Source organism: Dermacentor silvarum, unplaced genomic scaffold (genome assembly GCF_013339745.2).
Source record: "Dermacentor silvarum isolate Dsil-2018 unplaced genomic scaffold, BIME_Dsil_1.4 Seq83, whole genome shotgun sequence".
Taxonomy (NCBI): Eukaryota; Metazoa; Arthropoda; class Arachnida; order Ixodida; family Ixodidae; genus Dermacentor; species Dermacentor silvarum.
Genome location: NW_023606842.1, coordinates 10,076 through 80,001, shown reverse-complemented (window position 1 = coordinate 80,001; position 69,926 = coordinate 10,076). Strand labels below are relative to the sequence as shown.

General features: G+C 47.3%; 2 protein-coding genes across 2 annotated transcripts; one reads left to right on the top strand and one right to left on the bottom strand.

Moving 5' to 3' along the window:
- Positions 1 to 10,617: 10,617 nt before the first annotated feature.
- Positions 10,618 to 41,217, bottom strand: LOC119435684 (uncharacterized; the record flags this gene model as incomplete). The annotated part of the gene is made up of 12 exons (XM_049659886.1): positions 41,173 to 41,217; positions 38,956 to 39,123; positions 38,361 to 38,501; positions 34,767 to 34,877; positions 31,179 to 31,270; positions 29,889 to 29,991; positions 22,470 to 22,544; positions 22,191 to 22,301; positions 19,086 to 19,233; positions 16,130 to 16,302; positions 13,855 to 13,957; positions 10,618 to 10,751 (listed from the first exon to the last, which is right to left on the bottom strand). Coding segments are annotated over exons 1-12 (1,404 nt in total), but the record flags the coding sequence as incomplete, so codon positions are not given.
- Positions 41,218 to 41,751: 534 nt separating this feature from the next.
- LOC119435683 (uncharacterized protein K02A2.6-like) lies at positions 41,752 to 42,441 on the top strand. The gene has a single exon (XM_037702420.1). The coding sequence runs from the start codon at positions 41,752 to 41,754 to the stop codon at positions 42,439 to 42,441; it is 690 nt and encodes a 229-aa protein (XP_037558348.1).
- Positions 42,442 to 69,926: the final 27,485 nt, after the last annotated feature.

The window sequence follows — 69,926 nt, the reverse complement described above, 5'->3', positions numbered from 1 at the left end:
ACTAGTGTTGCGCTGCTAACGCCACCTGCCGGCAGGGGGGGGGGGGGGTACGCGGGCGGAAAAGGGAAAAAGCTGTTCCTCTTCGGGTTGGGGTCAGTGAGCGATGCGGACGTCCCGCGCGTGCGCTGATCCACGCTTCGCCAGACCGTCTCGCGTGGCTAGGAACAGGACACCGGTATGGACGAACACGGATCGTTCGGACGTGCCACCGTTCGCGTGACCATACACGTGAACGACTAGGCGATGGTGTCATAGCATGGGGCGAACATATTCGCTTGCTTTCCGGTCGCGGTGAGTCGGACTTTCTTGATTTGTCGCGTGCCCATATGAATGTTCTATGCGTAATAATTCGGCTAGCATGCATTAGTGTATGAAAGGTGCAATAAATGCCCTTTTGACTGTTTGCACTACTGTGTTGTCGTTCCTTTGCCCCAAGAGCACATGTGAGACCCCACAAATTCAGACTCCACCTGCACAATTGCGTGCTAATTAGGCCATCAAGCTAAGCAGAAAGAGCGATATTTTTGTTTTGATACGTTACCAGCCATGTTGCCGTGCGCCTCCTCGTATTTGTTAACCCTTTGAGGGTCGAATTTTTTTGCCAAATGCGATCCTCCAGGGTCGATTTTTTTTTATTGCCGATTTAAATTCTTCGAAAGCACCTGTTTCGAAAAAATATAGTCGTAATTTTTTAGAGTGACAGTAAAGTGAGGAAAAAATTGTTAGTGTTGTAAAATACACAATGTTTATTCATGATTAAGAAGATAAGCGCACTGAAAAATGGTTGTGTGCTCGTCTGGAAACCGAAACAAGTGAAAAGCCTTCGTCTTGTGGGTTCTTGGTGCCTCACAGGAGACCAACCACCGCGAGTTCGAGCTTAGCGAGCCACAGGGCCGCGTCAGCCGTCGCCTCCAGCACCGCTCGCGCGCGAGCTCAGAGGCCGCAAGGGGCTACCGAGCGATGCAAGCAAAAACACAGTAAAGCCCTGAGTTGACGGAAACCGTTTATTGAATCCGTCGGCACCAGCACTACACAAACGCCCACGCGGCGGGGAGCCAAAGGGGTCTTGCACCAGGGCGAAAATACAATAACAGGCACCTATAGCACGTCGCTGCGAGAGCACAGGCTCAAGCTGGGACACGCCGCTAGGAAACGTCCCGGCGGCTATGCTACTTGCTCTGGCGATAACCAATGGGTCAACTCGCGAGAGCACGGGCAATCTCCTACGGCTTAGGCTTTCGGCAAGTGCGGCTCGGCGTGGTACGACCTCGTGCGAGCACGATGGCACCGCTCGTCAGCTTAGCATCGGGAAAAGGATCAGCACAAAGTATGCGCTCCCCACACGGGCAAAGGCACCATGCGCGAGCCCCAGTCCTAGTCACAAAGGTGTCGGCGGACGAATGCATGAACATACCGCACGCTGGTCCAGGAGAGAACCGAGAGCCATGCTCCGCCGATAGCAGCCTAAACGTGGCTGCCTCGTGATGTCAACGCCCTGCCCTCAGCGCAACCGCCGCGTGCGCAGCGCCACCGCGGGAACCGGTTACGCGGGACGGGGAAAAGCCGGGACAGCTGAAAAGGTGAAGCCCGCGCAATGGCGCCGTTTCCACCCTCAATCCCCACAGTCTCTTATCGCCAACAAGGTGCGATAGAGCTTTTGTGGTCTCCAAAAAAGGAAACGCAAAAACGGCAGCATCGTTTGTGTATATACGCGCCTGCCTGGGAACAGGTGTAATCGCGCCGCTGTCGTGTGTCACCGATCTCGAGGGTGTGCAGGTGTCATAAGAGATGGAGGTGGAAGACGCATGGCAATCCAGCAAACAGATTTTTAATTACACTTAAACCTCAAACTTCAAAAAAAAAAAAAGAAAGACTATCACACTAAGACACGCTGCGGGAAACATACTAACAAATATACAACCTACAACTACTCAATAAACACTAAACATGTTGATAATTCCACCTACGTTAGTCTGTGGCGTCTAGTCTGTGAAAGTCGGGCAACCCTGGTCTACACCTGTGACACTACGCCTGTGTCTTACTGCGCTCGTCGTCGCACATATGTTCCGGTCCGAAGCTTGTCGGATCTTCCAAGAAGTCAGAATTCTCCTCGAAGCTGTAAACGTTGCTGCCTTGCCGTCGTCGCGTCTCCTCATTCGTCTTATATGTCGGCGTCTCGTACTTCGTCGGTGACGTGGCATTGACTAAGCCCACCGTGATAGACCCAACGTTGGGTTACGTCGCAACTTCTTTCGAGTGACGACGTGGCGTCCTGAGGAATATTGAACGTGCCGGTCTGCTGCAGAAGAGGGTGCCCGGTCCCGCCGTGAGAGGCTGCAGCCAGTCCAGGAGCCTTGCTCGAACTTCGCCGAGGACGACAGCCACACCTTGGACGGCCAACATCACGGACTCAGCCGGACCCCCAAGTCTCCTGTCGCCAGAGCTTAGCTGACGATGTGACCTTCCTGGCCCAGAGCCACGTCGATAATCCACGGACAGCGCCGTTCTTCCCTTGATTACAGCTCGGGTCACGCACCTCGAGGGCTCGTGCCATTCGGACTGCGCCGTGCTTCTCGTGCTCTTCTTCCTTTTCACGTCGCAGGCGGCCTCTTACATATGACAGTCGCGGTGGGCGATAAACGATCGAGTAACAAGCGGTCACCATTTGAGAGATTTGAAACCAGATAGCCATCAGTTTAGCGCGTGGATCCGCCACAGGAGAAAACCGTAACTTGCTGCCGGTGCTGTGCACGCGCACACCTGGATGCGCAAGCGATAGTTGAGGCGCCGTTGCCATAAGAAAAAAAAAAAAAAAAAAAAAACGGAGAGGCATTGGCACAAGTAAAAAATTCCACGTGTTCCCTTCGAGTGGCTGCACATCCCAAGGAAAAGAAATGATCAAAAAAGGCACGCAATTGCCGCCGCGCGCGCGGGCCCGGATGCACGAGCAATAGCCGATGCGCCTTTGCCATAAAAAAAAAAAAAAAGAGGAGAGGCATTGGCGCAAGTAAAAAATTCCATGTGTTCCCGTCGAGTGGCAGCACATGCCAAACGAAAGAAATGATCAAAAGAGGGGCGCACGCGCCCGCCTGGTTGCGCGAGCGATGGCCGACGCGCCGTTGGCATTAAAAAAAAAAAAAAACGTAGAGGCATTGGTGCAAGCAGAGTCCTTCCATGTTTTTTTCTGGTCACGAAACTGCTGCCTCAGTTTCATATTGACCCTTTTCGCGGCGATCCCGTGGGCGCTGCCATGTTTGATCACGTGGTGACGCGTCCATTGCTTGCCTCAACTGTCTCCGTTGTCTCCTTGTTTACAATGAAAGTGTATGACGCCGGCGCGGCTTAGAAAATCTCTGTTTTCGGAGATATCATAGACGGTGACTAGGTGGACGACACGAAGCTTTGATCACAGCTTGAGAGAACATGCTTTAAAAGTGCTTTCGAAGCTAATTAAGCTATGTCCAAACGGCTAAAGCAGCGCATATGATGCTTGTTCTAAAAGCGGGGCTAAATATGTATTCGAAGCTATCCAAACATTTTGCTCGTGAATTCAGGCAGGATTAGTGTGTTTTGATCTTCATTCTTTATTCGGCAGATATTTTGAAGCAGTAGCTTGTCAGTTTCTGACTCAGTGAAGTTCCTCAGTGCGGCCACTATCTGATTATTTTCTGCCTAATCGCTCGCGGGTGTGCTCAGTTCCGATAGATTTGTTCTTGCTGCGCACAACGCTTGAAACGTAGCTGTTTTGTACATTGTAATACCTTGTAGCAAATATATATTACAGCCAGTAACTCGCTTACTCTTGTGGACTGTCACGAAACATTCAGCTTCGATTCGTGCGCCATCGGTGTAGTCCGTCATTTATTGTGCGTATACAGTGCGCATATATTCAAGTGTGCGCCCATTCACTTATTCTTGATACGTCGGCGATAGAGTGGGTGTAAGTTTTCTTGCCATTTGGGACAGATGTGTATAGATAACGTGCGCGAAACTTACGGCGCTACTCCCTTTGTCATTGTTTAACGATCGAGTGGTACGTACTCACTCTTGCCGACGTTCTGGGGATGAAGCGCTTTCTTTGAAGGTTAGCGATACAAGGCTGGCGGATGAGCAAATTTCTGTATCATCGAGGAAAGCCGTACATCACTAAGTGCCGGTAACACGTTCGGACAGTTGCAGCAGCGGTCCGCGAACTTGGCCACACAGATTCATTCTATTCCTTAACATGCCAGTCACTATTTTTGCAGCCAACTACTGCATACGTCTTCAATCCACACGATTCAATCTAGCATGATTGGAGTGTGTTTGCGAAAACTCAGTGGCATTTCCGACATCTGATCGCACAGAAGCAAGGTAGAAGCGGTAATGGTTTCGTATTCGTGCGCGGTCGCTGAGGAGAGGTATGGCGCGCCGCCGTGAGCGCCATCTCGTTTCTCTAAAACCAACTGCTCCGCGAAAAGGGTCAATAGAGCCAGCGCCCGCTGCTAGAGGCACAACCGTGCGTGAGAGGGCATGCGAACACCGCTACCACTGTGGTTGTGTGTGGGGCAGCCTCGGTATTCTAGCTTTCTCAACTTCCGCAACTGTCGCTTTACTTTCATGTGACGATTTTTAACATTCCACATGCTTAAATAACTGCCTGAGCGCGTCTTCCGCCATGAAATGAGCGCCTGGGACGAAAAAAAAAAAAACGCCGCTCATAACATGGACCTTGCGACGGTCTCAGGCAAAAAAAAAAAAAAAATTCTGGGATTTTAAGAGCCAGAACTGCGATACGATTATGAGGCACGCCGTAGTGGGGGACTCAGGATTAATTTTGACCACCTGCGATCCTTTAAAATTGCCCTAAATTTAAATAAACAGGTGTTTTGCATTTCGCCCCCGTCGAAATGCGTCCGCTGTGCACGGCCGGGCGGTCTCGGTCCAGATTTCTTCATCATCGGCGTTTGCCTCAACACTTCAGTAGGCTCCGCTTTTTAATATTTGCTTGAAATTAAACACCGCGCATTCGCAACAAAGCGCCCGTGGTCCCACTTATCACCAGATGCAAACATATGGGCTGTTGCACACCTGCAAGTAAGCGCCTATTCTCGGTTGCGCATAGCGCCAGATTGTTCGCCGAGCACAGCTGTTCACTTTCTGTTAAACTGTGGCCAGTATCTTATCACGAGATCAAAAGAATGAAATTGTTATTGCAAAGGGCTGCTTCCATAGAATACTTGATGACAAAGAAAAGGAAACTGAGCTGCTCTGTGCGTTTCCGATTTCTTTGCACAGCAATGCCATTTCTTAATGAGATTTAGGTAGGATAAATGCAGGACAAACTTCACTACTAAATGTCTTCGGTGCGCCTTTTAGTAACGGATTAAAGTGAACGTGCAGTTTTAGGTCGTGCACAGTTGAAACTGTGTTGTAATTAGGCAATTGCCTTAATAAGCAGATGTTTAGAAGCGTTAGTAAGCCCAGCACTTATTCACGCTGCTCGTGGTTTCGACGCAGAAACGACGAGACTAGGTATTTTGGTTCTTAATGCGCAGCTATTTACAAGATGTTAAAATATTGTAATCACCAGTCCTGATATTCTTATCATGGTCAAAAAAAAAAAAACAGCTTTATAATTCGATAAAGAAAAGAAATAAAACGTGTTGGTGCAAAAACAACATACAAGCACGATCATTTATTTATCCTGTAAAATAAGCGAAATACAGACAGCCCAAAGACGCGCTTGTATCCAGAACAGCACCCCGGCATGCAACACTTGTTCGGCATCGTTGTCCCACTCAGCCACTTAAACTAAACAGTCCAGCACTCGAAAAATAGCCTAGCCCATGCACAGAACGCACCCAGTCACTCAGCTCGCTTCGCACCGCGCAAGCGTTTCGATACGCGAACGATGCCCTCTGTAGCACAGTGGCGCCGCGTCGTGGCACCTTTGGGCAGCGTATGAACCTCTCCCATAGCGTGACGGCGGAGTTTCTTGACCAGAAAAAGATGGAAGGACTCTGGCGCAAGTAAAAAATTCTACGTGTTTCCCTCGAGTGGCAGCACATGCCAAGTGAAAGAAATGATCGAAAGAGGCACACTTCGTAAATGAAGAAGCGATAACATACATGCACGTCATTGACCATTTTGAAGGTGTTCGGGGAGGACATACAGTAGCCGACCGATTTCCGGACTTCGCGGGGACTGAAAAATAGTCCGAAAAATCGAGCAGTCCGAAAAAACCGAACAGTCCGAAAAACTCGCCCCCCCCCCCCCCCCAAGAGAAAAAAAAATATGAGGCTTAGAGCGGCTTAAGAAAAATGTCGCACTTTCGCCCAAAAGGCGGAGCATCGATTGCGATAGCAAATTAATAGACAGCAATACGAAGTAAAGATGTTAGTTTTATTGGCCGTATAAAGTTGTAAATATGCGCTTACTAACTAAATAAGCACGGTGTCACACGCGCACAGGTTACATGAACACATCTCGCTCGGTGAACGCGGGCAAATTGACCTTCGCGCTGTCTATTCTCTCGCTTCAACGCTAACGTCGAAAAAAAAAAGAAAAAAAAAAAAGAAACGGCGCATACGAAGCTACTGGCACGCGGCGCCACGCCCTTTGTACCCATCGCATATCGCGGGTGCACACTTCGGCCACATAGCAGATCGCTTTCAAGATACGGTGCCTGCGCGGCAGCTCCGTCGGCAGCAGCCGCAAGAGCTGAATGCAACTCCCCACCGTCTCCGTCGCCTTCTCCCTGTGCTCCGCGAGCGAACGAAGTCCGCGCCGCGTGCGTGAGATTAAATTGCGGTTGCCGGCTGCCCTCGCAAGCGTTCACCCGCACACAGCATACGGCGCAACCGGAACTTAACCCCCCCCCCCTCGTATTCCGCTTAAGTGCTACGACGATAGTGCCGAGCTGTCCGAAAAAAAAAAAAAAGCACGTGCTGCTTTTTGGAACGTTTTGTCTGCCAAGAAAGAGCGGGCATGGCCTCGGAGACGAGAGGATAGCGTGCGTCTACTACTCTTGAAGGCTATACAGGGGGCACTGGAAGCCTAGCCCGGCCAAGCCAGCGGAAAATCCAACATGGCGGCCTCCAAGATCGGGTAGCGTGGCTCGGAGCGAGCGATTTAGTCCGGAAAATCGAACATTGGCACCTAGATTTGTCCGAAAAATCGGTCGCGAAAATGCATTAGCTCTATGGGAATCCTGCCGGTACATCTATGAAGTCCGGAATATCCAACAAGTCCGAATTTTTGGAGTCCGAAAAATCCGTCGGCTACTGTACATGTATGCCATTGACCCTGAAAGGGTTAAATATTCGGACGATATAACTCTTCCTTTGACTCTTGCAGATGTACCTATGTTTTCCAACATTTCACTGTAATAGCAAATTCACGAAAACGAAATAGTGCGAAATTTACCCCTAAAAAGAACACTTTAGTTCTAACCAGATAAGTGTGATGTCATTCTACATATACCTCCCGCCTACAGACAAAAAAAGTTCTTGTATGAGTTGGTCAAAAGCTATTACAACCTTGATACAGTCAAACCTCGTTAATACGTACGCGCTTAATGTGCAATTGCGGTTTAAACGTAGTCGCAAAGATTCCTCCACCCAGCCACCATTAAACCCATGTATTGGCTGACTGCTTAAAGCTGTAGTCGCTCATTGCCCACCAAACGGTTAGTGCGACTATTTTTCGTTCTTATTCTACATGCACAGGCACAAAATCGGCAAAACCTCATGTGCGCAGACGTTCGATTCTCGAGTTGCGACGCCCAGACGACAGTCGCCAGGGATAGTGAACTTAAAACATGGCCACCATGATGCAATTCCTGCTCATACAGCTGTTGCCGATTGCTACGCACAAAAGCATGGCCTTCGAGATTAGCTCCCAGTAACGCGGAGAAGCTGCCGGTAGGGGGCACGAATTCACTGTTTCCGTCGAATCCAATACTAGTAGTAATCGCGTAGAAGCACATTTTATTGCGAAGCGCATTTTTGCCGTCACCGTAGACGTCGCTTTCAGGTTCCGTATAAAGTCCAAACAAGGCAACATCGTCGCCGCACGCCGTATGCTGTGTGCGAGTGAAAGCGTGCGAGGGTCAGCCAACTCAATCTTGCACGCACGAGGGAGAAAAACTGAGCGATAGCGCGCTTGTGTCGCGCGCCAGGCACGGACGGGGAGGCAAGGAAGGGAGAAGTTTACTTCGGTGGCGGCCGCCGTATCTTGAAAGCGATCTGCGACGTGGAAAAAGTGCGCGCACAAGCGGGCCTCATCTTCAAAGCGATTGCAGACAAAGTGCAACTAGTGCCGGTAGCTTCATATACGCTGCGCTTTCGACGTCTAGTTCACAGTGAAGCGAGAGACGGCACTCTCGGTGCTGCTGTCGCGCCTTCTCACTCCAGCTTTTGAGAGCGAATTTCCACGGTCATCGAGCGAGACATGTTAAAGTTTACCTGTGCACGCGTTACACCGTGCTTGTTAATTTAGTTAGTGAGCAGGTCCTCATGGAAAAACTGGCTCGCGGCCTTATCGAGTTTGAAGATGCCGTCGTCGCGACACGTGAAGATTACAGATTTTTTCCTGCCTACCCACAAATAAAGCCTGTCTGAGTGCGTGTGTTTGAGAGCATCGTGACATAGTTCTTTTCCGGCTGGTAAGTAGCCGCTAAACTGGCATTGGCAGTTAATTTGTACATCGTTTAGTGCGTAGCTAAACGTCACTCCCGACCGACTACGTATTAACGAGGTTTGACTGTACACCACATATTAACACTTACTCTGAAAGATATGCTACAAGACAATGGCCTTCTTTTACAGTAACATCTTTAGTTAGATAAAATACAAACTGTTTTAAGTACAGTATAGACCACTAATAACGTAACCGCTTATAGTGCAGGACCGGATATAAATTAAATTAAATTATGGGGTTTTACGTGCCAAAACCAGTTCTGATTATGAGGCACGCCGTAGTGAGGGACTCCGGAAATTTGGACCACCTGGGGTTCTTTAATGTGCACCTAAATCTAAGTACACGGGTGTTTTCGCATTTCGCCCCCATCGAAATGCGGCCGCCGTGGCCGGGATTCGATCCCGCGACCTCGTGCCTCAGCAGCCGGATATAGTACGGTCTTTTCAGACTCCCGTTAATTTTCCCATAGCACTCCATGTATATGCATACCGCTTACAGTGCAGCCGCGTGAGACGAAATACCAGTTATAATGCGGCTTCCGCGGGAAAATCTCGCCGACAAGGGTGGTAGCGAGCACGCTTCTCAACGAGGTGCGCCCACCGATGGGAGAGGAGATCAACGAGGGCGATGCAGAGGAGGAGCATGAGACGTGGAACATGAGTCCAAGGGCAATAAAATCGTTGCTGCGCGCCGTACGTGCGAGTGAAAGCGCGCGGGAGACGCGCGCCTTCACGGAGAGCGAACGCACAGCAGAGGGCAAACGCGACTTCTATCGCACGAAAGGGCGTGGGGGTATGGGAGGGAGGAAGGGGAGGCAACGCTTCGCTGCGGCACCAAATGCGTATCTTGCAACCGGGCGCAAGGGGAACTGGCGACGCAATCTCCCATGCGAAAGGAGCAAAGCGGGAAGACAGCGCGGGAGGGCGGCTTCTACTCTGCCAACAAATGCGTTCGCGCCTGTGCCGGCTGTCGGTGTTGTCGCGCGCACCGTATCTTGAAAGCGATATCCACACGGCTCTGACCTTTGTATGCGCTGTGCTTACGCAGCTCAGTTTCCATTGAAGCGATAGACCGCACGAACTTTCACTCGCTGCGGCGGCTGCGTTTCCCCACGCCCGCATTTTGACAGTGGTTGTCTGCAGTCATCGAGTCTATTCATGTTTGCTTGTGCGCGTTGACACCATACTTGTTAATTCAGATAGTAAGCGAATGTGCCAAGTTTATGCAGTCGATAAAACTACTATCCCTACTCCTTATAGCTCTTTACTAATTTGCTATCGCAATTGATGCTTCGCCTTTCAGGTGAAACTGATACATTTTTTAAAAAACATTACTTTGTCTGCTTCATGCGAAGATCGTGGGTACTGGGACATTAACCTTTCAACGTTCGTAAATTTAAACGGATGCAAAACTCCCAGTCGCACGCTTCGATTCTCGGATACGAGCGCGGCTGCTTGGTCTACATGTTTTGCATAAGTGCAGGGCTTGAAAATCGTTTTGTTTATAGTGCGGTACCGCTTATAGTGCAGATATTCACGACTCCGGCGACTTACGTTATAAGCGGTCTACACTGTACCTTTTTTTTTTTTTTTTTCAAGAACCATTATTGAATGGAAAGCCTTTCTGATGATGTTATCCAAGATTTATTGTCATTGTTTGAGAAACACTCGAAGTACTTTTAAAAAATCTGCAGTGTTATTTATGGTTTTATTCTGCCTTAATGCTTCTAACAAATTCTGCTATTAATTCAATTTTACGTGCAGTGTTTATGTCACGTATTTTGGGCCTTACTCAATGTGACAATTTGCTATGTACCTACCTGCTATGATTTCTCTGAGATAGCAGTATTCATAAATAAATAAATATATAAGAAAAAGAAAAAAAATGTTATATGTCCAGTATGATTGCCAAAGCGTGGTGGATGTAACAACATACCAAAAGGCAGAGGGAGGCATACTGGGCATGGGAGCCGGCAAAGAAGCGGGCGCTGCACTCAAGGCCCAATCCAGTGACGATGTGGATGGTGTCTGCCTCCAGTTGGTTGATGACGTCGTTGTGGTTCAAGCGGCCTGCACAGACAGGTGGCCGTATGCAGGTCACTCAATGCACCTTCGCAGCACTGCAGGATACTTGGTATGGCTAATTAACCGCACATTACATCGCAAAGCTAGAATAACTTATATCAGCAAAAGAAAAATAACATAAAATATGACATAATCAGGTAAGCTATGGCTCAAACACAAGATTAAATTTAAGAAAACACAGTTTTTAGAGATATTGCTCTCTTACCGTACACTACAGATACTAAGTAATGCATAAAGCTTATGCTGCAGGAAGCTGCCAGAAGTAGTGTTGAAAACTCCAAATGGTCATGTCAAAAATCATGTTTCTCCATAATTTTATTTGCATGATGTGGCATAATCGCAACGGGCTTACAAAACACATATCAAAATGAATACTGTAAAAATGTAACATAACAAGCACATGACCTACCAACTCGCATAGCGCATTTTTTTTCTGCAAATCGTGCATGTTCGTCTTCCCACTGTCGACTTCTGCCTCGTCACAAAAAATGGCATAAAACAACCGTTGAGGTCGATAAGCCAATAACTATACTGTGCCATGTGCACATACGGGTTTTTATCACGAGGACCGCATGATACATTGCACCACCTTCGTGTGCCACACGCAGCAGAGACACTTGGTGAGGTGTGCCATGCAAGTTTTATGATAAAGAAGGAAGACAACTCTCATGTGATCGATGCAAACATCGCCTACGTGGTCTGACTTTGAAGACTTTTGACGTGGCCACGTGTGAACCTCAGGAAGTTAGTGGGCTTAACTACCCTGTGTAAAAAAAATTGTAATTTGAAAATTGAACAAAATCTTAGGCCTATTAGTACTTGATTATTTACAAGCTCGTACTCTTTCTTGAAATGTTTATTTTCAGAATATGTTGCACAGTTCTCTGAAAACAAATACCAAAAAGTTTAATAACAGGATTGGGACTGCTCCAAAAGAACTCCAAAGTTTTTTGGAGCAGCTTGGAGCAGATAAATTTTGAGTTTGGAACAGTATGGAGCATGGTATGAAACCGAAAACGAACCGAGAATAGAAAAAAAATAATTTTGTTGCGCAAGCCTGAACTGAATCAGATTGTTACGATTTTATTTTTCACTTCAGAATGAGACTGAAAACAAAAAAAAAAATTGCCAGTGTTAACTGTAGCTGACATCTATGTAATGCGAACCATTGTGCGAATCGTTGCACCTTGAGACACTCGTCGAGCTGGTGGGGATTGATAGACATGTGCTTGGCGAATGAGTGGAGCATGGTCGCATGTGTGTGATGAATTCACACTGAATGCGCTTGGCTGGTTCTCCTTTGTCATCCTCCCAGCTGCCGCCAACCGAAGCCTCAGCTAGTGACGCTCATTCGCATCTCTTGCTCCAGGTAATACAATAGCAGCCAAACACGCGTGTTGGAAAAGGAGATGCTCGCAGAACACGTCGCATGTGCGCAATGATCTCACACTCAACGTGCCCCTTGGCTGGTTCTCCTCCTTCGTCCCCCTTGTTTGCAGCCGCCAACTGAAGCCTCAGCTACTTCCCTTCTTTGACTGCAGGTGGCAGTGGCTGTCATTGACCCACAAAAATGACGAGATACCGAGATAGACCCCAAAAACCGGTGTGACTCAGAGAAGAATGCTTCACATTAAAAATCGTTTTCGGTTCAGGTTGGCCAACTTCTAGAGCATTTCATCTATGCATTGCCTGCACTTGTGGCTCAACCATGCTACCTCATTTGTAAATGCATGCAGACTTGCGGTCATTTTAGATGTGGCGGCACTGTTATTGCAGTTTTCAATGTGGCTCATTGGGAGGCAGGCTTGTTAGTAACACACTGGTGATCGTCTGAAATTGGCGCCCATCAAAGAGCTCTCCCATGGTGGGAGACCTACGGGATCACTGAAATAAAGAAGCACTTCCTAGCTAGCTGGTCTCTTTTGATCCCACTGGTATGTAAACTGAAGTAAATGTGGTAGAATTGACATGCTGCTTCTTAGGTGTGCTTGCATATGGTGATTTCTTTTTTAACTACTTGCAGTATGCAGAAAACCACATGTAACTTTTTTTTTAGTGTACAGCTCAGCAGCACGTGTAGTTTCTGCACAAAATAAATTTATGCTGTTTCCTGTAATTATTCTTATGTTACGCATAAGAACATAAACAAGTTCAAACAGCCTGAGCCATTAATTTTTGCTCCAGGGTTTAACCAGAGATGAACAGTTATTGCGGAACTGAAACTTAAAAACCCCTGCCCTTCCACTCCGTGAAGATGGTCGAACAGCGAAGCTGTGAATGGTGCTACTTGTGGGGGATGGGACGCGTAGGTGTGTACGGGCGATGGCATTCCTAGCGCGTTCCTCACACTTTTCTATAACACTCCCCGACAAGAGTCCTTGACCAAAGCTCCGTATATACAACTAACGCTAACGCCAACTCCTCTCACACCCCACTCCTCCGTTGACCTACTTTTTTCGTACACTGCCATTGGTAGGCGCACCTCACGCTCTCCCCCTCCAACGCAAGTATTGCACAGCGTGACTTACGTCAATCCCCCTCCCCTTTCTCCTCCTCTCCTGCTAGGTCACGTGGGTTTTAGTGAACTGACGACGACACAGGGTTTGCAGAAACAGTTTCGTTGTAAAATCTTTCATTTTGACACTCTAGTCTGGTGCACATAAGTTTTATTATTGCCACATGATAATTATTACTGGAGCATGAACAATCAGCATAAGTGCAGTAGAATCTCGTTCATACGTGTAGAAAAAAAAATGTGAGAAAAAAATTTACCAACTGGAAAAATGTACGATCTGAAGTCACTAAAAATTTGACAGACTCAACTGTAGTTGACATCTATTCTGGTGACACACACATACTGGTTTCTGTGCAGAGGAACAGGAAGGGATGGACGTAATGACAGGTGCCTACCAGCGAGAACCAGAAGAGGGTGGGAGAGTGTCATTGTCCTAACCTAGCTCTATAATGTTAGAAAGTTGTTTTCAATTACAGGGTGCAGCCCATTTAAATTGTCCACAATATCTTTACTGAACAGCCACAAATCTGGATGCTCTATCGACCGCCTACTGATGACAACATGCTTGTTCACCTGTTTTTGTTATGACCGGTGACTCATGAAGCAGCTCTAGAAAAAGTGGTATGTGCATGCGAAGGTCCTGGGAGATACCACTTGTGTTGAGCATGACAGTAAGCTGAAAAAAAAAAAAGAACACAGAAAATTTCTGGAACTCCACTTGAAAAATTCAAAGATGCTTCACTTCGGCTTGCACTGAAAGCGTTACAAGGTTTTGACAAACTTACATTCTCACCTAGTCGCAAAATATAGGCTCCAGTAGCAGGACAAAGAAGCTCTAAAACAGACGTTCATTAATCTGTGTGCTACAAGTTAGATAATTCTTGCTTGAAGCTATCTGCCCTGCTGGTACAAATGCTATGAAATTCAGCTGAGCATTGTTTTATATCATGGGCTTGATCCATGGCTGGTCTAAGCTTCAGTTGAGCAGTATTGAAATTAAAGAACGCCTGTGAACTGAGATTATGACACATTCTCAGGAACCACTAGTAGCCAAGACCTGGCAATCTTCACCCTAACACTTACCATAATCTACGTATTGAGGTAGGATATCAGTGCATTAAAGAGACTGACAAGCACTCAAAACGTGTCGTCAGATTTAGGTGGAAATGAAAAGGCCATGATTTATAGTGACAGAATCGAACATGCTATTCACAGTAAAATTATAACTTTAAATTGGCACAAAAAGTTACGAAAAATGGTATGTCGTGATGCTTTGCAGTAAAACTTTGGTACTAGGGCTGTATTCCCACTATGTGACCACAGATTACTATACATAACTAGGCTGTTATTCAGCCACCATTACATATCGTTTAAAATCGCAGTCTTTATATTTTATAGGCAGAACTGTGGCATCCCTCACTGCATGGCAGAGCACATTACGCTGTTTTGCACGCTAGTTAATATGGATACAAGTTGTAATCGTGCATTCGAGCTGAAATTCTTCACTCCAGTTAGCTCTGGTTTTCAAGGGACAACATGCTTTTGAATGGCAACCTGATGAACTGTGCATCACGTGTAAAAATAGTTTACTGTAGTAGAAGCGTTGTTTGATGTTTCGAAAACTCGGCTTGCATAGAAAGAACTCGGCTTGGATTGTATATGACCAAAGCAGCTGGACAGAAAGCCAGGAAAGCATGTAGCCATTTTTGCAGAAATAATTCAAGAGTTCAGGAAACATGAATAGCATGACCATCGGATTGATAAAGAAAAGATTAATTTCTATTGACTAGGGTCACACTTGTCGTATACTTCCCACCAATGCCAGCGTACATTCGCTATCGTGCTCACCTCTCACTCTTTCCAGTATAGAAATGCATAAACACGATTGCGACTACAGATACAATTCTGATAAAAGATCTTCCAAGACATCCTCTGCCTTACTTACCACTGGAGTAGTGGACACTGACTGGTAAGCTTTTCATATCACTAAAAAAAATGTACAATCAATACTGGTTGTTGGTCCTTCTTAAGTTTAGAGATAGCGATAAGCTTGCAGGTGATCCTGAAACAGTAGTGCTATAGAAGTATGCTGCATACATTATAAAGAATGGGTTCCTGCTGTTTGAACTACACACAACATCAGAATGCACACTGCCAAACGTTTCACGGTCTACCTTTCATTTTCATCCAATGGGTGTCACCATCATATCAAATAAAGATAAGCTGTGAAGCATTGGGAGTGTGCATCCAGACATCGTGAGGTCAGCTCTATGTTAGGAGCATGTAATTAAGGTCAACAATGGTAAGTACTTGGCAGCGCATTGCATCATTGTTTTGTCAACCACTGAATGCGAGCCACTGCTCCGCTACTGCTTCCTACACTGAGAAAGCACAGTTCAAGCAGAATCTCAGTAAAATAGAAATTATTGCAAATGGAATCGTTACTTAAACAGTCATGGCTGGTGCTGTTTTAGACCATCAAGAAAAGAGAAAAAAAAAAAAAAAACATTGCCTTAATGGAATTAAACTTTTTTGCTACTATGGGTAAATGCAACTAAAAATGGAATAAACATATGCAACTGAACGTCATTACGCCATTGTAGTATACTCAGTATATACACTTTTTTGTGTGGATTGTGTGTGTGTGTTATTACTCTGTGCTTGGGAGGTTGTTGGCAAATCACATTTCTTTCATCGATCATGCAAGGCTCAATATCTTTAAGGTGAGACAGTGGCATCGGCACCATGTGCACGCAGTAGAAAATCACAAGTTAACTATACCAAACGATAAACATAACGATAAAATCCTACATGCTGGCACTGTGCAAATACTGTAATGTGCACCCACCGAGACAAAGTTGGTCTTGATATGGTCCAGTTCAAACCGGAAGGGAATTCCTTGAAGGCCAAAGGACATAATGCCCTTATCGCCATGAGCATTGCAAGCACGCAACAGACTGTGGAAGCTGATGGTTGACACGGGTGGAACTTCGACAGCTAAGATCATGTCCTTTGGTGGCTCTTTCTGCACCAAATTGCCAAGCACAGTTAGTTCATGCCTTGTCGTTCACAACAAATATATGCTTGGAGAAACGTATTTCCCAAGCAATCTGACAAGAACTACTACCTAGTGTTTGCAAAATATAAATTCCTGCGGTTTAAATTGCTATTTGCATTAGTAACCCTACGTGAAAATAACTTATCTCATTGGCAGCCCTTGGTTCCTGCTAGGACCTATAGAGGGTAAATGGATACTTGAGGAATATTAAACTAAGCTTTACAAGTATAAACGCTTTTATAATATCAACGTGGCTGCTGCTATCATGAGAGAAGGCATGATGGACGATAAAAGACGCAAGCACAAAAGATTGAGCGGTGACACTGCCCTGAGGTTCCCGTGCCAGCTCACCTTGACATCACAGGTTATGAGTGCGTCTTTTGGTCCAATTCATCGTTTAGAGTTAAAGATGGACTGCATTGAATCATAAAGGCACCAAAGACTTGACCTAGCAAGTTTAAAGACTTTTGCTGTGCCAAATTGGCACAAATATGAATTCCTTTGAAATCAGTGACGTCATGCTGACGTCCTAATGCCAAGGTTTCAGCACAAAATTTCAGAAAAAAAGGGAAGTTATGCCTTTACCTTCTCCAGCAATAATCAACCTTGCCTTTACCTTCTCCAGCAATAATCAACCTTAACCTGCCTTAGACAGGGTTTTGAAAGAACCTACCATTTACCAGCCTAAGCTGATTCAGTTTTGCTTTTTAGTGTCCCTTCAACTGGCTGCACATGAGAATGGGCTAATAATTTATTCTAACCAGTACATTCCTGCTGAAATATTTTTGCCTGGTGTAAATAAAATGCAGCAACTTGGCTAAAGTAGGTTCGGCTGGTTGCAATAGTCCACTGCATTATAGCAGCTTATAGAGCCGATTTCAGTGGGAGCTCAAGGCAGAGCGTCTCAGCCGAACACACTTCAACATTCCAGAGCAATGCGACAGCAGAGGGAATGCAGGCATGAGCAACTTCTATATAGTAAAACCTAGTTCCTACATTTTGGAGGAAAAAAAAACGAAACAAAAAATGTACTAACCGAGGAAACGTACAATCCAAAGTCACTAAAAAATTTGGCAGACTCAACTGTAGTTTACATTTATGTAATGCGAAGTGTTGCACGAATCGTTTCAGCACGAGAAGCCGATGCATGCTGATCTGGTGGGGCCCGAGCGACCAGAGACACGCACTTTCATTTACGTGGCTTCAGCAAGCTTACGTTTGTGCGCCTCGAATTTGGCCTGGGTCAGCAGCTTTTTTGGGCGGAGCATTTTGGCAGAAAGTTCAGACGTGCCCACTCAGTGAGAGTTGTTGCAGCACAAAGTGCCAATGTGCATTGAACTAGCGGGGCCTCAACGCCCCTAGATGCGCACTGTAGTTTCATGATGGCGATGGGAAGCCAAAATAAAATCAAGCTGGCGGGCAACGCCAGAATACAATTCCACAATGCCGACATAGCGAAGCATGACCCTCACTTTATGGCGCCTGCAGCAGGAAATGGAGGTGCATTTGGCTTATCACCTATTAAAAGCGTGCGGTATGCTTCCTATACCACACGCTCTGTGAAACAAATAAGTGAAGATGCTTATAGCAATAGGATTGGTGGCAATGGCTGTGAATAGTGACGTGCGACGATGTGTAATGACCCGCGAGGAGACTTGCAGGTACTGGGACAGGAAATCGAGTTAAGTGGAATTTTCACGTGACATAGGCGGGTGAGTACTGCGGGGAAGCAGCCGTTGCGGGCACCTACTGCTCTCAATTGCGCGTGCTTCTCGCCTTTTCTTGTTCCAAGGGGAATCAATAGGCCGGAAAACGTATCATAACGTCGCACTTTGGCAGCATACTGAACGTTAGTGCCAAATTATGGTGTTTTCCATGAACCTATTAACCGTTAAGAAAGAAGCGTAGCTGTATTGGGTAATTTTTTGCATTCTCAATCGCAAACGTTGCTGCCGAGAAATAGTACAAAACAGGATTGTATCGAGGTTCTGCTGTACATCACACGACTACAGCACAGTCTTTCATACATTTTGAGATCTCACAAAAAGCTGTTGCTCATCAATGGCGTTTGAAGAAGTGCAACACCATTAAATTGTTTTAGCTTTGTGGGATGTCACAGTGATATGGATGCACTACCTCTCCGTGGAACCACTATATGTCACAAAACCACATTTTGGCATATTGTCAACGATGCAGTGATAAATTACACTTGTAGAACAATTGTAGAGCATTGGTCTTGCCAATGCAAGACCAATGCTAGATGCTCTGGTGCCACCTGGCAGATAGCAATCAAAACAGTTTTGCAGCTCGGTAGCATCTTAGGCCTAACAGCGTCAAAACAAACATCTGATTTCAACAATAACTACAAAATGTCGCTAATTCTTTGTTCTCAACATAAGACGAGATTAAGTGATGGCTGAATTAACCCCATTTCTTTTTGCTGTCATGATGGATAGCAAGTAGCGAGTGCAAATTTGGATCGAAGCGGGCTGCTTAGGCGCTGCCATATTGTTACGCAATAATGGCAATGACTGTGAACATAATGGCAGCGCCTGTGGAAGTGAAGGTCATGTGACCATAGCTTGGCCAGATATCGGAGATTATCATTAATCCAACAAATGGAGCACCTTCGATTGCTCTCGACTGGAGCTGGTCGTGTTGATGGAACCAGCTGAACATGGGGCCGCATTCTGAGCACTACGACCAGTCAAAGATACCAAAAGGCAAGGCATTTTGGTGGTAGGACCTGCCTCATTAGCCTCAATGGCTTTTTCTAGAGCCTCGGCTCGCTTCTGGAGGCCGTCATCCCCAAGCGTTTCTCGCTGTCGCTGGATCCTCTGGCTCTCCGCATCAGACATCTTCCCCAGCAAATGTGGGCTCGGCTCTCCAATCACCTGCATGACAAGAATGAGTGTGATTGGGCCTGTAAGAGAACTTAAAAAGAAAAGAGCAAGCATGCAAAGTGCCCTCATTCATTAGGTCCGTCCTGAGAAGCTCTCGTGAGCCTTAGCTGCAAGAAGCCTTTATATTTCCCGCAATTTTCATGCTGGTCCAAACTGGAGCAATCATAATAAACTAAGGTGTCCTTCCTAGCATTGTCTGCATTAATATGCATCTCTTCAACAATGAACTTACAATTTTAACTCGACAAAAAGACTTCCACACGTCACAACTGCAAAGAAAAACCGTCTGTGCCATTGGATACAGAATTTATTCAGGAAAAGCTGAGTGGGAGAAAGAAAGTAACAGAAGCATTCAGCTTCCTTAATGTTTTATAGTTTTACAGGGGCCCTGAAACATATTTCTAACTAATCATAGAATGGCCTCACTATTAAGGACCATCAGCTTACGAATCTCCTGCCACAAACATTTTTCGTATCCTTCAAATACAACCGGAGTTAGAAGTCGTAATCGCACCCAAAAGATTTTTTACATATTTCAATTGGAGACCCATTGGAAAAGTAATTTCCAATTGGTCTCCCAATTGGAATGCTTGTTTGTACAATTGGTCGTACATCTCCAGTCGGAGTACTAGACCCATTGGAACATTGCTCATGCAATTAAAATTCTGGTTGTAATGTTTCTTACTAACATGGCAGCCTAATTAAAGGTCCCTTTAGCTCAGGTTAGAGTTCCAGACCCATTGAATGGTCTAATTAGTTCTTGACTTCAAAACATTTCAGCCAATTGAGCCAAGCATGTGCATTCTGAATTTAAACCCTTGCCAAGGTACGTCAAGAGCTGCAGTCTTACACCATTTGGATTTCTTGGGATTTTTGCTAGATTTTTACAATTTTATTATAGGGTGCACGCTATCTCGAAGAATTTGGACAGCTGGTTGGGGCATTGAGAGCTAATAATCAGTTTAAATATGGTACAGTGTAAAATGGAACTAGCTCTACAGGTTTATGTGTAGCCTACAGTTGTGCTCCCAGAAGCTTTATCTTCTGTATCCTGCAGAGCAAATGCCTAGATAAAAATAGGCCCAATGCTAAAAGCAAACTTTATAACTTGTGTAGACATATGAATGCTCACTTACATAAGCATGAGCTTACCAATTCTAGTAAATGAAAGGTTAAGTGCAAAAACTGACTATTCAAAGTTTAGAAGAAATGTCACTCTTTAGTGCAAAACTCTTTTCAGAATAGCGGTGGAACCGAGTAGAATGGTAACACAAATAGTTTCGGTGCCACCTACATGTAAAAACACTAAGTACAAGCAAACATATGCAGTCCATGGCCTCCAAGATGGGGTAGCTCGCCAGGCGTACCACTTATCAAGCTTACGCCATGTCAAGTTTCTCATATTAAGCCTACAGCTTCAAGAATCGAGAACGGATCTTGAAAGCAGTGCCCACTTGTCACTACAGTTGAACCTTGTTATAACAAAGTCGCATCGGACACGAAAATACATTCGTTATATCCAGTATTCGTAATAAGCAACATGCAGATATTGTTGAAAAAAAAAATTGCAATCAGGTATATGCGAAGCAATGCTAGTGGGGTGGCTCCGTAGGGCCAGCTAAGGGTGTCATGCAGATTTTGATGACTCGTTGACATGTTGCTGGGCCTATACAAAGCATGGGAACAAGTTACACACATGCACACTACACCACCGCGAATATGCAACCATGTGATCAATGTTAGCGCGTGGGATCGGAACATTGGCTTGCGGACTGTGATCCAACCAAGTGAAGCTACTGGGCAAAGCACACATGCTGCCGACAGACTTTTCTGACACGGAGGAGACCACACATGGTCCGTACTCCACAACTATGGGCATCAGTTTAGCCTATGCACCAACTCTCAATGCTCACTCGCCGATAAAGTCTATGATGCAAACATATTCGTAGCGAGCTTTCCGTGATATCTTGTCACCCGCCCCTCCGCCAGACAAACTGCTTCTAAGCAGCGTCACTTCAAGAGTCGACAACCAAAGTTGTAGTTTCGTGCCAGTCAACAAGGCAGCAACTTTGTTCATGGTTGCCATGTTTGCGGCATCACACACGTGGTTCATGCCTGGCAGCAAGCTTTCCGCGATGAATTGTTACTCTCCACTCCATAACAAGCATTGCTTAGGCCGTGCCTAACCAGCGTTGCTTCATCAAGAGTCCGACAACCAACGTTGCGGTTTCGTTCCAGTCGACATGGCAGCAACTTTTTCATGGTGGCCATGTTTGTGACATCACACGCGTTGTTTATGCCCGATCACCGTGCAGCATCCAAAATTTCGACTATTGCCATTATACAATGGTGCTAAGAGTAGGTGGTGGTGCTGCAGGAATTGCGTAAATATGAAAAATTAAGCGACTAAAAAATCGGTCAGCAGCTTTATGTGACATTTTTGTTACCAGAATATATATATATATATTTGACGCATGTTCAAACTAAATTTTGCATCGCTATAACTGATACTGTGTTAGACCCAGCATTTTCGATTTCGTTATAGCAGAATACTTCATTGAATAAAGTATGACCAAACAAACTTTATATATTTACTAATATCCGGTATTCATTACATTCGTGCTCATTATATCGAGGATTGACTGTAATACTTGAAGCATCAGGACACAAATCTAAAGCAAATACAAGCATCAGTTGGGAACAAATGAGCCAAACAGTGCAGAACGATGCTTTGACAAATCCCAAGCAAGCGGTGCCATGTTACCTCATGCAAAGCTCCCCTTACAAGTGTTAGCAATCAACACTAAATTCTGAAAATAGCGCACGCATGCAAGAGCCCCAATGCCACTTATCTGCTGTGCATGCGCAGACTGGAGCGCAAAATGCTAATGCAACGCATCGCCCTTGTGTATAAACTCTCTATTGTGTTCAAAAGAAACTAAACTTACACTGATGGCCTTGTTGTCAACCATGTGCTTTTTCAGAAGGTTCACCCAAAACTGCTTATCTTTTTTCAGCAGGCCCACGAATATGGGGATCTGGTTTACCCTGTTCCGCAGCTGAAACAGAAATATATCGCAATAACATATCAGCCCCAAAACGTTATAGAAGATAATTTAGTAGTATCAAATTTAGTAGGATGCTCAAATTATTTAGTAGGATGATATTTATTCTCGGATATTCCGTTCATGTGCACAGGTGCACTTCAAACATTCTGAAGCACTCACATCTTCGAGCGTGTCTCCATAGAGGAAGTCCATAATGACGGTGTTTGCGATACTCTCGTGCGGTGCAGATTCAACCTGCACATGTCAGAAGGAACCGTAAGTAGTAAAAAACACTAAAATAATACCTCCATTACACATTGGCTTTCCATGACCACTGTTACCGAAATCCACAAGCGGTATTGGCTCTGTCGTGAGTTAGTCAGTGGGAGCTCGTGGATTTCAATTAGTGAAAGTACCTAAGCGTAAAACTGAGGTATAACTAAGACTAGGCACAAATGTCATTTCATAGTAACATAATCAGCGATGACTTGCAAGTTGTAGGCATGTGCAAATAGTAATTTTCGAGACTGAATCGAATACGAATAGAATAGAATAGTGCCAAAAGGGATTCGAGTATTGAATACTTTTCTAATAATGAACAGCCATTTTCACCACTATAATATACAACAATTCCACATTAGTATATTCAAAATGACAGCAAGCTTCATTCATTATATTACACGTTATGAAGCATTGCTTATAAAAGGCACCATCGGAGCATTAGGAGCAAATAAACAGTTTGTTCACATACTCAGGACTCGATGAAAGCGAATGATAGAGATATAGACGAAAAAATATTGCTCTCCGAGCAATATTTTTGCTCACTTTTTGTGCACCACACTACATAACTTTTTCGTGTTTTATGCCTACTATGGCCGCTGGTATGAAATTTATTCCCTTTTGCTTCAAATTTATGCTTCATCGTGCACAGTTGGCGATTTGAAACATTCAGCAATCACTAGAGGAATATTTATATTGACGGATAATGACTATTAAATTAAATACCAAATTAAATAGGGCAATATTTTAAATATTACTCAGAAATTTCGAACATTCACACACCCTTGGCAAGTTGTGCTGACATGGCATTAAGGATGGAAACAGCACAAGAACACACAATCTTAGGGAAAAAGGTGAATTTTGAGATTTTAGCTGTTTCAGGTGTCTTAATTCTATAAGACGATGTTGCCAGAACTACACTTGCCTCAGTGGTCTGAAGCCTTTGTAATTTGCTCTCCTTAATGAGCTGATGTTGCCTGTATGGCCATTGAGGTAGCTATTGTGATATTCAAAAGTGCGCATGCAAGGTATGAATCGGCCTAGCACCCCGCCTCAAGATCCATTAGACAGCAACCATTAGAAAGATTGTTTCAGAGAATTCCGAATGCACTATAGTGAAACCTTGTTAGTACAGTCGAACCTACTTATAACAATATTCAAGTGCCACGAAAATTCTACTGTTATAATCGATAATTGTTATAACCAGGTTACATGAAAAAAAAAATAGAATAGCAGAACTCTTGTGAGAAAATTGCAATGGCGGGGAGGCCAGTGCCCCTCCCCACCAACTTCCTCCATCCGGCTGCTGATTGTGTTGACTTGTTTAACTGTTTAACTCTGCTTCCTGCACGCTCTAATTGTGTGTAACAAATCGCGGCTATCGGCATTCAAGAATGGCATTGCTATAGTAAAACCTAGTTATTTCGGATTTCACGGGACCGAAAAAATGTTCGAATTAACTGAATGTCGAATTATCGAGGGATCAAGAAAACAAACAAATGCTTTCTACGTCAACACGCTTTTATTTACTCAGTGAATCAGCAGACTCGATCCTGTTTCTTATTTGCACAAAAGCAGTGCGCAAGCTGCAATTCTCGGATTAGCCCTCGCAGCGGCTAAACTTCCAATTATTTTTTCGCCTGGTCGCCAGGTTGCCGCCCATCATGATGTAGACGGTGCTCTTCATCCTTGACATCTATGCACTGAGTAAAAACGAAACTATTGCTTGCCACAACCGCGGCCGCTGTCGACGCGATCATGAACGGCGAACTTGCTGTTCTGAAGGCACGTGGCCGACGCATGCACCGAGTCAAAACGATACTACTGTTTGCTGCAACTTCGGACGAAACCACAGTCGCTATCGACACGATCATGGATGGCGACTACTCAGTTAATGAAGGCACACGGCCGACCCTCGTACCGAGTCAAAACGAGACCACTGTTTGCCGCAACCGCTGTGGACGAAATCGCGGCCGCTATCGACACGATCATCGATGGTGACTATGATACAGTGATGAAGGCACGCGGCCAACGCAGTGCTATGCACAGCGGTAAACGCAAGAATAAAGGTTTTACACGCACAAATAGGTACGAAGCATTCCGGTGTTGCTGTCATTCTAGTACAATTTTCACTGACGACTATGGCGATGAGAACTCCGTCGCTTCGTTTCATTGGACGCTAACGCCGTTTTGGCTCTATTGCGTCGCACATTTGCGGCGCTCCGCCAGCCGAGTGCTATCAAAGCAGTTGGCGTGGTCCATTTGTATTTTGGAGGGTGGCGTTGCGTGCAAGTATGGGTGCAGCCCATTCGTGTTCGGAGGGGTGGAAGGGCAACAGGACAGAGGCGCGCGAGGCTGGCGATGCGGAGACGGATAGAAAACAGCCCTCAGCGGCGTGCAACGGCTCAATTTTTTTTTTCTTTTCAAGGAGTTTCCATTCCCTTTTGGTGCGGACGCTCAGTAGCCAGACTTCATCGTTATAACCGATAATGCGGCATGGGGGCATAGTAGTAAGCGGGTTATTTCACTATAGAAAACATGGAACAGTTGACGGTGCAGCTGCTTCTCATTTTTATAACCAATACAGTATAGACCACTTATAACGTAACCGCTTATAGTGCAGGACCGGATGTAGTGCGGTCTTTCAAGACTCCCGTTAATTTTCCCATAGCACTCCATGTATACATGTATCGCTTATAGTGCAGCTGCGGGAAACAAAATACCGGTTACAGTGCGGCTGCCTGGGAGTACGGAAGTCAGCGGAGACGGCGAACGCTCCCCTCAAACGGGCGCCAAAAGGAGTATTCGAGGAAGAAAGAGAGAGAGAGAAAGCACTTTATTTGCACCCGTCAGAGAGTATGGGTGATCGGGGTGAGACTCTGCTCCCCCTCCCCCTTCACAGCACAGCAAAGGGCGCACGCGGAGACTGTGGAATGTGAGGGAGGAGGGCGGCAGGGAAGCGGATTTCGCCTCGGCAACTCCGCTGCTTCGGTGGCTCCCCTCGCCCTCCCTCATAGCTCCCTCACTTTCAACTGTCACCGTGCGCGCCTGCCGCCGCTCCAGCTGGCCCGGCGCCAGCTCCCTGAAGTTTCGTTTTGTGCCGTTATTGGGAAGCGGGCGTTTGCCGGCATGGGCACTTTCGTTGGCCGGCCTGGGACAGCGCCGCTGCTTCCCTCTGCGCCGTAGCCGTAGCGTGCAAGGTCAACACGTAACTAGAAAGTAGAGGAAGCATAAAGGAGAAAGAAGGGTTCACTGCTATTTTCTACGCGTGGCTGAGATGTCAGCACGTACATGCATGTTCTGGCGCAACGCAGAATCGGCGACCTTGCCATTTGATAGAAGGTGAAATTTCCATCGCGTTTTTTTTTTTTTTTTCGCGCGCGACATTGAGCCTTGAGGGGTCTCTCCTAAGCTTTTACTCTATGGCGGTGCCGGAGCAATGCCGGTCGGAGGCGCCGCTGCGTGATTTGGTTCGAATTAACGAGATTCGACTGTAAATTGAATGCAAACGTTCTAGCCGCATTCCTCGACTGTCGCATACGCGTGGCGGCTCGGTGCACATGTTTTGCATATGTGCGGGCCTTGAAAATTGTTTCTTTGGTTATAGTGCGGTACCGCTTATAATGCGGATATTCGCGACTCCGACGACTTAAGTTATAAGCGGTCTACACTGTACAGTGTAGACTGCTTATAACGTAAGTCGCGGGAATTGTAAAAATCCGCGTCATAAGCGGTACCGCGTTATAACCAAAGCATGCTTTTTTCAGCTTTTGCTTATGCCAAACGGGCAAACCCACCTTTCAAACACAATTCATTACATATTTCACCCACACACAAATGCAACACAATCACAACACAGCACAGAAACCAAGTTCTCCTGACAAGTGCGGCAGCAGTGGAAGAACGCTGTTATTTTCGTCTGGAGACTGGTCTCCACGCGCACGCTCCCACTCCTGAAAAAAAAAAAAAAAATGGAGTGCACTACAGTTCTACCCCGACCTCCGTGCACCCTGCTATAGTGATTAAAACACGCGCCCTCCTTCCTCCAAAGTCTCCCACCCTTCTTCTCCTTTTTGTTTCGCTTTTCACTGCTGGTCTCCACGCACGCACCCACGCTCCCACTCCTGAAAACAAAAACGAAAAAAGAAAGCTGTATGCTGCTGTATGCCATATGTGTAAATAAAAGCGCGCGAGAGACGCGCGTTTTTACGGAGATCGAACGTACGGTGGAGAACAAACGCGAAGACTCTCGTCGTGCGGAAGGCCGTGGGGGGATGGGAGGGAGGGAGGGGAAACAACAATTTAGCTGCGGCACTCAATGCGTATCTTGCGACCGAGCGCGAGGGGAACTGGCGACTCAAGCTCCCACACTACATGAGGAAAGCACGAAGGCAGCGCGGTAGGGAGGGGGGCGGCTTTTACTCGGCAAGCCACTGCGTACTAGTACTTTGCACAGCTGAGGGCTGTCGCGCGCACCGTATCTTGAAAGCGACCTCCACAAGGCTCTGACCTTTGTATCCACTGTGCTTTCGCTGCTCAGTTTCCATTGAAATGATAGACCACATGAACCTTCGGTCGCAGCTCCTGCCGCGTTTGCTCACGTCAGCGTTTTTACAGTGCTTGTCTGCGGTCATCGAGTGCGATCTATTCATGTTTGCTTGTACGCGCAAGCTAGTCTAGTAATGTTGGTGCGCGCTGACACCATGCTTGTTAATTCAGTTAGTAAGCGGATGTGTCCAAGTTTATGCAGGCGATAAAACTACTATCCTTACTCCATATACTCTACTAGTAAATTTGGTATTGCAATTGATGCTTTGCCTTTTGGGGGAAACTGCGACTTTTTGTTTCGCTTTTCGCCGCTGGTCTCCACGCGCGCGCCCGCGCTCGCACTCGCACTCCTCCGCGTTTGCGCGCCCGGCAACGACGCGGGTGCGGCCGTGTGGGCTGTGCCCAACGCCTCTTAGAAAAGGTCGTGCTCTATAACCGATATTCTGCTTCGCGCGCCTACGCTATAAAAGGTCCACCTATACATTGAGTTCTATGGGAGATATATCAGTGGTCAAAAAAACCCACGCTATAACCGGTCCCGCGCTAAAAGCGGTTACGTTATAAGTGGTCTGCACTGTATATTGTTATAACCGGTATCGTTATAAGTGGGTTAGACTGTATGTACTTAGTGGAAACACTGCAGAACTATCCACTAAATAGTACAGTGGAACCTCAATGATACGATCACGGCTAATACGAATTTCCGGATGATACAAATTTTTCTGCGGTCCCGGCCGAGCCCCATTACTTTGCAACGTGCTAGAAAACGGTTGTTACGAATCGATTTTCGACCCGCGTCGGTTGATACGAATAAATGCCTCCCCACCGACGGCCGCGAAAGAGAACAGCGCACAGTCTTGCGCTTTCTCCCTTTCTCTTTTGGTGCGGAGGCGCGGACGCGACGCCGGACAGCGCGGAGGCCGCGAATGGGCGCGAAGAGTTCGAAGCGGTGGCGATTTTGTTGCTTTTGTGCTTTTCCTCCTTTTCCACGCGCCATCGGGCGGAGTGGAGTGGCTTCGGGCCGCGTTCTTTTTTGCGCCATTTTGCCTAGTCGCAGCGAGCTATGTCTACCAAGATACGATCTCAGCTGATTCGCGCGGCCGTACGCTGAGGCGCGGGAGCCTCCGTTGGCGCGTCCTCCGTCGGCTGCGTTATCGGTGCCAATGGCACAGGGCGATTGTGGGTTTCGCTGCTGGAGTCACACGGTGCAAGATAGCGTGGCACGTAATCCACGGTGCAAGGTTGTGCTCGTTCAGTCGGGTGCTCCTCCGCTTCTCCCGCTAATCGCCGTATTTTTCTTGCCGTAGGAGCGCTTCCGTATTCCGAAGGCATGCTTCGTCCAAAGTTTATTCGCCAACGAGTGACGATCCATCACTAACCTGGGAGTTCTCAGTAATCCGAATTCTGTGTGTCAAGTGAAGACGCCGGCGTGGTTTACGAAGCAGACAACTGCGGTTGCCATCTTGCCCCTGCCACAGCAACAACCAATGGAGAGACGCCTTTCAGCACGGCAGCCAATCGGAGGCCCGCTTTTATCAGAGGGGCCCATGTGACTACCTATCGCAGACCCGCACTTCTTTGACGTTTGTGCGTTTGTTACAAGTTGTCGACGACGGACGAATTGAGAAGCGGAACGGCGAAACTTTGAGCTTTCGAACGATACCAAGATGGCGGCGCTCGGTAGCGGGAAATATGAGATATGGCTCCGTGAACTGCGGTGATTTTGCGCGATTTAAAGCTGTTTTCTCGCCCTGCGCACTGACGAATTAAACTTTTTCGGGCACTTTCAGTGTGTTTTCAGCCAAACCATTTTGATGCAGCGTATATTAGGCGTTGCAGACACCCAAACGCGTGGTTTTCAAAAATCTATTTTCCTCGCGATTTTCGCGATCTGATCCCCGTGTCCCCCCTTAATTTAGCTAGTTTTAATTGTGTTTCGATGATACGAATTTCGGCTAATACGAATATTTTTCGTGACCCCGTGAGATTCGTATCATCGAGATTCCACTGTACTAACCTGCACTAACTTGCAACAACATATTGGCATATCTCTACGTGTGCTGCTATTAACAGACGGCTCACTTCATCACACGCTTCACAGTCTGAACACCGTGAATAGCAGCCTATCTTCTTTTTTGAGCGAATTGATGTGATGAGAAATAAAGTGCTATCAAAATCATGCATTTTGCGATCTTCGGTGGTTGTTTCTGCACCGTACGCTACGGCTTCAAAGCTAAGCTGGTTAGGTCTAGTGGCACCCTCAGCACTGAGCGGACAGCAGCAGGCAGTGGTGAACCGCTTGCAATCATCGACTCTAAAACTTTTTGTTGGGCACTGCACGGCACGCCGTAGAGGAAAGCTTGCCACTAGTAAATCAGTTCCTTAAAAAAGTGCATTTTTGCACATTCCAAGAGTGGCCAGAAATAGTTGCGTGCAGTGCACTGTCGCATGTACGCATCGCTGCAGCAAAGTATGTTGAATTTACACCATCTAGACAAAATTTGCCAAAACATTTGTCCATTGTACCCGACAGTCCATTATGGCCAAGCCCATTAAAAGCATAATTTGCTGCATTGATAATATAGGTAGACCAAACTAAGTGAAAAGAATGGTCTGTTATGTCCAAAAGTATGCTGCATGCAGTTCCCTTGCAATGGGTGCGACTGTAGTAGTAGGAATACCAAGACAAGCATCAGTTTCAAGATACTATTTGTCCTATGGACCATTCCCCCTGATGCAATGTGTGCAACAGCACTAGATAATATACAAAACCTGATTCAGTATCCGGAGACGTCGCCTCTGAATTACAACAGCCATTCTTTCCATGTCCAGAGGAGTAGCGCCATTAGCAATATCGGACAAAGCCTTGATCAAACTGAAATGGAAAGGTAAAAATGAAAGGCGACAATAACAATGTGGAAGTTGTACTGAATGCTTATAATAAAGTATGCATTAAAAAAATAGGCCATAGATGATTGACTAATTTCTCTAGCAGGATCTACACAATAGAAGTGCTGACAAAAAACTGCAGTGGTGTTATCTTTTAAAGTTAGATAAAGTGAGGATGTTAACACAAGCCCTTATTATTTTCATTCCAAAGGTGTCAGTTGATGCAGATAATCCCAGGCTGAATGAACAACAAAATCAAATACCCCATTTACATGAATCTAAGAGCCTGTTTTTAGTTGTAATAAGTTATATAACCTATCTAATTTTTGGACTTGCTCCATCATTCACACTTTGTTGCGGCACTACAACTTGCTCCATAGTGCCAACATATAACAGCAACTGCAAATTTATAGGCCATAGGATGGTTGGTTTGATTTTTCGGATAAAATCCATGGGCACCATGCTATGAATATAACTTTTGTAAATGACAGATACAACCGTATTCCACGTGGTAACCTAATTTGTTGGCCTTCCAGGCACCACTTGGCCACATTGAGCTTAGCAAAGAAGCAAGTTTGGTTTAATCAACACCAAACAGATGAGCTTTGATCTTCTGCAGTAGCAAGATCTAAGAAATTTATCCAGAAATTGAATTCATGCTATGTAAGCCAGCAGTTGTATGACAGTCAGCATGCGAGCTGTCAGCATACCACCCTGTCAAACCCTTCAATTGGTGACTGAATTAGTGGATGATCATAGCGGCAGTAGAACCAGTGGCAGCTTATCAGAAATAATGTGCTGGAACTGTGGCCAGTCACTGGGCATGGTGCAGCCCAATATAGCAATGCATCCAAGTCTGTGCCAATATCATGAATGATGACAATATAAATAAAAAAAGGCACTGTAGTTCCCTTATCAGTCCTACAAATTTCAACTAGCACTATATAGTACATTCATGTTTGGACCAAAACCCTACACAGGGCATAACATGCTGTTGTTGCACATTAATTTTCAGTTGCCAACCAGTTTCCAAATATTTCAACAATACAAACACACTTCCTCAAAAAAGACTATCATCCAAAAAGATTGGTCAGCTAGAGTCCTTCCCCAGTATATATACTGTACAACACTATTATATAAATAAATACACACATATTAAAAAAAATCACTTACGTGCTCTTGATCATTCTGAGTTTTCCTTTGGTCACGTTCTCAAAGCCAAAATAAAAGCAGCTTTCTTTATTTTCAATAAAACTTGCTTTTACCTGGAAAAGGCAAGCAGGGGTGGGACTGCTGAAACAGCTTTTGGAGCAACGAGCAACTTTCAGAGTAGCAATGAGGAAAAAGAAGTCATTTTCAGAGCTGTAAATTGCAAACTAGGAGCAGCTTAATGAAGTAATTGCAAATTTTTACACTAGTCCTTTCTTTTTGTATTAACTTCTGCAGTGTTTTTAAAAACTGTCTAGTGTTGTCCGATAACCAACTTGTGCACATAGACGATATCAGCTTGTGCACAATAGACGATAATCATATGCAAAATTCCGCAAACAGGTTTTTTCCCACACAGCTAACTTGCCCTAACCAAGATGGCCACATTTCCACTAGAAGCACTGTTGAAGCTGAGACACGTGTTTTGAAAGCTTGGACAGTGCGGAAAACAGACGGCGGCAGAAATGATGTTGCAAATTGTGATGCATTGTGATGCAAATTTTTACACTAGTCCTTTCTTTTTGTATTAACTCCTGCAGTGTTTTTAAAAACTGTCTAGTGTTGTCCGATAACCAACTTGTGCACATAGACGATATCAGCTTGTGCACAATAGACGATATGCAAAATTCCGCAAACAGGTTTTTTCCCACACAGCTAACTTGCCCTAACCAAGATGGCCACATTTCCACTAGAAGCACTGTTGAAGCTGAGACACGTGTTTGAAAGCTTGGACAGTGCGGAAAACAGACGGCGGCAGAAATGATGTTACCAACCCGCATGATCACACTCAAATTACGATTCTAGCCTGAGGTGCGCCATGTTGGTTAGGTCACAGGAGGTGTGTGGTGAAGTGCACAAGCAGGTTTTAAATTTTTTCCAGGGGCAAGCGAATATTGGAAGTCTTGAATGCTAATAGGATATTACACACTAACTATTATTATTCAAAAATGAACTATTTCGTATTTTTGAGTATTCCAAGCTAACCAAATATTTCGCAACAACCAACGGTTAAAGTCTGGATACTGTTCTCTGTCTGCTATACAAAGTATCATAAATTATCAGAAGTGAAACAATGACAAAAGTGTTAGAAGCAATGCAGAAACAAAATGGGTAATGCAAGCTATGTTTACAGTTTCGCGGCGGAAGCCTGCATGACAACTTGCGATTTTTGCTTGTAGCCTGTCATTTAGTCTTTTTGCCAGTCTAGTCATAGAGCAGTTGTATATTTTACACATATTTTCCTTGCAACAGGCCTTTTTACATATCTATGACACACAAGTCCTTACGAAGCTTTTTTTTTTTTTTTCTTTTTCCACAACTTCTGATCTACTTTTGCCAACCATTTATTTAGTGTTTTTGGAAAGCTAGTCATACAGCAGCAATTAATTCTTGGAAAGATTGTTTGCAACAAGGCTTTAAAAATGTTGAGAGGCTATTCGTGCAGATTTTTAATAAAAATTTATGATCTTCTACATAGAACTCATCCTTTCTGATAGTTAGCCGTCTTTTTTGCACTAGTCAGTACAGGCATGGTACCTAATTATACCGAAAGAAATATTCCTGTTGTAAACATATGTGTCTGCATCTGACTATTCAATATTCAATACTTAGTATTCGTATTCAATCTGCATTTGAAAAATTTCTTATTTGCCCAACTCTAATCTTTACGTTTCTGACACAGCGTGGTGCAGCAAGTAGCAAATGCAGTACTTTGGCGCAATTGGCGCAGATGTTCATACAGCCCCTGTTCAAAGCACATGGGCATAGACTGATCCACTTGCAAGTGCATCTGTGTGCACATACACATTTGATCAATATACAAGCCTGCTGCTTCCTTGCGGTTATGGGCATAGACAGAGTGCATGCAACAAGTTTTCATAAGTAAGAAGAAAGGAGAAAACAGCAAATAAGACCAGAAACAAGCCAATGAATAATGCAAAAGAAGCATCACTTGAAGTCACTCTGGACACACTGATAGGGAGCACAGTTATGCAATCAGAAATATTCAACTATGCCTGCTTGCAAGCATGCCCAGTGTAAAGTCACCACATAATGAGCATTTACAGTGGAACTTAAGTCATAGTCTCAATACAACTCAAGCTTGCATAGGGTACTTTCCATACATTTCATTTAGCAAAAAAGGACCCCTCACCAGCTTTGGGAATTGGAAACAGACAAGCGCGGAAGTAAATCATGTGAAACAATTGAAATTATAAACAAATGACTGCGCACCCTTCCTTTTGTGGGAGCACCCCACTTTAAGTGGGACAGTCAAGGTCACACCGCATAAATGCATCTACGCAAGATGCGCTTGTCTGCAACATAATCTATTCCAGCATGTGCCTTCGGTAAATCATCCAATGCAGAGAGCGCAACACCGCCCCTGGAAGTGCGCCGTGCCACAAGAAAGGAAGAGAATACATAAAAAAAGGAGGCGGAGCTTGTGACACAAACGTGATGCAGTCCCTCAGCTCCGATACAGGAAAGGGCAGGGAAGGATTGTAGCTTGCAGACACTAGTAGAGGCAAACAGGAAGAGTGTCTCCGTTGGCAGTGAAGCTTGCCTTCTGGTGGCATGTCAACGCCAATTTTCAATTTCTATTATCCCCTTTCATAAGAACCAATATGAAAAATTACTGTGGCTAAATCCTCCCCAGACGACGCCTTACAACTTCCAGTGTATAAACAAAATTTTCAATGGGACCTGGTGAGGGATGCTTTAAGAGACAAAGAAAATTGTTTTGTATTTAGCAGAAGTGACAGAATATGGGTTCATGTGATGGCATGAGAAATCAGAGAATGTGATACAGCCAAAAAAGTGCCTTTGTGCTGCAGTTAATTTTGATGCGAGTTGCTAGAGGAAGTATCGAAGGTGAACATTCAAGTAAAATCAATCTGGTTGGAGAATAGTACTTGAAATTAGACAAATTAAATAAATACCAACTAAGTAGGTTGCTTATATTTAACCCTAAATTTAGGAGTCAGACTTCTGACTCCTTCGTCAGGGGTGACTTCTGGAAGCCACAGCAGCTTTTTGTAGATCTCGCTTGTGACCCTGGAAGTGGTTCCTTCTTGAGGCAACCTTGCATGCGCCCTGCATGTAAGGTTGGGGACAACGCGATTGTCCTGACGGTGGCCTGAACATGCCACAACTCAAGGTACTAGAGCCTCTTCCGCAAGTTCCTCTCGTTCCTCTCAGTCACAAGAACGATGGCCCCACCAATTTTAACCCTGTAGTCCAGTGCCTCACAGTGTCTAGTGTTTGGCCACCACACTGCGCTGGCTGTTCATGCGATGGAGTTTGTTTCTATGGTGCCACAATCCTTCGGAAAGGTTTTTTGTCTCCACTACATAAGTCGCAGGGCAATCATTGTAAAGGGTTTTGTAAATAACGCTGTGTGACTTTTTAAGGGGCCACCACTCTTAAGCTTGGTAACAAACATCTAAGTGAACAAATACTAAAATTATAATATTCGATTCCTATTCAAAACTTTGAGTACTCGCATACTAGGCAAAACCATGTTGAGCAGAGAGTATATGTTTTGGCACATACCATGCTGCAGTATGGATCTTCTGTCTCAACAAACAATTTCTGTAGAGGAGAGACTGATGTGTCTGTAAGGTAGTCTTGCATAACCAACAATGCTGCAATGTCTTCACAAGCCTGGAAAGATTAAAAAACAGCGTTTTTTAAAGATTCAATTAGGCACCTCATAATGAAGTTATCCAAAAACTGACCAGACTAATTGACCAGAGCAAACAGAGCCCACAAATCTAAATGTTCACTTTATTACCTTGCTTTCTTATTGTCAGGTACAGTACATTTCCGTTATTTCGACTCCTGTTAATTCAATGCTTTGGTTAACAACCATGACTGAATGTCCTGGCTGGCACCCATACATTTCTACGAGATCGAACACATTATTTCAATCCTGAAATTAACCTTCACTGGATAAACTGAACTTGGCTGGTCATCACGCATGCCTGCAACCACAATGGTGACTGCAGGGCCAGTAGCAGCAGCGTCGTTCTTGGCAGCGCTTAGGCTACAGTGAATGTGTTGAGCACACAGCATCTCACGTCGAAAATGCCTATTTTCGGATTGCCCCCAGGAAGATCTTAAAGCTAAAATCATACCTCACAATGAATTATTACAGTGAAATCACGATAATTTAAAATGTTTTCATTCGAATTGACGACTAGTTCGAACTGCTCTGCTGGTCCAGGCAAAGGCATATGTATTTGAATAGCGAAAAATTCCTGCAAATTTGAACTCCAAAAATGAGGTAACGGTTATTTCCAACAAAATTTCTCGCTCCCATGTCGCATGCCATAAAAATGGCGAGAAAATACGTGCAGGGAGCCAAGACCGCACCGGAATGCGCCCTCCTTTCCCATCTGGCTTAAAAGGAGTGATAAGTAGCCCCCAGCGCATGCTTCATCACGTTCCTGAACGCTCACCTAAGCCCCCCCCCCCCCCTCTTAGCACGTGCTTGACATCACATAACCGCACACTCACCTACACCTCCCTCCTAGAGCGCGCTCGATCACGGCATCTCCAACATTGGGCACGCAGGAGGACGGCGCAAATCAAGCCACCGTCCTTCTCGGCTCACCCTCGCACCCACAGCAAACATGGCATGATGCGCAATATTATCGTACTTGGACTTTATACGGAACCTAGGCTTCTTCCGGCACATGTCATTGTGCGCAGATGTAGGGACGATACAGTAGAACCCCGCTGTTACGTTCCTGAGTGCTGCGTTTTCCCGTCTGTTACGTCATTTTCGGCCGTTCCCGGCACAGCTCCCATAGAACCCAATGCATTGGTAACCCCGCTGTTGCGTCGCAACTGTGGGACCATTCCCGCATCATACATTGCGAACTGCAACCCCGCGCCGGCCCGAGCAGCCATTTTTACTTTTCATGTCGCTTGGCTTGGTGGCTTGATGATGACATTGGCCGTCCAAGGTGCCGGGGGCGACACCTATGACGTATTTTCGATTTTCGCCAGCAAAAGTATGGCCCTCGAGATCCGTATTTGCTATCTAATGATGGTGTCTATGACACGTTGAGGCCCTAAAATTATTTTTGGCTCAAAGATGTTCCATACAAAGTCCAAGGGCGATAACGCCGTCGCCGCGCACCGTATGCTGTATGTGCGAGTGAAAGCGTGGGAGGGGAGCCGACAACCGCGTCTAAATCTCGCACGCAAAAGAAAGAAAAGCAGGGAGGAAATGCGCCTTCTGTTGCGCTTGAGGCACCGGCAATGGTGCGAGGGGGGAGGGATAGCGGGCGGCGTTGTACTAAACCTTCTTGGTTGTACTCTGGCATCAACTGCGTACTGCACGGTGGCGCACGGTCGCGCAGGCCGTATCTTGAAAGCGATCTGCTTTGGGGGCAGAGTCTAGGCAGTGTAGGTGCGTCGGTGGCTCGTAGCTTTGTGCGTGCTGTGTGTTATCGGCGCTCACTTTGCGTTGAAGCGATAGAAACAGCACGAAGGTCACTTCTCTCACTGCTGCAGTGGCGCTTCCTCACGCCGTTTGACAGCGCGTGTCCGCGCTCATCGAGTGTAATGTGTTCATGTTCGCCTGCGGGCGCTGACACCATGCTTGTTAATATAGCTAATAAGCGAATGTTTACAAGTTTATACCGACGATAAAACTACTATCCTTACTTTGTATAGCTGTCTACTAATTTGCTAACGGAATCGATGCTTCAGCTTTTGGGAAAACTACGGCTTTTTTTTACATGTAAGAATTAAAATAATATTGTGTGCAGTTCAACACTACTCCCATTTCTCAATTTTTCCTGTTTCTCGGCTCTTGAGTTTCGCGGCTCCTACGTGTTAATCTTTTTTTACGGTCCCGTGAAAAACGTATCAGAGGGGTTCTACTGTAATACCTTTTCAATGCAAGCCTAGTGATAATTTTGATTTTGCTCACTGTACTGCACAACTGATGGGGTGCTATTTTTAAAGGGGCTCTCCTTAGTACAGACTCCATTTTATTCAAATAAATTTCCTGTCTCCTTGGAGTTCGAATTAACGAGATTCTACTGTACAGTACTTGACGAATTCTACTGTGCACATTTCTACCCAAGAAAATTCATTCAGAAATAGCTTGGGAAATGCAATCTGATACGACGGTAGGCTGTTGCAAATGCAGTTTGCAACAGCCTAACGCCAGAGCCAGTCCAGCCAGCATCATTGCATGGCGACTATGGATGGCGACACAACCAGTTCTTGCATAGCATGATGACAACGCACCGCTTTTAGTTTGATTATGAAAGCGCATTCAATTAATAAGTTATTTTACATTTTAAGTGAGCAGCAACAAGTCGCATCACGTGTTCTTGGCATTTCGGAAAATTACATGCGTAGCAGGGCGAAATGGCAAAGTGGTTAGTCTAGGCGTGGGCCACAATCCCGTTTGCAATTGTTGCGGAGCTGTTTATAAATGAAGAACATCAATCGCACTATGGACCGTACGGAGGACGAAATATATCCTTCATGGACAGCGATAAAGGGCAGTCGGAGAGTTATCACGATGGACATTAAGTAAATAATTTTCCTTTCGTGAAAGTAAAGTTGGCTGGTTTTGTCGTTTTCTTATTGCCAAAGTTTGACGCCTGCTATATTTTGCTTGCTAAAAAATCGGGTGCACGTTCCATCTCCACTTTGTTTAGAAGCTTTAATGTCATATATACATTAGTTTTTTACCTTGAACCCATAAGAAGCGGGTGCGTGTTCGATTCAGGGACGTGTTAGAATCTAGGCAAATACTGCCAAATGAATCAGCGGTGTATTTTTCCACTTTTTCTGCCTCTTGTTTAATTCAACCTGCCAGATAAATCTACAAATTTCATCGGCCCCGTAAGAGTCAAATTAACAGAAGTTGGCTGCATATACTTAACATACTCCAAAGTTCTATGCAATTGTCACTCAGCAGAAACAGCATGCATGCACGCACACCAACCCACAGCAGTCACACATATCATGTTGGCATATAGCAAATACATTGGTGCACAAAGACTTCTGTGCACAACAATAATGGCAGAGTCCTGAGACTCCTGGTGTTCAGTCTTTCATTGTTTGTACACTGCTACTGATGATGCAAAAGGCCAAACATATAAACATTCAACTTACTTTGAGTGAAGGTCCTCTGAAAGCTACATAAACAAGGCCGTGGTCATCATCATCACATGGGTATGGTACTGTTAACTCCAAAGGTCCAGTGATGGGTGGTACTGGTTTCTGCCATGGTCGAGTGAATGATTTCCTCTGGCCCTGCAACCACAATGTGCATCACTGCTTGCCACCATCAGAAATTAGCCATTACTGAACTCTTTTTTAGTTGATTCAGCTTCTAAGTGGCTATTACCTCAGTGAGGTGGCAATGCATTCTACCTAAGATGACAACTTATACAAACCAGAACTGTGAAATTGAAACTGTGCATTAATGAAGTCTTTTCCACTAAGCAGAAATTCTGTGCTGAGCACCAGTTTTGCGAAATAAAGTCTTCAAAATATGTTACAAAATGCATTGATTATTTACAAAGTTTATAGGTAAATTTTTGTTTTAATTAGCTAACATCTCTGCAATTTGTCTAGCAATTAGTGTCCACCTCTTAAATTAATCCAGCTCATCCATCAGAAATGTCTGCAGAAGGCAGCTGCAACATTCACAGAGCACTTTCGACATGTGCTGCCATGTCAGTGAGGTTTGCCTCGCCAGGCTTACCTTTGCAATGATCTTTTTCTCAAATGGCTCCAGAGCCTTGAGTACTTCTTTGGGAGACACGCTGCCAGCTACAATCACACACAGGTTCTCAGGACGGTAGAAGTTCTTGTGGTACAGTTTGACCTGTGGATCAGAATAATAAAACACAATGCTAAGCACAATTTCTCTCTTTAAAAATGCATGCCAAGGAAAGCAAGATCTTGCATTATGCTACAGTCGACTTCCATTAATACGACCCTGATGGGACCGACAAACTTGGTCAAATTATTCTGTGGGTCGAATTAAACAAGAGACAAAAAAAAAATGTGGAAACAAACCTCTGATTTCCTTTGCAGTATTTGCCTGATTCTAACAGATCCCCGAATCAAACACACACACACCTTTTACGAGTTCAAAGTAGAAAACTAATGTAGAAATGACAACAGAGCTTCTAGACACAGTGGAAATTGAATGCATACCCGATTTTTTAGCAAAAAAAAAAACGTAGCATGCCTCCAATGTTGGCAATAAGAAAAACATGAAACCAGCGAACTTTACCTTCACAGAATGGAAATTTATTTACTTAATGTCCATCATCATAACTCTCAGACTGCACTTTATTGCCGTCTATGAAGAACCACAACATGTTGTCCTCCGTATGGTCCACATGCATTTGATATTCTGCATATCAGTTTGCAGAATATCATCCAGAGTCATAGTTTGCAGAATATTTCCAGAGTCAGGAAAGGCCAATTTCTGAACTGAAATGACAAAAGTTTGGGCCCACAGAAATGTATGGGCGCCGGCCGGGACATTTGCTACGGATCGAATTAACCAGAGTCAAATTTAAAAAAGTCTACTGTAGTTGAGAGGACTACGCCCTATTACAGTCGAGCCCACTTATAACAATCATACTTGGAACAAACTTTTGGCTACTACAAACAAGTTTCTCAACAACAAAAATGTTTTGCAAGAAGCCTATGAAAGAGCCATCGACTTGCAACAGACCAGTTATAACATTTCGGTTACAATGAGCCGTAGTACGGCAGCCTCTCGACAAGTTGAGGGAAGGGTGCCTCTACGGCACATGCCACATGATATGCCAATCAGTGCAACACAGCACTCACTTTGTTTCAGTCTCTTTTTTCCATCTTTATTTTTTTCCTTGCAGATGCACTTCCGCAGTGATGCAGTCACACAGGCAATCATGTTTACGTGGACCAACCACCATTGTTTCTTTATTATGTTTTTATTTTCTTGCTTTTTATTGCTTGCACACCATCAATCCTCCCAAACACCACAGAGCAGCCTTCTTTTTTCTGTGAGGTTTCGAACTGAGATCCTGGATAACTACTCGGCACATCACGTGAATTTGCTACTCGAAACCATCACACTGAAGTATAAAATGCGATAGCTAAACTACAGCCAAAAGATGAATGTGCCAGCCAAGGGCAAGAGGCATGTCTCCAGGGTCTTACTTCTAGACACCGTAAAAATGCTGAAGCATTGTGGAAGGAGGTCAGGCTATAAAGGTACAAGTAGGCACGAAGCATTGCGGCATTCCTCTTGTTCATTATGAACACTATGGTTGTGACGGAAACTAGCGCCACCACTGAAAGACCAGATGGACTCCCAGGGGGCGCACCGAGCTAACGAGTCAGCACTCGGCACGGGAGTTATGCAGGAGCAAGCTGCCATGTTGGCTGTCTGTACCGTAGACAATAAACGCCATTATTCTCATCATAACAACTGGCGATGAGGAATAATCAATTTTGGAGCCGAGCGGTGAGTGGCAACCAGTCGTTATGGCGAAGTTGGAGCCATTTACAGGGGAAGGACACGAATGGGAGGAGTACGTGGAAGTGCTGGAGCAACACTTCATCGCCAACAGCATCTCGGTTGACAAGCAGCGTGCGGTGTTCTTGAGTTCGTGTGGAAGACAGACGTACTCGTTGCTGCGACAATTACCGGCACCTCGACGACCAAGTGATGTTCCGCTCACAGAAAGTTTGCAGCTGCTTAGAAATCATTACGCACCGAAGCCGTCGGTGATAGTACAGCGGTATCATTTTCATTGCCGGACACAAAGGGATGGCAAAGCAGTCAAGGACTTTGTTGCGGAGCTGCGCAAGTTGGCGGACCCTTGTGCATTCGGCGGGGAATTAGAAAACATCCTGAGGGACCGAATCGTACACGATGCAATGAGACGGCACCTGCTAGAAGAGTCTGAGAGCTAACACTGGACCACGCTGTCAAGATCATCACCAGCATGGAAGCCGCCATTTCGGGCGCCAAAATAATGACTGGCCAGGTAGACGGGGTGGCTATTAACCAAGTGTCGAGAACTGGCGAGGTTGTCGGTGATTGGTATCGCTGCGGTGGAGGGCACCACGAGCGGTCGTGCAGGTTCCGGAATCTGCGGTGTTTTTGTTGTCAGATGAGAGGCCATGCAGCACAGAAATGCACAAGTGGACAAGAAACTGGAACAAGTCTGCAGGGCATGGAATATAAAGATAGACGACAGGGAGTCGGACTGGCGAGATCTCAACCTAGGCGTGCGGTGATGGTCGTGGAACCAGTAGACACGGCATCTGACGAAAGAATTGGAGAGACAGACGTTGGCAATTTGTGGTCACTAGAGTGCGGGTTGGCGAATACCGCTGTTCCACAGTCTGACACTGTGAATGTTCTGGAGCCGAAGGTGCCTCCTATTTGCGCCACGGTGCACGTGGAAGGTCAGTCGCTACACATGGAAGTTGATACGGGACCGTCTACTCAGTGATTGGTGAGGTGGAGTTCACGAGGCTGTTTCCAGGGATGGCGCTGGAAAATTCCGATCTCAAGCTGAGAGGCTACTTCGGCCATCAATCCGCGGTCATGGGGAAAGCGACAGTGCTGGCCAAATTCGGAGGAAAGCATGCTCTACTACCGTTGTTCGTCGTCAAGAGCGGCACGCGGGCCCTGCTAGGGAGGAACTGGGCGAAAGCTTTTGGTATGCCACTGGACAGTCTTTTGAACGTGCACTCGGTCGATGACGTGAAAGACCTGATAAGCCGATTTCCTGATGTGTTTTCAGAAGGTCTCGGTTGTTTTGCTAGAGTGAAGGCCAAGATAAGAGTGCTAGAGGACGTGAAACCACGTTTCTTCAGGCCGAGACCAGTACCATTTGCTCAGCAGGACATGGTGGCGCAGGAACTACAGCGGTTGCAGCGAGAAGGTATCCTCAGGCCAGTGCGGACTGCGGAATGGGCGGCACCGTTGGTTCCAGTTTTGAAGAAGGATGGGAAAATCCAATTGTGCGGAGAATTCAAAGTCACGGTAAACCAGCCAGCAGATATCGAGACGTACCCGGTGCCACGGGTTGAAGAAATCTGGGCACAGCTGGCGGGAGGCGTGATGTTCTCGAAGTTGGACCTTCGGGATGCATACCAGCAAGTGGAGTTGGATGAGGAGTCTAAGAAATTGGAGACTATCAACACACAGCAGGGACTTTTTCAGTACAACTGACTGCCATTCGAAGTGGCATCAGCACCTGCAATTTTCCAGCGCGAAATGGAGAGTCTGCTTCGCGGTTGCTGCCAAACTGTCGTGTATTTTGACGATATACTTGTGTCTGGGGTTTCCGAAAAGGGCCACCGTAACAATCTGGAAGAAGTGCTGCGGCAACTGAGTGGCGCAGGGTTAAGGTTGAAGCTCCAAAAATGCGTGTTCAAGGCAACAAGAGTGGAGTACCTGGGATATGTCATCGATAAGCATGGCCTGCACCCAGCACCTGAGAAGGTCAAGGCCATCGTAAGAGCACCGGCCCCATCTGACACACGGGAGTTGCAGAGCTACGTCGGTATCCTCAATTTTTACCGAAGATTTCTGCCGAACTTGTTAACGGTGCTGCACCCATTGCACGTTTTGCTCAAGGAAGACACGTCATGGCACTGGGGGGCCAAACAAGAAGCAGCATTTGCGTAAAGCAAGCAGTTACTGACATCTGCAGAGGTGTTAGTTTATTATGACCCCAAGTTACCTCTATTACTGTGTTGTGATGCATCGCCTTATGGCATTGGAGTTGTACTGGCACATCGGCTGCAGCCCAGAGAGGAGAAGCCTGTGGCATTTGCATCAAGGCGACTAACAGCAGCTGAAAATAACTATAGCAAATTGGATAAGGAGGCGCTGGCAGTGGTGTTCGGTGTGCTAAAGTTCCACCAATTTGTGTGGGCAAGGTCATTTGAAATTTTCACCGACCACAAACCGTTACTGGGACTGTTCGGCCACGAGAGCCACATACCCCTTCAAAGTTCACCAAGAGTGCTGAGGTGGGTTCTGACACTGAGCGGCTACAACTACAGATTATGCTACAGACCAGGAGTGAGCTTGGGAAATGCAGACGCTTTGAGTCGACTGCCGCTTGCTAGGGCACCGCTGGGGGATTCCAGGATTCAGGATGTGTTCATGTTGGAAGGTGTATATCCAGTGTCCTCTCAGCCGCTGTAGTGGAGTCGACAACCGATCAGGACCCGGTGTTAGCTCCCTTGCGTGTGGCGTTGTGGTCTGAAGAACACTTGCCACCAGGGCAAGAGTGGCGGCCTTTTGCAAACCGAATGGAGGAATTCTCGGTGATGGAGGGCTGTGTGCAAGGGAACCGGGTGGTTGTTCCAGTATCACTAAGGGCGGCAGTGTTGGACCTTTTGCATGAGACCCATCCTGGAGTTGAAAAAATGAAGTTGGTGGCCCGAAGTCATGTGTGGTGGCCAGGCATTGATGAAGACATTGCTACGAAGGTGGGCAGGTGCACGGTCTGCCAGGTGCATCGGAAAGCTCCCAGGGCAATACAGCAGACGCCATGGCCATTCCCAGAGTGAGCGTGGTCTCGTCTACGCGCCGATTTTGGTGGGCCGTTTCAAGGTGTGTACTTCTTATTACTCGTGGATGCATACTCTAAATGGGTGGAAGTGGTCCGAGTGGCGTCACCGTCGATGGAGGCGACAATTGCATGCCTCCGCAACATCTTCGCTAGCCATGGATTACCAGATGTCATAGTGAGCGACAATGGACCTGCCTTCACAAGTGCAACCTAGAAGTCATTCTTGGCTCGTAATAGGGTGCGTCCTATTTTGATCCCATCATACCATCCCGCATCCAATGGGGCCGCTGAGAGGGTCGTACAACTGTAAAGGACAAGCTCAAGAAGACGCAGCCTGGGGATTTTGAGTGTAGAGTTGCTAGAATCTTGTTAGCATACAGAAGCACACCCCATGCTCTCACCGGTTGTTCCCCGGCTGAACTATTGATGGGTCGACGCCTGAAGGCAGCATTTGATTTGCTGAAGCCAGATTGCGCGGCAAGGTGCAATTCCGACAATTACAGCAGAAGGTGCGCAGCGATTCTGCAGCCAGAAGAGAACCAGTTCCCCAGGCTTGCGACACTGTCTGGGCAAGAAACTTCAGGTCAGGACCCAGGTGGGTGCCTGCAGTCGTCGGAGCAGCCACAAGTTCATCATCAACTGAGGTGCAGCTGGCAGATGGCACAGTGTGGAACCGACATGCAGACCACCTGCAGTGCCACCTCGGAGGCACAGAGGAGTGTCTGTCATGAGCCAATAAAGGGAGAAAGAAAGAAGAAGAAAAAGCAGAAGATAAAAAGAGATCAAGAAGACACGAGGAGTCGGTGGCAGAAATAAAGAAGAAAGAAGTTATAAAATAAGAGCATCTGAATAAAAAGACTACATTATGAAAGCAGAAGAAGAAGCACAAAAGTGCACGCGCAGCTACGTGACCAACGGGAGAAGGAACACATAGCCGAAAAGAGCAGCCCAGCTACGCTCTGGGACGACGAGGGGCAGAAGGAGCTGGAAGCCGAACAGGACGGGTGGATCGTGAAGACAGCGGCAACCCAATGGAAGCTGTTCTTCAGCTGCTGCGGCCACGACCCGCGAGCTGAGTGAACGCCCCACCGGAAGCCGCAGCTACAGGCTGACGGCGCCGATTGCCGGATTCCCTGCGGCTACGATCCGCAGGCTAGCGGAGTTGGCCGGGCGATCCAGGCGCCTCGGTCGCCCCACCGTCCTGACCCCCGAATTAGGCCAACCGTGGACCGAACATTGGACACAGCGACGTCGAGTCTATGACGCATCGCGGGCCCAACGACATGTCGTCGGAAGCTGCGACGACGAGGTGACGTGGCCACGTCGAGGAACTTAATGTAAATATTTTGGACTCATCAAATCAAGATAGCTGAGGACTTTGTGGAATTACTGGAATTAACTCGTTTTGTAAATTGTTTGCTTTGTGTTGTTTGCCGTTTCCTTTTGCAATTATAAATGTTTGTCTTAAACGAGAAACTTGTCCCTGTCTGTCTTTAGTCTACCGAAATTCGTGACAATTTGGCGAGCCTGCCAGGATATTCCGCCATTTCCGGCCCTGTCACGGATTTTGGCAGTCAGGAGATGGATTGGGACAGCATATTAGCTACTGTTCGCGAGAAAAAGCTTAGCAAAGAGCAGGGCCTCAAACTAATTGAGGATGAAATGAACCGTGTCCATGCCGCTCGATCTTTAGAACTTGAGACACTTCGGCAAGCATATGAGAAGAGGGAACAGTTCCAGGGGAGGGAGACAGAGATGCCAGAGGCAGTCAAAATAATACAGAGCAATAATAGTATAACTGAAGAGAGGCCTCGCACAGGTGAACAGAATAGTTGCCACTATAAGGCTATCGACGACCGCGCCGCCGAGTCCTATTCCACTGGAGAGCAAGGGGTACAACACTGGAATGATGGGTCTGTTTTCAGTAGTGCAGGGTACGTGCCAGAAGGTCGTGCTCATGAGGGCGAACGGTCCCCAGAAACGAAGATTCAAAAGGACACTGACGAGAGGGGGAATAGCACAACGCTGCATAGGGTGTGTGTTGAGAGCAGAGCAATTGACAATGTCATGCAGGAAGGGAGAGTACTCGACCGCGGCAAGGCTTTTGAAGAGAGGGCGACTTTCGAGTGCAGAAACCCCTGTGAACACAAGCTAGTGACCTGCAGGCAAGACGATGCTGATCCAGACGACCACAGGTGCACAAGTTTTACGAGTGACAAGAAAGTAGTGTACATTAAGCAGGCGATGGCAGCAGACAGAGGGATAGAGAGCGTAGAGAAAACAGAGAAAGAGAAAACAAAGAAGCGAAATAGAAAGAACAGATCGAGAAAATGCGTCGAGAAAAAGAAAGGGAGACAGTCAATACCCAAGAGGAGGAACCGAAGAAAGCACCAATGGGCAACACTTTATTATGTTTATTGCAAAGCCACTATGAAAGCGGGAGTTAAATCTGGGGTGAAAAGTCGTAGAACATCTGAATATGAAGACTGCGAAGAACGTCACAAAGGTTCAGAGCAAGAGCGACGAGTATTTAACTGCAGATCCCAAGCATGTCCCCAAAAGAAGAAAAAGGTTTTGAAGAGTCACTTTTTCAAGTTCAAGTTCAAGTACAAAGCCAGCAGCTACACTAATCGCTAAAGAAGGCATGCATCCCGAAAGTACAGACGGAAGATGAGGAGACCGCTGAGAGCGAGATGGCGCACGAACAAGCATGCGTTCAGGAAGCTTTCTCCATAAATTAAAAGGGAGGCAAAACTTGAACACCACAGGCGAATTTCAAAGCCAGGCAGGAACCGTGCAGGCGCAGGAAAGAGAAGAATTAAGAAGGGAAGTAGGCACCGTAGGAAGTCTCGGCAGCGGCACAGGAGAAAGTCACAACGACAACATTGAGGTTATCAAATGTAATTCCATTAGGGAGAGGACACGGATTCTTATGCAGTTCGGATTGATATTTAAGCTGATTGGGAATACCACTACTGCTTAAGACGTAAAAAAGGTTATGCGGAAAGAATAAGAGGGTACGTTTCATTTACGGGCGGATGTTTGTTAGCAGGATGTTTGTTCAGAAGAATTTAAAAAATGGTTGCACAAAAGTTATGAAAATTGTTTCCATGGCATGTATAAATATAAGTAATAGAACAGTGTTCCTAAATGTGCTCATATGTTGCCATCGTTGTGGTAGGTGAGATCATAAGAATGTATTTAAGGTAATACTGCATGAAAACGCATATTTTGTTGTAAAGTACTTGTAGGATGAAAACAACAGATAGTTTTTTGCCATTTGTAGAGTTTGGTAGCGCAGATTATATAGTGGAGGAGTGGTTAAGTATAGTCGTGTGAAGGTTGATCGCTAACTGTGAGCAGTGTTGTAGGAGCGGTGTTTAGGGATGTAGTAGGTTTAGTAATGTTGGTTAAGTGGTGTAAGTGTTGGTGTGAAGCAGTGGACCACTGAGTGCTACAGAGACAAGTGATATAGTGGGGATTCGATATAGTAGAGTTCAACAATGACTTTTTCGTGTTAAATTGTGAACTCTGGTGTGTGCAGTGAAGTGAACGCGTGAAGTGAGGTGCGGTGAGTGTACAGATTGGTGCAAATGACGAAAATGATGAAAGCCTTAAGTGTTAGTGCTGGAACAACGTATGAAGGCGACGATACAAGGAGGAAGAAGCAGTTTTTCAAATGGGAAAACTCTTGAAGGTGGGCATAAGAAGGGAGAAAGAAAGAAGAAGAAAAAGAAAGAAGAAGGAAAAGAAAGAAGAAGAAAAAGCAGAAGATAAAAAGAGATCAAGAAGACACGAGGAGTTGGTGGCAGAAATAAAGAAGAAAGAAGTTAGGTGGATCATGGAGACAGCGGCAACCCAATGGAAGCTGTTCTTCAGCTGCCGCGGCCATGACCCGTGATTTGAGTGAACGCCCCACCGAAAGCCACAGCTACAGGCTGAGGGCGCCACTTCCCGGATTCCCTGCGGCTATGATCCGCAGGCTAGCGGAGTTGGCCGGGGACCCACCATCCTGACCCCCGAACCAGGCCAACCGTGGACCGAACGTCGGACACAGCGACGTAGAGTCTACGACGCATCGGCGGGCCCAACGACGTGTCGTCGGAAGCCGCGACGACGAGGTGACGTGGCCACGTCGAGGGACTTAATGTAAATATTTTGGACTCATCAAATCAAGATAGCTGAGGACTTTGTGGGATTACTGGAATTAACTCGTTTTGTAAATTGTTTGCTTTGTGTTGTTTGCCGTTTCCGTTTGCAATTATAAATGTTTGTCTTAAACGAGTGACTTGTCCCTGTCTGTCTTTAGTCTACCGAAATACGTGACAGTGTCATACATCAGGAAGGGGCAGCAGCGACGAGCAGCAGACACAAGTGCTCATGCAGCCATTATTGGACGAGAAAGAAGCAACGACGCCAGTGCATTCTGCCACTCTGGGATGTGACACACAAACAAGCGTGCTACCTTGGCCGGCGGAACCGAGTGACCACGCAAGTACCAGTCCTGCTGGCGCTCCACCTGTTCCCCAGACACTGGTGCTTCGGCGGTCGGTCAGAGTGCACCAAACCTTGCAACTGTATTCACCGTAGCTCGAACTTGGAACGGAAGGGGTGTTGTAACAGAAACAAGCGCCACCACTGAAAGACCAGATGGCCTCCCAGGGGGCACACCGAGCTAACGAGCTGGCACTCGGCGCAGGAGTTGTGCAGGAGCAAGCCGCCATGCTGGCTGTCTGAACCGTAGACAATAAACGACATTATTCTCATCATAACAATATAAACATTATGGCAATGTGGACTCCACCGCTTTGTTTCAGTTGAACAGTAACGCCGCTTTTGCTCTTTTATATTGCACATTTGCGGCTCTTCAGGTTCGCCGACCTTGGATAGTTGTCTCAAATACCGGTGTGCAGCTAAACACATCCGAATTAAGGAGAGTTTCATTACATTAAATAATGCATATGTCTGCTGGAACCAGAGGACGAGCCCGAATTAACCAATTTTCAGAATTAACAAGGGTCAAATTAACAAGGCTTTACTGTATTATATGTAGTTTTGAGGGCAAGTCCAACTATAACGAACTTCTGATATAGTGAACACATTTTATGCAATGAAGGTGTTTGCTGTATCCGGGCTCAACTTGCACTAATACTCTTTTGGCTGTGCTGCCAGCTCGTGAACTTGTATGGAAAAAAAAAAGAAACAATGCACACTCTGGAAGCACAACTGAAACTTGTTATTTGCAGGGATTCCCCAACAATTATAAACTTGAAAAAGGTGGCTAATTAAAAAATGACACACTGAAATCTCCCTTAATAAGATAGTGCAAGAATTAGAGCAGCTCCAACATAAGCATGCCTCCAAATTTGTGTATTAACTAAAAAAAAAATATTAGGCTTAGGTTAATATTCAGAGCATCTGTAATATAAGTATGCCTCCCAATTTTAGTATTAACCCTTTAAGTGCAGTAACAAATCCAAAAATGTGTTCAGAAAATGATTCTTTTTTATTGCACATCTGGATAGCAAATTTTTTTGCAGATTTGAAATATATACAACATGGGGTAGTAAATTCAGATCTTGTGTCAGAAAATGCACAAAATGTAAAATGAGGAGGCGCTGGTGGAAGGTTCCATCCATCTAACTTTGTTTACTGCCTGCCATATCAAAGCTACCATCGCACTCAGCGACATCAGATTCACTAGACAGCACCGAAAACACTGTCATCACTGTCAATGCTTTCATGCAGAAGCAAATCATCTTTGGAGCTTGACGACTCAATCAAATAAAAACCGCGCTTTCGCGAAAAGCGCAGCAACATGTGACTGGTAGCCGCTATTTTTTTAATCTTTACCAGACGAACGTAGACAAAAAGAGTCTGTAGGTGCCCGAGCAGCCCCCCCCCCCCCCCCCCTCCCCAAAGAGGGAACTCGCCAGAACATCAAAATGAACTGGACCAGCCTGGCCCATTACTGGCACTTAGAAAGAGCGCTCAAACATGTGGACGAGACAGACTCGTCTTGGGCGCTTATTGCAAAAAACATTTTAATCGAGTAAACTCGTCCACAATACTTAAAGGTTTATAACTAAAAGAAAAACACTAGGCTTAGATGAACATTCAAATTTTTATAGTATTTGATCGAATATTACATTATTTGGCATTTCCTTCAGACTGAATTCCAATATTGAGTGAAGTTTAGTAACCAAAGTTCCAAGAATGTGAAAGTGAAGGCATGGCAAGGCTATTTTTTACCATTACAGGGCAAAGGAGGGCCAGCAACTTTACTATGCAACAGTAAGGTAAGCGAAGGACATTTACCCGCCTTTGACAATGACACCTGCAGTCATGTGAACCATTTTTAATCTTGGCTGTTTAAACAGCTTGCACTCCTTGTGCCAGATCCATGGTGTGCACAGTGCAAACCTACTTCACCCCACTTCTCATAGCCGTATCGTACTTTTCGATGCCAGTGCATCTATAGTAAATTTCTCCTTGACCTCTCAACTTCAGCACAGTGTTGCACAACAACAATCAAGAAAAAGTTTGTTTTTTCACAATGCACGCCTAAATACTATCGGACATCTGCCTTGAAAAGTCACCAACAGTCAGTGAAGAAGCATGGATGCCTGGTCGAAGTGGTACCAGTAAATTAATGCCCCTGAAAGCAAGAAACATTCAACGCGCAAGCTTCATTCTCCAGTATAACCAGATAATGCCACAAGCACTCTGGGCCACTCCGTACCATTTATACACTGGCCTTATCTAATGGCTGCAAAGAACGGCTGCACCCTCACTTTCCTGCTGCTATTGTTGCTACAACAACTGAGAATACTGGAGTTCTACGTCACCGCATTCCACCCAACAATTCCCTTTCCTTCACACGTTTTTATTTCCATGCTCCTCTCGACACGATGTTATTCAGTCCCCTGCAACCTGAGAACATAGCAGCAAGTGCACATCAATGGGTGTCTCTGCATATGCTAGTCATACCCTGCCAATGATCGCTGGTCATTTACCCCCTCCTAGCATGTGGATGCAGCATTGCGTTCACTCGTCACTACATCTGGTTCCTCACCGTTCCCTGTCAGAAGAACACTGCTTTCAGGACATAAAGCAGGCCACCGCCTGCTGCTTATCACTGAGGCATGTGTACGTGCGTAGAATAGTACTGACTGCTAAGTGCCCACACTATTCCGGCGGCAGCAAGTCCTGGCATGCATCTCTTAATGGCTCCACTCGTCCCTGCAATGCGTCTCATCTCTGTTCTTCGTGTGTGCACTTGTGCAGTGACTTTTCTCTCGAGCGCTCATGCCACCTATTATTACCCTTACTGGCTCTGCAAGCGTGATCGCAGTATGTAGTTTACTGCTGAGGCACAGGAGTACCTTACTATAAGTACCCTATACTACGTGTGCAAGATATAAGGGCACTTTTTTTTTTTAGTACTGAGGGATGAACCAGAGAGTGTCATACTAAAATTATTAGAGGTAACTCCGGCAATGCGAATCGTTCAGCTACCATGCGAATGATGACTAGTACATGGATTTGTCTAATCTTCATGCTTGTGGCTTGAGACATTGTTGTGGAGTTATTTATTAGGCCCTAAATTTCCAAGCAATAATAGCTTTCTAAATGCATGAAGGCAATAAGACTGCAAACATGCATAATCGCTGCAAAATATTGCATTTATAATGCAAGATTTTGTTGAATATGATCAATTTGCAAAGTCATAAAGTTGTTTAAAACCAGAAAGATGAAGCTTAGGCAAATTAATGTACAGTTAAACTCGATAAACGAACACGGATATAACAAATTATCGGATACAACTAATTAAATTCAAAATTTGGTTGGCCACACTATTTCAATGGGCTAACCTACGGCAATGATGAAGCCAAACGTACAAGATCCAAAGCAATATCTATAGCGAAGTGAATATTCGCTCACACATGGTTCACAAGATATTTCTCAGGAGGCAGGCAATGCGGAGCGATATTCTCGGTCAATCATACAGGTCAATACAGCTCCCAGGCAGTGTGCCAACCAAATCGCAACCTCATCTTATCGCACGTCATCTTATCGTGGTCACTCACTTTTGAATGCGTCTAGCAAACCATAACTCCAGCCACAGCTGATCTGAAGCACACATCTGGTCAGATTCCAGATGCGGCTCCAGAACGGCATGCTCCAGTACGATGCACTTCACCGCGATGCACCTCCGATAGTCAGCGACTGCAACTTTGTATGTCCTTACTTTTATTTTCTCAATTAAACACACATTTGCAGTTGAGGTAGCATTCACTGTTCTGTCATGCGGGCATGATTTTTGCTGGGCTACTGATGTGACTGGCAGGCCATCGTACAGCCGTTATCGCTGGGATCGGCCACACGACACCGAGTGGCTGATCTCAGCTATAATGGCAGTGCAGCGGCTTGCCAGTCATGACAGACAGTGTGCTTGGCATAGTGCTAAGAGGATGCTACCGCCCGTCAACGCCAACGAGTCAGCTGCTAGTCACGCGAAATGTTGTGAAAGCGACTGTATCTCCTAAAGTAAACAACCGAGAAAACTGCCCTTACTGGGTGGCTTGCAATGCCCGACGCACGATGTCATTCTTGTGCTTTTCTCACACAAATGCAATCTCGGATTTGTTCATTTTTTTGCATCGATATCAGTGTGTACTTTTACATAACAAATATTGGATATACCGTATTTACTAGATTGTAACGCACCCTCGATTGTAACGCGCACCCGTCTTCCGTGACCGGAAAAAAAATCCTTTACAGTACTGCGCACCTCCATGCTTTCATACAGACATAAAACTTTCTCTCATTTGGAAAAACAAAGATTTACTCCCGATGCACTAAAGTTGCAATGAATAAAAAAGTTGCAGTTTCGCCCGAAAGGCAAAGCATCGATTGCGATAGCAAATTTAGTAGACAGCTATACGAAGTAAGGAAAGCAGTTCTATCGGCCGTATAAACTTGCAAACATTCGCTTACTAACTAAATTAACAAGCACGGTGTCATGTGTGCACAAGCAAACAAGAACACGTCTCGCTCACTGACCGCAGAAACTTGCTGTCAAAACGCTGGAGTGACGAAGCGCGGCGAGCGAATTGACCTTCGTGCTAGTACACCTCTCGCTTCGACGCAAACTACAGTATAGACCACTTATAACGTAACCGCTAATAGTGCAGGACCGGATATAATACGGTCTTTTCATACTCCCGTTAATTTTCCCATAGCACTCTATGTATACACGTATCGCTTATAGTACAGTTGTGGGACACGAAATATTGGTTATAGTGCGGCTGCCTGGAAGTTCGGCAGTCAACCTTGTGGGGATTGAGGGAGGCGCCGGTGCCATTGTGCGGGCTTGCTTCACCTATTCTGTTGTTCCCCCGGCTTTCCCCGTCCTCCGCGTAACCGGTTCTCACGGTGGCGCGCTGCGCACGCGATGGGTTGCGCTGAGGGCGGGGCGCTGACGTCACGAGACGGCCGCGTTTCGGCTGCTAGTGGCGGAGCGTGGCTCTCTCTTCTCTCTGGGACCAGCGCACGGTACGTTCATGCTTTCCTCTCATCCGCCGACACCTTTGTGACTAGGACTGGAGCTCGCGCACGGTGCCTTTGCCCGTGCGGCGAGCGCGAACTTTGTGCTGATCCTTTTCCTGACGCTAAGCCGACGAGCGGTGCCATTAGTGCTCGCGCGAGGTCGTACCCCGCCAAGCCGCACTTGCCGAAAGCCTAAGCCGAAGGATATTGCCCGTGCTCTCGCGAGTTGACCCATTGGTTATCGCCAGAGCAAGTAGCATAGCCGCCGGGACTTTTCCTAGCAGCCTGTCCCAGCTTGAGCCTGTGCTCTCGCCGCGATGTGCTATTGGCACCTGTTATTGTATTTTCGCCCTGGTGCGGGACCCCTTTGGCTCCCCGCCGCACGAGCATTTGGGCAGTGCTGGTGCCGACGGCTTCAGTAAACGGTTTCCGTCAACTCAGGGCTTTACTGTGTTCTTGCGTGCGTCGCTCAGTAGCCCCTTGCGGCCTCTGAGCTCGCGCGCGAGCGGTGCTGGAGGCGACGGCTGACGCGGTCCTGTGGTTCGCTAAGCTCGAACCCGCGGTGGTTGGTCTCCTGTGAGACACCAAGAACCCAAACTGGCGCCCAACGTGGATTCAAAGGCTCATTAAGCCTTTGTCTGTGCTTAGCCGAGTCAATACGCCTTAGCGAATTCGACTCGCCGTGTTATGTCTGCTAGGCATAGTGACCTTTGTCCTTTGGTAGTGCTAGCAGACGCCGCGTTGCTTGAGAACGGGGCCAGGGCCCCCCTGGAGCAGCGCACTCCTGCACCCTCACTTGTAACGACGCCCTATGGCGATGGCAACGCGAGGCGCTACGTACCATCTCCCTTTGGAGCCATAGCGTTGTTTGAAAACGGGGCCAGAGCCCTCTCTGAACAGTGCACACGGGCACATTCGTCTGCCACGGCTCCCTTTAAAATGCCAAGCAGTGCGATGTCGCAGCGCTCCCGATCATTCACTCCTTCGGGAGTAAACGGAGCGCAGCGCGGAAACGGGGCCTTAGCCCTCTCCGACTTTTGCCCGTTGGCTGCTTCTCAATTGAACAGCCAAAACCAGTGGTATGCCGCGGCCCCCTGTGGGGTTTACATCACGGCAACCACGAATTCTGCTCATACGTCTCCCTTTGGCGTACACTCGGTGGCGCCCAGTGGCACACTGATTGAGCACACACCTGTTTTATCAACGCTGGCTGCTTCTCAATTGAACAGTCAAAACCAGTGGAATGCTACAGCCCCCTGTGGGGATTACAACATGGCGACCCCTAATTTCGCTCATCCGTCTCCCTTTGGAGAACATTCGGTGGCGCCCAGTGGCACACCGATCGAGCACGCACCTGTTTTGTCAACGCTGGCTGCAAGCGGCCTAAGCAATTCACGTATAGCTGCCTCAAGTGGCGGCTGTGAACGACAGCAGGCGCACCCCGCGAGGAGCCCTTTTTGTACTGGGGTCAGCGGCGCGCCGGCCGGTATCCCTGTGGAAACCGCGCCACTGATCGAGCTGGATGTCAGTTCATCCTTGCTTGATCACGCCGCTAACGCGCCAACGGCTCCCTTTGGAGCAGGCGCATAGATGCTGTTGCATAACGCCGCCGAAATGATCCAGGCGCTCTCTGGGGCAGTTAAAACGCTGTCAGCTGTTCCGAAATGCGCTCACCCCGCTGTACGGTTGGCAGTCCCGACCTACAGCGAGTACGGTGACCTGCTCAGTGCCAGGGACTACTGTTACTCCCTCGCACGCTACCAGAGAGCTCTGGGTTTGAACGATCAGGATGTACTCGGACGCGTCGTCTCTGTTGCACTCACTGACACGGCGGCTAGGTGGTACAGGCTTTCCGGACACCGTGCAACAACCCTCGAGGAGTTCTGCGCGGCATTCCTGCGTGAATTCCTACCTGCTGACTACGAGAGTAGGATGCGGCGAGAGCTTGGGCTACGCACACAGGCTCCTGATGAGTCGCTTCAGGAGTACGTACGGGCGATGGAAGACCTTTTCTTAGTCGCCGAGCCCAATGCCTCGAACGAGGAACGCGTCGAACGGGTGATCAGGCAGGCACATCCGACCTTTTCGGCGTACCTGCGCGGCGGCCGCTTCCGAAATCTGGAGGAATTAGCCGCCGAGGCAAAGCGCATTCAGGGTGACATTATCGCCGCGCGCGCCTATCGCCAACCGCCGCCCGCCAGCAAGGCCCTTGAGCCAAGCTGCGCGTGGAGAGGGCCTGAGCCCTTTCCCCAACGGCAACAACCCGGCCAAGCTGCCTTTGCGGCTGCAAGCGGGTGTGTTTGGGAGCTGAGCGTGCACGCTCTCGATCCCTACACGCACGGGAGGCGGGCAGCCTGTGCTGCGCCACCGACCGAAACGCATGCGCAGGGACGCTTTTCGACCCAGCGCATCGCGGAGGGAGACGCTCGTTATCGGCCCATTGGCCAAGCGGCGAGCCGACCCCGGCAGGGAGCTGAAGCTTCTCTGCCTCGAGAAAGATACCACGGTGGAGTACGCTGTTTTCGCTGCCAACAACGAGGGCACATTGCAAGGGATTGCACTGCGCCCCGGTCTCCTGTGAGGCCGGGAAACGGGATAGCAGGTCGCTCGTGAAGACACGAGTGACCGAAGCTTTGCTTGTTCCCTCGGCGTACCGAGCAGGTTGTGTTGCTGGAGCGCACGCGCCATTTATTCCGGTGACCATTGCCGGCCGCGAATTTTCGGCGCTGCTGGACACGGGCGCAAGCGCTTCGTTGTTCGGAGAACAGGTTTTGTCCCACTGGTGCACGTGGTGCGCTTGCGGGACTGCCGAACAACATTCAATCTGCGAAAGGCGTGGCCCATTCGGCTGGCGTCGCAAGGCTGACTGTCAGGTGGGGAGAGCGAATGAGACACACGTGTTTCGTTCATCTCCCAGGGCTCAGTATTCCTGTGATTCTCGGCAGGGACTTTCTCCTTAAAACTGGGATCGTTGTGGACATCGCGAATAGCGGCTATCGCGATGGTCAGTTCACGTTGCTAAAGCGTTCATCAGCCCGCCGGCGTCCGATCTTGCCTGTGCAGATGGGGCGTCGGAATCGTGCCGCGCGCCGAGTTCGAGGGCAAGCCCCCGAGCTTCGCGCTCGCCTGCTCATGGTCCCCTGTGGGATCGAGAGGCACGGCACGAATCGTGTCGCGCGCCGAGTTCGGGGGCAAGCCCCCGAGCTTCGCGCTCGCTCGCTCATGGTCCCCTTTGGGATCGAGAGGCACGGCACAAACCGTGTCGCGCGCAGAATTCGGGGGCAAGCCCCTGCACTATGCGCTTGTCGACTCACAATCCCCAGTGGGATAGAGCGACACGGCACAAAGAGGCACCACATCCTCTGTCCGCCTGTGGGGCTCATTTGGATGATGCACAGAAGGCTCGTTTGTCGGCACTGTTACGCGACAACACAGACCTTTTCACCGACGCCGAGTTCGAGGGCAAGCCCCCGAGCTTCGCGCTCGCCTGCTCATGGTCCCCTGTGGGAATCGAGAGGCATGGCACGAATCGTGTCGCGCGCCGAGTTCGGGGGCAAGCCCCCGAGCTTCGCGCTCGCTCGCCCATGGTCCCCTTTGGGATCGAGAGGCACGGCACAAACCGTGTCGCGCGCAGAATTCGGGGCAAGCCCCTGCACTATGCGCTTGTCGACTCACAATCCCCAGTGGGATAGAGCGACACGGCACAAAGAGGCACCACATCCTCTGTCCGCCTGTGGGGCTCATTTGATGATGCACAGAAGGCTCGTTTGTCGGCACTGTTACGCGACAACACAGACCTTTTCACCGATCAACCGGGCTGTACCGATTTGGCGAGTCACGCGATCGAAACTGGTGACGCACTTCCTTTGAAGTGTAACCCCAGGCCCGTCAGCCTTGACAAGAGGCAGGTGATTGATGGTTTGCTGGACGAGATGCTATCAGGCCGACATTATCCGCCGCTCGTACAGCGCCTGGGCTTCTCCAATTGTGTTGGTGCCTAAGAAAGATGGCAGTCATCGCCTGTGCGTAGACTACCGCCGTCTGAACGGAGTGACTCCGTAAGGATGCCTATCCGCTTCCTACGATTAGCTCCATTGTAGGAACCCTGGGATGTGCGAGGTACTTCAACTAGGATTGGGTGCCTCAAAGGGTTACCTACAGGTCCGGATGGATGCGCGTGACCGGTCCAAGACCGCGTTCACGTCGCACAGAGGGTTGTTTGAGTTTACTCGTATGACCTTTGGTCTTTGCAACGGTCCTGCGACCTTTCAGAGACTGATGGACCGCGTCCTCGGGGAAGCAAAGTGGTAATCCTGCATGTGCTACCTCGACGACATCGTGATTTATTCACGAACCTTCTGAAGAACACTTGGCCCATGTTGCCGATGTGCGCGAGAAGGTGCGGGCCGCCGGGATAACTTTGAATCCTGCGAAAGCCCAAACTAGCGCAACCCCAGTTCAGTTACTGGGGTTTAAGCTGGGCGAAGGCTCCATTTGAGCCGGACCGGGAGAAACTTGGCAATCCTCAATTTCCCCGCGCCCAAGGACGTACGTGGCCTTCAACCACTTTGGGAATGGCTAACTTTTACCGGTTGTTCATCCCTCCTGGTGCCTGAGTGCAGGCGCCCTCGTTGAGCAAGCTCTTGGGTAAGGTCGGCCGAGTGGCAATGGGACCTAGCGCCATTGCGGAGACAGCGCAGCTCAGACTCCCCGCCTGACCAGACCGTTCGTTGTCCAGATCGGCACGAGCGATCTGGGTTTAGGAGCAGTCCTCATACAGATATGATGGCGTGTTGCAGCCGCTGGCCTTTGCCAGCCGCTGCTTGATACCGGCTGAGAGGAATTCCGGACGGAGGAGTGCCTCGCTATCGTGTTGGCACTACGTAAATTCTATGTCTACCTTGATGGTACGAATTCGTAGTGCAAACGACCACAGTGGCGCTAAGCTGGCTGATGCGGCTCCGTGAGCCTGCGGGCCGCTGGCGCGCTGGGCTCTCCTGATACAGCATTATGACTTTTCTGTGCAGTATCGAAAGGGGAGCACTAACGTGGTAGCTGACGCGCTATCTCGTGCCCCATTGTCCACCCAGAGCTTTTCTCCAGGTGCAACAGCCGCTGCCGGTGCCTTAGCGCCAGCTAGCGTCGGGGCGAAACGAGCGGAGAGAGAGGCGAGTCCGCAAGCGGGCAAATTTGTTTCTCCGCACTCCAGGCAAGCAGCGCGCCGGAAAGCGTGCGTGCGGGGAGCTTCTCGAAAGCGAACCCATGACGCCGATGGCTGCAGTCCTGAGTGGGGACGAGACCAACCTCCCCTTTGGGAGAATTGGAATCGCTTTCAGCAGGCAAGAGCTACTGAAGCCCAGCAAACTGATCCGTCTTGTCGCGGAGTGAGCGACGGTCTCAGGGAGACGGAGCGCCGAGATGCTGCTGGTAGTGCGGCGGCGCAGGGGGGCCGGAAACAGCGTGTGTCGCTGAGTCCCCCGCGGATTTATATTTGCTGGATCATGATGGGCTCCTGCTGAAATACATAGCTACCGATGATGACACTGTGGACCCGTTTAAGGTGGTTATCCCCAAAAGTCTGAGAAGCGCACTGTTGCGATGTTCTCATGACGATCCCTTGGCCGGTCACTTGAGTGGCTCTAAAGTTTTTGCGAAACTAAGCCAAACTGTGACCTGGCCTGGCATAAAGCGTGACATTTTTCGCTATTGCCGTTCCTGCCATGTCTGTCAAATGGTGAAATCAAGGGGTGGCAAGCCGCCCGGGCTGATGAAACCAATCGACAGTGAGCGTCCGTGGCAAGTGGCCACCTGCGATCTTATGGGGCCTTTCCCAGGAGTAAGCAGGGTTCACACACCTGATGGTAGTCGTTGATCATTTTTCTAAATGGGTGGAACTGTTTCCGCTTCGTAAAGTGACAGCGCGAGCGGTGCTGGAAAGGCTACAGGAGTGTTTTGTCGGTTTGGCTTTCCGAAAAGACAGATTACGGACACGCATCCTATTTCACCGCTCGGTGTTTGGTGCTACGTGCCGTTCCCTGGGAATTAATCACTGCACCACTTCGCCCTACCATCCCCAGTCCAATTTGACGGAGAGACTCAATAGAACTCTTAAACCAATGTTAGCGCCTTTGCCGAACGTCAAAAGGATTGGGCATACCACTTGAGTGAGCTCGCGTTCGCAGTCCGAACCTCCGAGAATCGCTCAACTGGTTTCTCTCCCGCCTTTCTCAATTTTGGAAGGGAGTTGGCTAATCCGTGACCAGTGTCATGCAATGCCAGCTCGGGGACGAGGAAGCGCCGGCAGACTGTTCTGCTTACGCTTCAGCACTTCGGGACAGGCTTTGTCGGGCTCTCTGTAAGCAAGGCAGAGTTTGGCGTCGGCCAGGGCCCAGCAGAAGGCTCAATACGACCGGAAGCATCGCCATCTTTCATTTAAGGTAGGTGATCTCGTCCTGAAGCGCAACCACGCTCTTAGCGATGCGACCAGGGGTTCTCAGCCTCGCTCGCTCCTAAGGGGCTTGGTCCGTACCGAGTGGAGAAAGTTTGGTCTCCACTCGCGTACTTGCTGAAGGATCCCTCTTCGGGAAAACTCAGCCGTGCCCATATCGCCGACCTGAAGGCCTTTGCGTCACGGTCCGACGAGCTCGCGCCAGTGCCCAGTGGCATTGCGCGCAAGCAACGGGGCACACCCGGAGCAACGGACCGCATTCGGACCGGCACCGGTACAATCTGAGGAAGCGGCACCTGTGATTTCGCGCCGGACGACGGATTTCCGCAACCGAAGGCCCTCAGTAAAATGCGTAACCTCAGTGGGCTAGCTCTTTACGGCCAGTGCACGAAAATAAGCTAGCCCCAGCCCAGCGTATTGCAAGTGTGTTTATGTAGTGTTTTAACAGTGTGCATTTTTTTCCCATTTTTAAAGTACGCACGCTGAGTGTATTTATGTTTTTTTTTTTTGAAAGTGTGTTTAATTTTCGCGTGTACAGCCTTATAGTTTAATTAATACGCGTTTTTTTCTTGTACGTAGACGGTGAAGATTTTTGTTTTTTGTTCTTTTCTTTTTCCTTTTTTTTCACTTTGCCGAGAAGGGGGTTGTTGATTTGCGCGGTCGTCAGGCGCGGTGGTGGACAATGGTCCATTGACTCGTCGGTGTGAGGGGGACGAAGGACGCTTTGCGCCTTCTATGGCGCGCGCGTTGTGTACACGGCGATGAGCATGGCGGTGTTGGGAGTGTTGCGCAGCTTGGAGAAAAACCGGAGGAGTGTGCGTGCGTGCGTGCGTGCGTGTTCTGTTGCTCTTCGAAGCAACCAGAAGTCGCACCAACTGCAGCATCGGATCATCGTGGACACTGAAGGTGGACGGGGTCACTGACCCTCTGACGACAGATCGAGAGCCCGGCTCTCTGCAGTCGCCGCCGCGTGCAAACGCCTTGCAGCCACGGTGCGGCTGCCCCTTTCATCTTGGCTCCGGCGGCGTGGCCAGCTGACCCGGCAGTGTCCTGCCCCATCCGGCTGGAGTTCGGGACCGCCACCACCACGAAAGCAACAACTCCGATCTACCAACGGTGAGCCCGTTCCTGCTATCAAGAACTGCCCTCGAGACTCCTACGTCTTCGGCCACCGCCCCTAGCCACAGAACTTTACGCGCCGTTTCCCCTTCGCACCTTGGACACTGTCCCGCGCCAGCGGCCCGCTTTTTTGTTAAGTATTCTCCCCCTCTCGCGGCATTTTTTTTTTTGTATTATAGAGCGTAGCAGTTTAATTTTTATTTTTCCACGATCCTTGTATATAATTATTATTTTTTAGTGCATGAAACGGTTTTGTTTTATATGTCGGAACGCGGTGTTTTAAGAGTACTTGCTGGGCTGAGGTTAGCATTTAGCTGTGCATGAAAGACTCAATTGTCTTTGGTGCATAAGCCCCTACTAGCTGTTTCGCAGGCTGGTAGGGGGGGCATTTAAGGAGAGGAGGATGTGGGGATTGAGGGTTGCGCCGGCATGATCGCGCGCGCTTCGCCTGCTCTGCCATCCCTCGCCATCGTTCCCCGCTGGCCTCCTTCTCCGCCCGCGCCGCCTAACGGTTCCCGCGGTGGCGCTGCGCACCACGCGGCGGTTGTAGGTGCTCGATGCCGCGCGCGCGCTGAGGGAGAGGAGGGTGAGGACACGCGCGTCGTTGCTACGGCGGCCGCCATTACGCCGCCCGCCGCAGCTGGGTAGCATGCGAACGCGGTACCGCTTGCGGTGCACGGGATCGTCGGAAGCAAGTACACGTTAGCGCGCTGTTTTCTTGTATTTTTTTTAAGCTTGACAAGCTTAGTGCTGTTGTTCCTAAATGCTCATTTAGAGAACGACGTACTTCATGTAAGCTGACGTCCTGTGCAAGTGTTATTCGCTAGAGGTTGACGTAGACTTCGTTATATTAAAAATGATTCCTCTTGCTTAGCCGGAAACAACAGTTTCGATACTGTAAACCTTACTTATTTCCCTCGGAAACTCTGCATTCCAAGTACACAATTCGTTTAAAGTACTCATATACATTCAGCACAGCAGCAGTATCTGTATCTTAACACACAAATTTTTGCGTTGCGCGAAGTACCTGAGCGCGATTATGGGCTTATTTTGCTAAGTTTACTAACAATTTCCTCATTTGTTATAAATGGCATCAAGTATTGTACACAGCTAAAGTAGCGAGGCGCAGTATAGTGCAAATAGCTGGTAAGATGAAATGGCAGCTTCTTTATCATTAGATGCTGCTCAAAGGATTGAAATACTGACATTATATATATATATAATATATATATAATATTATATATATATTATATAAACACCTGCCGTTTCCCTATTAATATGTCACGTTCGGTACCACCTCCCCCGCTCACCATTAAAGCATGCGCTGTGCTGGCTTACCAGACACATACATGTTAGCGATCTACCTTTATGAAACGACACCCGGCAGTTCCAGTGTACAGGTCATTTATTTGTGTGCATAAATGCTCCGCTGACAGAAGCAATTTCTCCAATAAAATGCTCCATGGCAGCATTTGCTGAGGACTGCCATGGTCGCTTCACAGTGATCGTCAATGAGTAAAAAAAAAAAAAACTGCGTAATGCTTTAAGACCGGGCGAGAAGGACAGTAATCGACGTTTCTCTCAGTGACTTCATATGCAATAACTTGCTTCCATAAATACAAGAGCATGATTCGCAGGCTCTTCAGGCTTCGGGGAAGAGTTACTTCTCCGAGTCTTCAGCACGGTCTAGCTCGAAGCCCGGCGCTATCTACATTTCATCCAAAAAATGACGCAGTCCTTTTCCACATCCTCCATAATCTCACCTTTGCATTTCAGAACATCGATCACTTCGTGAAGAATGCCTAGGAGAAACTTCAAATTTTGAATCCTTCGCGCGAGTGTTCTGTTGGATGGGAGAGGATATCCCATTTTTCTTAGCGTTTCATGTCCTGTTGTTCCACAAGCGAATTTAATCTGAAGGCTTGACGGTGTGTGCAGACCAAGAGTTCCCCAAGCTGCTGCTTTTTGAGAGAGCGCGAACTTGATCTTCGTTCAGAAATTTCAAATTTGCGAAATATTCGTTGCGTCACTCTCGAATTTTGAACTTTGTTCCTGAGACCTTGATTTGTGTTCTTGGCGGTGGCATGGTGTTGCTGAAGTTCAGTATACTTTCTTGTAAGGTCAGCAAACTTCTTCTTCAGTTCTGCTGATTCTGTAGTAGCATTTGATGTTTCACCAGCCGCATCATTGACTGCTATTGAATCTGCATCACTAGAGTTTGCTGACAGTTGCACAACGGCGTCGCTGACTTCCATGCGCCGGCGAAGGACCAGGTCTATCAGGCGTGATTTAAAGCGGCCGTTACAGATTTCTTCACATCTAAAGATTTGTAGCCAAGTCTCCCATTTCCTAATGGGTCAAATTAATTATCAGATAAGAATGACACAACACTGCGCAATTGCGCTTGCTTTGTCATCTAAAAGCACCAGCTTCACAAGTATATAGTGACGGCGATACACACAAAGCGGGCACGGGTCCGGCCTCGTAACGTTACACATTTTTCGCACGAACAGCACAAGTTTCTATTCAATCGCTACTATTTCGGTAGAGGCCCTCAAATGTCGACCGAGTCGTGGGAACGTGTGCACGAATAAATAAGCGCTGCATCCAGGGTAAAACATTTCCACACAACGACACTGCTCTGAAACCGGCGGTAATATTTCTGAATGTATTAGTATACTCGAGGCCCTCGAACCAGCACGAAATGCCGACACGGGTGCTTTTGTATTCCATATAACACGCCGGCCTCCTATCTGACGCATTTGCTCACAGCGGGGTCGTTTCCCCCGAATGGCCCGGACACTACGCTGCACGACGTTTTACTGCCCGACGTTTGTCTACGCACCCAATAAAGAAATAATAGTGCGCTAAGTAATGCTGGCTAATCAAATTACCATGCATTCTAAAAAAATATAATGTTTACTTAAGCTGCAAATGGATGATGTTTTCGTCGAAAGCCACTTGTCGCGTTTGATTTGTACTGTCCAAAAAGCCTTCTTTTTGGGTCTCTTGGAAAGCGGTACAGCTTCCAGCCGTTCCTGGAATGGTTGGTGCACTGCGGCACGCAACACCCGGGCATGGTGACGGAAGCGAGCGCGTAAAACTGGAGGGAAACGAGCACCGACCTAACAACAAAACGCACGCCACGTACAAGTGATCGGTCGGGGGCGTCAAAATGGCGGCCACGCTGCCGCCAAGGTCGAGGAGGCGGCACCTGCCCCTTCAAAAGTGATAGTCACGAAGGCGCAAACGTCAGTGATAGTCACGAAGGGGATACCACTGACGCGGCCGGGGAAGAAAACAAAGCCAAGGGCAAGAATAAGAAAGGAGGGGAGGGCATTGTGACTTCGGGGGCAGCTTTCGGCGGTGAGGGGGAAGGAAAGCGTCGAGTTGTCTTTGTTGGGGATTCCAACATGCGTAAAGTAGAACCGGCGATAGCAGAGAGGGTAGGGGCAGACGAACGAGTCCAGGTTAGCGCGCTTCCGGGAAAGCCGATTAGAGAGGTGATCGCGAAGGCCAAGGAACGCATGTGGGACACAATGGAGGAGAGACACCTAGTGGTGATAATGGGCGGAGTGATTGACGTACTGAACGGACGAGCAGCAGGAATCACAAAGCAAATAGCCAAGGGGTCACCGACCTGCGGAATGTTTCAAAAGAAGTACAAATCGCGGTGTGCACGGTGCCAGAGGTTGAAAGGCAGGGTTATAAAATTGAAAGGGCAGTTCTTGCAGTAAACAGGGAAATTTGGACTCTAGCTAAAGCAATGAATTTACGGTCATTGACATCAACCGTGAAGTGCACCGAGCAGGCCGCGAAGGCGCTTTTGTGCGTGACGGGATACATTTAGTGAAAGTGTAGCAACACCGGTCGGAAATCGATTCGCGGCACGAGCTGTAGCTTTTTTAGGCGGGCCCCAGGCAATCAGGAAGCAGGATTAAGGTATTGAACATAGCGAAACACCAGTAAGGGCAGAATTAGGCGACCAGGAGTCAGGAAAAGACGCAGAAAGGATAAGAATAGAGAAGGTAAAATTGCTACATTAACATGCAGGGTGGTCGTAAGCAGGAAAAATGGCTGGAAATTCAAACGCAACTGAATGATGAAGCGATTAGTGTGTACGCCTTGACCGAAACGCATCTACGAGATTTGGAGCAGCCGCCGGTTATTGACAACTTTGTATGGGAAGGGTGCAACAGAATGACCGGGTCAAGGAAAGGCGGAGGCGTAGGCGTACTAATTAGGCGAGGTCTGAAGTGGCGAAGGGTAAACGAGACATGTAAAGAGCATTTATGGATTAGTGGTACATGGCAAGGTAAAAAGACGTGGCTGGGAGTAGCTTACCTGTGGACAGGTAGTGATAGCAGGGAAAAAAATAAGGAATGGTCGATTGCATTAGAAGCGATATTAATGAGTTCAGTAACTCGGGCCAGGTGATATTAGTGGGAGATATGAACGCGCACATGGACGATTTAGACGGATATACTGATTACAACGGCTCTCTAGTGCTGGATTTGTGTGATGAACAGAACCTTATAGTAGTTAACAGGGAGAATAAGTGTCATGGACAGGTAACGTGGCAATGCGGAAACAGGCAGTCATGTATCGACTACGCCTTAGTCTCAGAAATGGTCTACGAACAACTGGACCAAATGATAATAGACGAAAATGGAAAAAATAGCCTGGGAAGCGATCATAGACGTTTAGCATTAAAGTTTGGGAGAGATACCAGCTCAGAACATGAACCAATAGCCTCAGAGTTTTTAAAAATGAATGACGAGCAAATAACAGAGATCGCAAACAACATAGAGATGAAAATTGAGGCTTTTCTACAGCAGTCTGGGAATATAAGGAACTGGTGGAGGTTATGCAGCATGAAATAAGGCGGACACGGCAATACAATTGTTGGATTGGAAAGAGGAAACCACGTAAGTGGTGGAACAAGGAAATTAAACAAGCTATAGAAGAGCGTAAAGAGGCATCTAGGGTTCATCGAGAAGCCAAAAAGTTGGGATTACAAGAAGAAGAGGTGCTCCTTAGATGGAATACATACCGAGAAAAGAAAAGGGTTGCGAGTGAGCTCGTGCAAGAGAAAATTAAATGCGCAAGTGAACGTTGGGTGCATAACATTCACAAAAGAGACAAAGGCGCCCCAAAAAGATTCTGGAACCATATAAAAGCACTCGGAGCTCCAACTAGAAACTCGCAAACGGCTATAAGGGATGAAGACGGTAACATCTATGAAGGCGATGATGCGCTGCGGTACATCACAGACGTTATCAGGCATAACTTCGGGACGAGAAAAAGCGTAGTTCAGACAACAGATCCAGCAACAACAGAGAGGCCTGAGAGATCAAAATTCAGCATAGAAAGCTTTTATTGGAAAAAGGCAGCAGAAAATGTCCCTAACAACACGGCAGCAGGACCCGATGAAATCCCAATACAGCTAATCAAAAACCTCGGTCCAAAAAGCAAGGCACTGCTGACTAATGCCATAGAGCAAGTGATTAGAACAAAGAATATTCCCGTTGGATGGCGTGAAAGCAAGATGAATCTTATCTACAAAGGCAAAGGAGATAAGGAAAAGACGAGCTCGTACAGGCCAGTTACAGTAACGTCGGTGATATATAGAATGGCAATGCAAGCCATAAAATTAGAACTGTCGAAGTGGGTGGAGGAAAACGGTGTATTGGGGGAACTACAGAATGGGTTCAGGCCAGGCAGACGCTTAGAAGACAATATGTTTGTACTAACTCAGTGCATAGAGATTTCAATAGCTCAGAAAAGACCTTTATGGATAGCATTTCTAGATATTAAAGGAGCTTATGACAACGTAGACAGGGAATTGTTGTGGGATATTCTTCAATACGAAGGCATAGATGACGATTTCGTGGAGCTGCTGAGGGAGATATATCGAGACAACCAAGTACAAGTGGCATGGGAAGGCCGAAAAGGAAATGAAATGGTGGGAATTCACCAAGGATTGAAGCAAGGATGCCCTCTGTCACCATTGTTGTTCACGCTTTACGTCAAGGGCATAGAAAGACGACTGGAAAACAGCGAATTAGGTTTTGATTTATCCTACATGCGTAATGGACAAATGGTGCAACAGAAGATCCCTGGACTGATGTACGCAGACGACATTGTGCTACTAGCGGACAATAAAAAAGATTTACAGATACTTGCGAATATCTGTGGGAACGCAGCGACAAATCTAGGCCTTAAGTTTAGCACAGAGAAATCAGGGATTATGATCTTTAATGAGCACACGAGTAACTTCGTGGTGTCAATTCAACAGCAAGTAATACCCATAGTGAAGCAATATAAGTACCTCGGCGTACACATAAACGAAGGAAAGAATTACTCAAGCAACCACCAAGATAATCTGAAAATAAAGGGGAAGCGGAATGCAGCATTAATGAAACACAGAGCACTGTGGGGCCACAATAAGTATGAGGTGGTGCGTGGAATCTGGAAAGGAGTAATGGTGCCAGCGCTAACATTCGCAAATGCCATTATATGCTTAAAATCGGATATATTGGCGGGTTTGGAAGTTAACCAAAGATCAGTAGGCCGGTTGGCTTTGGGAGCACACGGTAATACGACAAATGAGGCAGTGCATGGAGACATGGGTTGGGCCTCTTTTGAAGTCAGAGAAGCACAAAGCAAAATTAGTTTTGAAGAAAGGCTCAGGAACATGGATGAAAATAAATGGGCGGCTAAAGTGCACAAGTATCTCTACATGAAAAGCGTGGACACAGAATGGAGGAAGAGGTCAAGGAAGTTGGCAACCAAGTACAGGATAATCGAAACTGTAAATAGACAACCAGGGGTCATCAGAAAGAAAGTGAGAGAAATAGAGACCGTGAATTGGATGCAAAGAATGGAAACGAAAAGGACAATGGAGATTTACAAGAATGAGAAGAAAGAAATTAGAAGGGAAAATCTGTACGATAACACAAAGGGCAGTGCCTTGCTATTTGAGGCTCGAGCCGGTTGCCTAAGGACGAAAACATATCGGAACAAATATTCGGAATTAGATGAGACATGTGTATGCTGCAGTAAAGATCCAGAGACCACTCAGCACATCCTAATGGAATGCGACGGGATCCACCCAGCGAGAACCGTAGGTAACGTGCAACTCCCAGAAGCGCTTGGGTTTAAAGTGGAAGGAAACATAAACAGATCAGCCGTAGAGATCAGCAAGAGACGATTAGAGTACTGGTGGAAAAAAAGTAGGGAAAAGATGGATGCGACCTGATCTCTTAAAATCATAGGCAGCGGTACAAGGTAAATTTTTGAAAAAGAAAAATAATGATAGGTATACAAAAATGCAAGATAAAGAACATGTATAGTATACCTGATTAAACCAAGCAGGCTAGGTGACTATTTGTCGCCGCCCCGTTTCAAAGGGGATGCCAATAAATCATCATCATCATCAAAGCTGACACCACTCTAAGCGGGGGCGCGCGCATCGAGGCACTCTAGGCGGTTGGCGGTGAGGGCGGAGCGCTGACGTCACGACGCGGCCGGTCGTCGGTCGCTAGCGGCGAAGCGTGGACTTCTCTCCGGGACCAGCGCACGGTACGTTCATGCTTTCCTCTCGTCCGCCGTCACCTTTGTGACTAGGACTGGAGCTCGCGCACGGTGCCTTTGCCCGTGCGGGGAGCGCGTACTTTGTGCTGATCCTTTCCCGACGCTAAGCCGACGAGCGGTGCCATTAGTGCTCGCGCGAGGTCGTACCTCGCCGAGCCGCACTTGCCGAAAGCCTAAGCCGAAGGATATTGCCCGTGCTCTCGCGAGTTGACCCATTGGTTATCGCCAGAGCAAGTAGCATAGCCGCCGGGACTTTTCCTAGCGGCGTGTCCCAGCTTGAGCCTGTGCTCTCGCCGCGACGTGCTATAGGCGCCTGTTATTGTATTTTCGCCCTGGTGTGGGACCCCTTTGGCTCCCCTCCGTGCGGGCGTTTGTGCAGTGCTGGTGCCGACGGTTTCAGTAAACGGTTTCCGTCAACTCAGGGCTTTACTGTGTTTTTGCGTGCGTCGCTCGGTAGCCCCTTGCGGCCTACCGAGCTCGCGCGCGAGCGGTGCTGGAGGCGACGGCTGACGCGGCCCTGTGGCTCGCTAAGCTCGAACCCGCGGTGGTTGGTCTCCTGTGAGACACCAAGAACCCACAACGTATAACGTAACTTGTCTGTGTCAATTTTGCGTAGTACACACAAGAAACCAAACGATGCACAAAATACATTTACTTATCATGTCTAGTACAATCAATCATGAAAGAGATATGTACATGAAAAATTATATGTACTGTGTGGCGCCTGAAGGTTATGTTGAAAGACGAGATAAAAAAAAATTCGCAAGGTAGGCTCGACACACAATTCGGGATAGTGAGAGTTTTTTTTTTAATTTATACATTACATGGGGGGGGGGGGGGGCGGTTCAAGTGAGTGCATCAACCTTATTACACACAATATAAATCGAAAACACGAATGCAAACAAGAAAACGCAACCGCGGGTAATATTAATCAAGATATCCAGCCAGAATACATCAGCTACCATCGAATACGTCGCATCAGCCAAACACATCGATGGCGAGTACAGAACATTTTATAAATAACCATTAGAACACTGATAACTACACTGAAAAAATAAACAACACTGCATACATATCGCGTACAAAAACCGTAAATGAAACTAAGACAGTCAAATACAGATTAGCAATGTTTTTCACTTCGAAAATATAGTCCATGATGATGTAGGGCTGTTGACTTTAACAGACGGCGCCCATCCTGTCGATTTCCCTCGTACTGGTCCTCTTCAAAGTGTTTCTAAGTACAAGTGAAACAACAAAAGTTATTATTGATATGAAATTTGCCTTGTAAATACAGAGAACCCATTACAGTGCTTAAAAATAAATTTTCGCAGAAGTACTGCTGTATTACCTCGCTTCACACGTTTCGAAGAAATGCACAGGCTACAACAGACACCATGCCAGAAAGCGCCGAAACAT

What these genes read in the sequence shown, in the direction of transcription:
- LOC119435683 (XM_037702420.1), top strand. Translation starts at nt 41,752, where the DNA reads ATGGCGCTGGAAAATTCCGATCTCAAGCTGAGAGGCTACTTCGGCCAT.